General features: G+C 46.1%; 4 protein-coding genes across 4 annotated transcripts in view; 2 read left to right on the forward strand and 2 right to left on the reverse strand.

Annotated features, from left to right (window-relative positions):
• The window catches only part of LOC308149952 (glycerol-3-phosphate acyltransferase 1, mitochondrial-like), a gene marked incomplete at both ends in the record, with an annotated part of 13711 nt that extends 962 nt beyond the window's left edge, over positions 1-12749 (forward strand). Inside the window, 9 exons of the mRNA XM_080522830.1 lie at positions 669-848; positions 4432-4530; positions 4749-4831; positions 7240-7358; positions 8304-8374; positions 8783-9047; positions 9169-9353; positions 10728-10943; positions 12603-12749. Coding sequence (XP_080378956.1) covers positions 669-848; positions 4432-4530; positions 4749-4831; positions 7240-7358; positions 8304-8374; positions 8783-9047; positions 9169-9353; positions 10728-10943; positions 12603-12749 — 1365 coding nt within the window. The remainder of the gene's footprint in view (positions 1-668; positions 849-4431; positions 4531-4748; positions 4832-7239; positions 7359-8303; positions 8375-8782; positions 9048-9168; positions 9354-10727; positions 10944-12602) is intronic.
• Positions 12750-23564: 10815 nt separating this feature from the next.
• On the reverse strand, positions 23565-24317 carry LOC308149953 (GTP-binding protein Rhes-like; the record flags this gene model as incomplete). The annotated part of the gene is made up of 2 exons (XM_080522831.1): positions 23565-23702; positions 24033-24317. Coding segments are annotated over 2 exons (423 nt in total), but the record flags the coding sequence as incomplete, so codon positions are not given.
• Position 24318: 1 nt separating this feature from the next.
• Positions 24319-27175, forward strand: LOC308149954 (oxaloacetate tautomerase fahd2, mitochondrial-like; the record flags this gene model as incomplete). The annotated part of the gene is made up of 5 exons (XM_080522832.1): positions 24319-24384; positions 24515-24677; positions 24804-24912; positions 26698-26785; positions 27082-27175. Coding segments are annotated over 5 exons (489 nt in total), but the record flags the coding sequence as incomplete, so codon positions are not given.
• A 7414-nt stretch (positions 27176-34589) lies between these two features.
• LOC308149955 (glycerol-3-phosphate acyltransferase 2, mitochondrial-like) lies at positions 34590-59927 on the reverse strand (the record flags this gene model as incomplete). Its single annotated transcript, XM_080522833.1, has 21 exons — positions 34590-34706; positions 35076-35131; positions 35359-35427; positions 35733-35853; positions 36029-36160; positions 36293-36370; positions 47129-47313; positions 47435-47699; positions 48102-48172; positions 49112-49230; positions 52281-52363; positions 52582-52680; positions 54772-54951; positions 56019-56118; positions 56253-56386; positions 56505-56604; positions 57141-57254; positions 57585-57695; positions 58614-58687; positions 58788-58880; positions 59856-59927. 21 exons carry the CDS (start codon positions 59925-59927, stop codon positions 34590-34592), a joined length of 2373 nt encoding a protein of 790 aa, XP_080378959.1.
• Positions 59928-72089: the final 12162 nt, after the last annotated feature.

Raw genomic sequence — 72089 nt, forward strand, 5'->3', positions numbered from 1 at the left:
CGTTTGGCAGGCCCAGGCAGGTTTTTTCAGATTTTCGAAGGAAGTGATTTGTCTGTATGTTGTTGCCTTATTTAGAGAAGGCCAGTGAAATGTAGGAATCTTTTTTGCTCTCTCTTGCATTCCTTTTGTCTTTTCCTGTTTCTCCTGTCTCTTTTTTCTTTTTTTTATTCCTTCATTCTGTTTCTCTGTCTCTCCTCTCTCCTCTCTCCTCTCCGTACTTGAGTACGGTATAACTTTGGCTTTGTTTAAAAGTTGTCCATTTACAACATAAAAGCATCTTTTCTTTTGGAGGAGTTAAAGGCTAATTAAGAACATTAATCAATATATTAGAATGAAAAACAGGTCAGCTGCACACTTATCTGAAGAACTGCAGCAGTGAGTAAGCAGGTTGTTTATCAGATGTAGCCGTAAGCTGGTAGTTTAATGGACGTGCTGCAGTGTGAAGGTTATCTATTGCCTGTGTGGAAGTAAGTAATGTGTCAGTGTTAATAGACTTGTCATGTTTATTGAGTGTATTTCTCAGGCCTGCTCTGCTGCTGTTCAGTAGTCATTGAATTTGCTCCATCTGTGAGAGAACAAAAGGACGCACAAGCACGCACACACACAACCACATTTTGACACACACACACACTTTGTTCTTTTTCCCATCTCTCATTCCCTATCTGTAGTTGGTTGGTGAGTTGCTGTGTGAGGGTCAGACACTGAGTGTGTGTGTGTCGGGGGAGAGCGGACGAGGAGGGCAGTGGCTGGCACGTGTCAGACAGGCTATGACAGACGGAGCAGTACCCAATATCAGCCTGGTCCCTGTCGGCATAACCTACGACTGTGTCCCCAAGACTGATTCACAGGTTTGGAAGTTACACACACACACACGCAACCATGCACACACACACACACACACACACACACACACACACACACACACACACACACACACACACACACACACACACATTAATCATCTTAAAGGAGCAATCTCTAACTTAAATTTCTTCTGTGGCAACTCAAGGTACAACAAACACTTTTTGTGCCACAATAGAAACCCAACCCATCATTTAACTAACCAGTGCAGGGCTATTTTGAAACAGAGATGGAAGTGACAGATGGCAGTATCCCTCTCAGGGGTTTTTAGTCCTCTCCTCCCATTGCCACATAAAAAAGTAACTTTTTGGAATCGGATGACGATTATCGTTTCCTCCGTGTGTGTGTGTGTGTCCGACGTCCGTACATGCGTGCGAGTAGACGGATGGGTGGCAGTACTGAATGCTAGGTTAATTGCCATGATAAAATTCCCTCTTATCTTGTTCTTCATTATAGTCCAGCAGACACACACACACACACACACACATTCACTCTTCATCTTATTGTTAATTAGATCCTGCTCATTAGTGTTATTGCACCTCTAATCTTCCTCCTAATGGGAGAGCCTTATCATGATATAATCACAATGCAGTGTTTCCTCCCGAATATTTCACATTAGTGGCGGAGCGGTTATCTTTCGCGCGCACAGCGCATAAAATGCACACTGGCGCTCAAAACAAAGACGTAGTTTTACCAAAAACTAGAGGGTGGCAACAATTATAATTTCTTAAATAGCGGTTAAGTCATTAAAGCCGAGCAGGTGATTTTATATAGAAGGTGATCAAATACCAACATATCCTACAGCTGCAGCGGAACATGCGGAACGCGCATTACACACACACACACATGGGCGTCACCACCATATATTTGGGGGGGGACGTGTCCCCCCCACCTTTGAAACAAGGTCGTTTGGACCCCCCCACATTTGCCATCAAAAATATGTTGCATGACTGGTCAGCGTTATTTTCATTGCTTCACAATCAAATCCGTTCCACTTTATGAGTAGGGGATTGCCCATATCCAGAAGTCCACTCCGCGTTTTACTTCTGTTTTTAACACGGCAGCAGCAGAATCAGACACGCACGCAGATTCAAAACATTCAGACTGAGGCAAGATGATATTTAGATCATCCACCAAGATGGATATAAGGAAAAAAAATTCTAAGAAGAGAAAAGTAAGTCAAAGTCATCCAAGTTTTCCCGTGAGTGGCCAAACAGCAACATTGCGTTCTCCCAAGGTCAAACACAGCCAGCTTTTCTGATAAGAATGTTAGCACCTTATGAGACATTCTCTGTATTAGCAATAGAATTAGCATAGCCTACTAGCAACCAAATACGAGCTAGATCAGCTATATGGCACTAGCAGTTTTGTTAGGCATTACTAGTGCGGTTAGACATGTTTAAATGCAGAACAGACACAGGCGAAATGTCATCAAAAGCACAGAATGGCGACAAACACCTCACAGTGCTTACCTGTCCTGTCATTATTGCATCTCCTGCCCGTGTTCATTGCCCTGAGCATTTGCACAATTTAATTTGGCCATTGCACCCACCCAAAGAATCAATTTTGCATCTGATTGCTTGAGCTAGGGTTAAAAAATAAGAAGAAAACACCTGTTCCATTTATTTTTCTATTTCTAAAATGCTTGTGATTGTATTTTTTGTATTGATGATTGTATTTCTATGTCAAATGTTCTAATAGAGAAAAACAATATGAACAAGTGCTCAATGCATCCCCATTTCTCCTGATATAGGTGGTTGAGAATGAGAGTGAGTCAGAGGCAGGGGCAGCAGGCAGGGGCAGTGGAGACAGCTCTAATTCACTCTTTGATTTTGTTTGTTTGTTATAGTTGTATGTTCTGCAATGCACTGAAGAGGGCTAAGTTTGATTGTAATAGGCTCTGAGTAGCCTAGGTACATATTTTATGTTTCCTCATAACTTTTTATTCAATTTGTTGACTCAAAGTTACCTCATTCTTTTCTAATTCACTCTTTGATTCTTTTTGAATCTTCATATTTAATAAAGTACCTAAAAAGTGCCACGTGTCAGTGTCAGGCCTCTGTGAGTTAAACCAAAACATAATAGTAGTCAGTAATTGCAGACCATGCCAGCTCCAAGGAAAAACAAAGAAAGAGGGAGATTATTTTGGGTGTAAAACGCACCAGAATGCAGGAAATTGAATCTACTATTTAAAAAATTTCGGGGGGGGGACCCCCAGACCCCCCGAAAAAAAAGTGTCCCCCCCACATTCAAAAAGCTGCTGACGCCCATGCACACACACACACACACACACAGAAAGATCAATACGAAGTAGGCCTACATGAGAGTACTCGCACAAAACCGGCTAACGTTACTCATTAACTGTTTACACAAGTAAAATCACAGTGTGACAGTCAGATGGAGCATTCGGTAAACAACAACAGCAAGGTAATGCTATCAGTTGAGTTAAAGAAAAACAACTCTTACCTTTGAGGACACCAACATGAGCCCTGCTTACCCGTACCTCCGCCGTTCTGTTCGTGGTGATTTTAGAGGCAATAGATTATTTTTGCCCCGCGCATATTGCTATGAATAGTTCGAAGCTAGGTGCTTGCACGTTAGGTGCGAGAATGCTCGGTTAACCCATTAGCGGGAACATTATTTGTTTCACAAAATAGGCTGATTTAATTGACCATGAACATCAGAGACATACATTACGAATGTTCATTTAAAATACTCTAATATACTGAGCACTGGTATAAGAACATGAACCAGAGAACAGCAGTAAATGCAATAACCCACAGTCGTCGCTGATGATGTTGCATTTTCGATTAGGATACGTTTACGGGATTAAAGGCACCGGCGACGGGCTAAAAGAGAAATCCAAATGTCCCGCTAAATTCGGACCAATCACAAAACTGTTTTGAAAGCGCGTCGCCTCGCGCCGCGCGCCTGTTGAGAGCGATTCAGTCTTGATTGCAGTGCGAACACAAACGACGAGGTTAATTGCAACATTGTAACATATTATTGTAAATAACTACGGCCTAAATCGTAACGAAATGTTGGTCTGGAAGCGGCCTAAATCTAGCTTCAATCTGCTTTTTTTCTGTTCTCCGGTCATAATAACTCGCTGCCTTTCTGCGCAGCCTGAATCAAAGTGGACTGTCTGAATCAATTAGTGGCGGAGGAAATTCATTCGTGGCGGCCCGCCACGAATAAATGCATATAGAGGAAACACTGCAATGGCTGACTAATCTGTGTGTGTGTGTGTGTGTGTGTGTGTGTGTGTGTGTGTGTGTGTGTGTGTCTGTGTGTGTGTGTGTCTGTGTGTGTGTCTGTGTGTGTGTGTGTGTCTGTGTCTGTGTCTGTGTGTGTGTCTGTGTCTGTGTCTGTGTCTGTGTGTCTGTGTCTGTGTCTGTGTCTGTGTGTTCTCAGACTGCTACGTGGCAGATGAGTTGGTGGTGTCTCGTGCGTATGTACATTTGCATGCGTCATGTTCATGGGAATAAGGATGAGTGTCTTTGTGAGTGATTTAGATATAGTGCTTTAATTATACCACTTTTATAGCCTATGGTGTGTGTTTTCCCCCAGGCTGGGTTTCCGTCTGCTGTGCGGAGTGTGTTGTCCCTTCTGTGGGGTGGACAGAGGGGCAATGTGAGGATCCACTTTGCCCAACCCTTCTCTCTACGGGTGGGTCTACAACACAACACAACACAAAGGGCTGTTGCAGACTCGCAGTGGTTGCTATTGTTTGTCCTCTTTGACGAACTGTGCAGATCAAAGCTCACATTTGAAGAAGTGCTCAATCTGGGTCAGTCTGAATGACAGTCAGTGACGTCCTAGGAACCGCTGTCTTGTCAATGAAACAGTAGTCTAGTGTTTCTTAAGTCTTGTCTTTGTGACTGTAGGAGATGTGTGAGTCAGGGAGGTGCAGAGTGGATGGAGGACGCCCTCTACAGGACCTGCTGCTGCCTGCTATCCTCAACAACAGGTGTGTGTGTGTGTGTGTGTGTGTGTGTGTGTGCGACTCTGTGCCTGGATCTGTGTGTATGTGCACGCTACCTGCTATACGCCAAAACAGAGGCATGTGTATGCAGTAGGTGTGTAACGGTTTACGTATTTGTACCGAAAATGTTCAGTACGGGTCCTTCGGTTCGCGTGTGTACCGAACGAATTCAGCTGTACCCACTGCACGTGCAGAACTTTTTTGTGTGTTGAAGTAATCTCAGCAAGTATGGATGCGCACACACGCCACAGAGACATTGTCAGTAGTTTATCTTAAACTAGAGCTTGAAGTTCCTCCAGAATCCCTTAAGTCTCCTGTTTGGGAAAATTACGGTTTCTCAGTTACCTACAAAGACAGGTGGATCGGACTAAAGCTAGCATTGTTCAACTGCGATCGGGTTGGCTGTACGTCGAACTTGCTCACTCATTGAGACAGCATCACCAGAACATCACAAAACAGTGAAGTACAAACCCAGCTCCCCCATGGTCTTTAAGTAGCCCATACTCCGTTGTCGAGAACACAGGTTTTAAAGGTTTTACTGTTCTCCCTCTATACCAAGTCTCTTGGCTCGGCAATCTCCTCTCATGGGTTCTCCTACTACAGCTACGCAGATGACACTCAACTCTTCCTGTCCTTCCCCCCCTCTGACCTACATGTGGCAACACGTGTCTCTGCATGTCTCGCTGACATCTCTACATGGATGTCAGCCCACCATCTCAAGCTCAATCTTAACAAGACTGAGCTACTCTTCATCCCTGGGACAGCCTGCTCTCTCCAAGACTTCTCAATCACAGTGGAGAACTCTACTGTAACCCCCTCTCAGACAGCCAAGAACCATGGAGTGATCCTGGACAACGGCCTATCCTGTGCGGAGAACATCGCAGCGACAGCACGCTCCTGCAGATTCTTCCTTTACAACATCAGAAGGATACGACCATTCCTCACCAGAGAAGCAGTGCAACTCCTGACCCAATCCCTGGTCATCTCCCGCCTTGACTACTGCAATGCACTCCTGGCCGGGCTCCCCGCCTTCGCCATCAGACCTCTGCAGCTCATCCAGAATGCTGCTGCCCGTCTGGTGTTTAACCTCCCCAAATGTTCTCATGTCACCCTGCTCCTTCGCACCCTTCACTGGCTCCCGATAGCAGCTTGCATCAGATTCAAGACCCTGGTGCTTGCCTACCAGGCAGCAAAGGGGACAGCCCCTGCATACTTGCAGGCAATGGTCACCCCCCAAACTTCAGCCCGTGCACTCCGCTCCTCCACCTCTGCTGGCCGACTGGCCCCACCACCTCTACACCAACACGGCAGTCGCGCTGCCCGGTCACGTCTCTTCACGACACTGGCTCCCCGCTGGTGGAATGAGCTGCCCAGGTCTGTCAGAACTGCAGAGTCACTACCCATCTTCCGTCGGAGACTGAAGACCCAGGTTCAGGTTACATCTGAACTGCTCCTCCTGAGACATTACCACCCCCCAGCACTACGTCTCCTGAGACACCTGCTTTTCCCCTTTACTATGCCTCCTAAGACTCTACTGCCCCCCTTGTACTGTCTCTTCAGTGTCTATAAAAAAATAAAATAAAAGACTTTTTCACGACGACTGCCAGTGGCCCCTGGCCTGAGCTAGATTATACCTCCTGCTAGAACCGGTGAATTGATTATTCACTTCCTTAGTCAAATGTATTGATTGTAAGTCGCTTTGGAATAAGGCGTCTGCTAAATGCCAAAAATGTAAATGTAAACATTGAAAGTAATCAAGTATTTTTATGTAGTTCCCTCTCGTCCGCATTTCATTCAGCAAACCATACCAGCCCTTTATGAACAAGCACAAACTACAGTTGTCCAAGACTTATCCAAGGCACCATCTTAATTAAGAAAGGAAGACCCACTGTTTAGTAATAATGAGGGGGGGGGGGAAATAGGAAAATAAAGTTTGTTTTGTGAATTTTTACCCTGCTGTACCGAAAACATACCGTGACTTCAAAATCGCGGTATGTACCGAACCGAAAATGTTGTATACCACTACAGCCATAGTATGCAAGGATGCATACTCCTTAAACACACACACTCACTCGTCGCCATGCAGACGCACGCACACAACCATTAGGTCATCCCAGGATCTCTCTGTGTGTTTCTATTCCCTGTTGTCGTCATCCACGTTCACGTCACTGCCGTCCCCTGTGCACTGCCTAAAGAGGTCGCACACTCTCAACATGCACCCTTGTCTGGGCTGCCTAAATGATGCTCACTCACACAGTCTATGGGCCTTAACCAGGCCAGCCGTTTTATCCCTGTATGACGCTCTTCTGAATGAACTGACACATGTTGCAATATTTGATTTGATTCCTTCTATCCTCCCTTCTCTGCCTTCCTCTCTCATCCCTTGCCACCAGCTCCGAGGCCATATTTGGGCAGAGGATGATGTCGTGGGTCCTTCCCCCTCATTATATGCCTGAGCTCAGCCAGTCAGAGAGAGACCTCTGCGTCGCCCTCACCCTGCATCTCATCTACTGTAAGAACCTTGTTCAAGTCAAGTGTTTTCTCTATCCACCTCAGACAGACTACTTGTCAGGTGTTACTCTCTGCCTCTCTCCTATTTCCTTCTCTCTGTCTCTCTCTCTCTCTCTCTCTCTCTCTCTCTCTCTCTCTCTCTCATTCCCACCGTCTCATATTCGATTAGGTTACAGAGTACTGGGAACGAAACGTAGTTTGACATCTAACCAGAGTGCAAAAGACATGATATGTAGGCAGTGCATGGTATTATAGTAGTATGAGGTATTACAGTGCGCATAAATAAATGAATATAAAAAGTACATTGAGATGTGTATCAATATGATGTGTACAGTTATGATTTACATACAGTATGATATGTACAGAACAAGGGCAATAGATCTTGAAGTATGTAACATAATATAAGGGTGCATTCACACCTAGCTCGTTGGTCCGAATCAGGGAGCGTTTCCCCCCCTAATTCGGTTCATTTGGGCATATGTGAACACAGCAATCGCACTCTGCTCCGGATCAAATCAACCGGACCGTGTCCGCCTAGAGAGGGTGGTCTCGGTCCACTTGCTATTGCTCCACGGAGCGATTTGTTTGCAGTGAGAATGCACGTTTCCCACAAACCAAAGTCCTGTACTCTGCACTGTCGAAACACACAACAACATTTGATTGTCAATCACTATAGTATCTTTAAAAAAAAAAAGTGGGTTAGGGTTAGGGGGGGGGGGGGGGTGTAGTGCCGTGGAGATTGCATCCTCCGTTGACCTGTTCGGCCGGTAGGCAAACTGGTGGGGATCCAATGTGGGGGGTGGGTGGTTTTTAAGGGGAGTCAGGATGCAAGGACCAACCGCTCGACCAACATATCTATATGTTATTCTCTCTCTTTGTCTGTTATGTCGTACACTGAGGTGATGTTAACGTGTGTTGATGTATGTGGCCTGTTTCCTGTTTACAGCTACTGCATCCTGTATGGCTGTGATGTCAACCAGCCTGGTGGCTTGTCTACTGCTGCACAAACACCGCAAGGTACTGATCATACCGGCCTGATACTAAAAGATGTATACGTGTCTGTGTTTTAGTGTCCGTGTGTTTCAGTGTCTGTGTGTGTGTGTGTGTGTGTGTGTTTGCACGCATCTCTCTCTCTCTCTCTCTGTTGGAGTGACCTCCTCTCCCATGGTGATGTCATATTGATGAGTCCCAGTCTGAGCTAATGAGCCATAAACACACCACCATTCCTTGTTAGTTTGGTTGAATGGCCACCATTTCCTGTGTCTTTCCCCTCTCTCTGTCTGGTCTCACTGGGTGGTCATGTCATGTTTGCTATTTGTTTCCATTGGTCATCAGACAGTTTGCTCAGCTACCCGACCACCCCTCTCTGGCCCTCTCTCCATCTCTCTCTCTCCATTACCCTCTGTCTCCACTCTCTCTCCCCAGGGTGTGTCTCTCTCTGCTCTGTGTCGTGACGTGGCCTGGCTGATCGAGGAGGTCTTGTTCAGGAACAAAGACATGGGCTTCGGGGGAAGTCTGGTCGGGGTGATCTACCACGCCCTCACCCTCCTCACCCCCCACCTTACCCTGGCAGCCCTTCCCTCCAGGACAGACCCCCTCGTCGCCCCTCACCCCTCCCTCTCCGCCACCCTCAGCCTCTCCCTCCACACCCGTGTACTCACACACACCTTCATCCAGGAAGCTGTCGGAGGTGGGTGCGTGTGCCGACGCCCGCACACAGGGAATATCAGTAAACGCTATGTTAGCACTCATGATTCTGCTCTATATGGAGCTAACAGCTCTATTCAACATGCTGTGTGTGTTTTGGTCAGCATGTGCTGTGTCGGCCATGCTGAATGAGGTGGCGCGCTCCGGGGTCAGCAGCACGCTCATGGGTGACGATGTCCACGGTGACGACACCAAAGGTGACATGGAGTTTGGCGTGGCGCTGTGCCAAGACGAGCTGACGGAGAGAGCTCTGCAACTCTGTCATCTACTGCCGCCTGGCTATATACCTGTGAGTATGCGCACACACACACACTCTCTCTCTCTCTCTCTCACACACACACACACACATTCTCTCTCTCACACACACACACACACACACATTCTCTCTCTCACACACACACACACACACACATTCTCTCTCTCTCTCTCTCACACACACACTCACACATTCTCTCTCTCTCTCTCACACACACACACACCAGGGTTTCCGTTAACCGGTAATTACCGGTCTTTGTCCGGTAAAATGTGTTGAAGTCCGACAAATTTAAAACTCGTCGGTCATAATGTCCGGTGAAAATAATTCCCTCTAAGCACAATTTGAATACAATTCGCTAAAGTTCACATTCTGATTCCTTCTATTTTTAAAAAGACGAATATATAGGCTATGTATTTCTTTTATTATTATATGATTTGACGCCGGCATGATGATGACTCCTAATGTGTAGGCTAGCCTATGCGAAACAGCGGTAATAGTCAGATGCCACATGGGATTGATGCCAGATGGGATTACAGCCTAACCAGTCTATTACCGCTAAACCCAGTAGCCCATTCGGCGATAACCCGGCCCATCTGGCAACCCTGCCAACCCGGCCACCATAATAATACGCAAACGTTGCAGCTCAAAGTCAAGTGCACCATAGCGAGCGATTAAATTAATGTAAACATGGCAAGACAAAGTAAGCTTAACAATGACTTCATGAAACCAAGCAACAATGAGTCTGAGGAGAAGTCTGACTCTGAAGAGATGGAGGTAGTGGCTCCTCCAGTCAAGAAGTCTCGAGGGTTCCGAGTTGAATGGAAAGAACATTTCCCCTGGCTGCGTTTAGATGAGGAAAGAAAAATGTTCTGCTCACCGTGCGAAAAATCGGGGAGGAATAACGGATTCACGAGAGGAGCAACACATATGAGAATGTCGGCTCTCACTGATCACAGTCGGTGCAGTGAGCACATATCGGCGGTCAGTTTGAGGCAACAGCAAACCGCTATGAAAGGCCACTGTGAGCAGGCTAATGAAACGGCTAACAATAAGCTGCACTCTCAGCTACAAGTTGCATTTCACATGGCAAAAAATGGCATCGCATGTCATCAGTATGTGGGACTGACTGAGCTACTGAAAGCAGTTAAGGCTCCAGATTTTGTCTTGAGTGAGGGCATTTACCGCCACAGCGACTCCGTTGATGACATGGAAAGGGCACTGGAAGACGTTGTGATGGATCAGCTGGATGAAAAGCTAAAGGGGAGTGACTTCATTGGAATTATCATTGATGAGACAGTAAATATCACCGTGGACAAGAAGCTGATTATATACGTGAAGTTGGAAATAAAAGGAAGAGTTGAGACATGTTTTCTGGGCAATTATGATGTGCACTCCGGGACCGCACAGTGTATATTTGACAAAGTGGTGGAGGTGCTCCGCGAGAGAGGTGTGGAGCTGTCCCGCGTCATTGGCCTGGGCTCGGATGGGGCCAGTGTAATGATGGGGAAGCGTGCTGGAGTTGGTGCTCTTCTGAAGAAACAGAGTGCGTTTTCCATTCAGGTGCACTGTGGTGCCCACCGAGTTGCGCTGGCCGCGCTAGATGCTGCAAAGGCTGTTGACCAGGTAGGAGCCTACAAGCGCACAACGGCTTCTGTGATAATGGCATAGCGCGCATGCGAATCATGTTATATTCTTATATATTATATAGCTCGCATCTAATCGTATCGGATGAGAAATAGACATTAAACGGCATATATAGGCTACACAACAGTAATCACCGCGACAAACAGCTATATTATATTCTAATATGATGACCGGAATATCTCACGTTTGTCCGGTAAATCGAAATCTTCCCGGACACGATGACCGGCGGCAATTTTTTCTAACGGAAACCCTTACACACACATTCTCTCTCTCTCTCTCTCTCTCTCTCTCTCTCTCTCTCTCTCTCTCTCTCTCTCTCACACACACACACACACACACACATTCTCTCTCTCTCTCTCTCTCTCTCTCTCTCACACACACACACACACATTCTCTCTCTCTCTCACACACACACACACACACACACACACATTCTCTATCTCTCTCTCTCTCACACACACACACACACACATTCTCTCTCTCTCTCTCTCTCTCTCTCTCTCTCGCACACACACACACACATTCTCTCTCTCTCTCTCACACACACACACACACACATTCTCTCTCTCTCTCTCTCTCTCTCACACACACACACACTCACACACACACACACACACACACACACACACACACACACACACACACACTCGTTGATCATTTCGTAGCCGACAGGAATAGCACAAGTCATGTGTTGGCCCGCACTGAAAATATTGTACGTGTTAAGAAATCTTTCACATTGAAGAACACAACCGTTGTCAAGAGGTTTAGAATAGTCTACAACAAAAGGGTTTTAATGCAAGACAACTTGGGTAGGACACTCCATTTTAGAAAGCGCATTTTCCAGACCAAAACAGTATTCAAACCTGCTTCTGCCTCCTCCTCGCCTGAGTCTGATTTTGATTCGCTCACATATATTCTCTTACATCCTGAAAAAGATCATGACAATAATATTTGTATTATAGTATCAAATAACCATTATTGCTATCATTATTCACTTCACAATCAAGGTTTAAACCCAGCTAAATGATAAACAGCAGTCATTCCCCTATGAGTGAGAAACTTTCTCTTTGTGGGGTGGGGTAGGGGGAGGGGTAATATGGCTACAGTAGGCCTAAAAAGTTGGATATGGGCTGTGGCATTTTCTGTAGCATTTCATGTCACATTTTGCTGCAAATCCTGCTGATTGGTGTCTCCTCATTAAATGTAAATGTAAAAAATGTAATTACTGTGGTACGTAAAACTCAAATTAACTGTTAGAACCAGGAAGAGTCCTGTAGGCTTACCTCTTGGGGGCTCATGTTCTTCAGACTTCAGCACAACACGACCAAACGAGTTCGGGGTTATCTTTGCAACACAGGGTTCAGACCTGGGACGATGATCAGCAACATTCAACAAGCATGGCGTCGACCTCAACCCCCCTCCGACTAGAACTTCTGCAGGCCTGATAGCTGGGTTGTGTGGAGGGCTGTCCAGTCCGCTGTCTGACGATTGGGGTGTGTTGTTGACCCTCTCAATCACTCGTTGAAATCTATGGATATAGATAGTTTTCAGCATATTGTTAGAAATACTTTTGTCACACATGTTTCAAAATCATTCCTTTTTCTGTTAATCTTTCAAACATCATACCTCTGTGTATAGGGGGGATCAGCGACGTCCTGTTCTCTCTCCAAATTGTCTAAGAAGCCTCTACTGAGTTCAGCGTCGGCCAATTCTCTCTCCACAATGTCTAAGGAGCCCGAGAATTCAACGTCGTCGCGGGTCCACATCTCAGGATCGCCATATTGAGCAGTGTTTTGCAGTGTCTCTGGAGCAGCTAATATTCCGGCCCAAACGTTTTCAGGCCGATCGCCTAGGTCTAGGATGCCTGTATCAAGCCTGTGTACACGCATATAAATGCACACATATTATTAAACAGTCACGCCCCCCACCCACACACACACACACACACACACACACACACACAAACCCCCAATCCTCCACAGCTGTTTTCATTGTAATAACTTGTATACATAGTGTAAACATTATTTGATTATTAATCCAACCCCACACACCCACCAGAACACACTACACATTAAAGGCCTTACCTTACATATTAACTTCCATGGCGATTTCGGGGTCTCTGAATGCACTCGATGGTGGAGAATTCGTCAGGATTTGAGTTCTATCTCTCGCGGAAGTGAAGAGAAGAATTCGACTGGCACTCGCTCTCTCTCTCTCTCTCTCACGAAAGTGTCTGCATCAAGAGCTGTCTTATATACCATTTAAAACAGACGCCCTCCGAACGTCATTATGCATATTGAAGCATTCGTGAACCTTTTTAAATGAGGGTTAAAATCATCACCTTTATGCGCGTCTGTAGTCTTTGAAAACAAACGGAAATAATCCGCCGAGCGAACTCACGCTGTGACTAAAGCCAAGCTCCGGCGCCAGGTGTATTGTTTGAAATCTTGCCTATCAACGGCGCCACATCGCCGTATTAACACATACAAACTGATTAACCAAACATTATTTTAGACAGACGTCTGGGCACGCAACACCCCACCACTCCACATGGTACGCTCTGTGTGACACCTCGGAGCCCCAGCCTTACTAGTACTCGTTTTACATGATATAATAACGAATTCCTATGTGTAATGAAATAAGGACATACGAATAAATGTTCTTCATGTTAAAACGTTTTATTATCATCATCACATGTCATAGTGTAAACAGTCCCACACACACACACGCCCACACACACGCCCACACACACACACACACCACCCCCGTCTGTGTGAACACGGCGATGAACTGCTCTAAAAGTCTTGTTAACCAAACTCCAACTAATCGTCGGGGTAATGCAAGTTTCCTGACAGTCGAACATTCAAAGATCTGGTCTATCTCGGCCATTATTTTCTCCATAATGATCCACTCATCCCACGTCACCAACATTTTAAGATGCCTCCACATAGCGACATATTCCATGTTGTATGTGTATCTATTTCTGCCAATACCACCGTAACACAACGCCACATTTTTCATTGCATTAGTCGGTTTGTACTTAGAACCATTGTTAATGTCCTGGATACAGCTCAAACACACATAGTATGTCATTTCAGTGTTGTCAGCAATCCACAATGTTTGACAGGGAGGGTCCGTTTCTCCAGACATTTTAGGCATCACATGGTTACGTAGCATTCGCCAGTCTCCTGCGCTGAACGGCACAACAGGAGTCGTTTGATCGTGTTTTCCCCCGGCATCTAACACATAGATCTGCACCACCCTGTATCAATGTGCACACACACACTTGGTCGCCATTCACAAAGCTGAGCTTTATTCGTCACGTTGTACATTCAACATGCAGTAGCTGGTATAGCGCCCCTACAGGCCACTATCGGTACATCTCCCTTTTTCTAAGGATTAAGATGAAGTTGATCTCAGAGAATAACAGTTCACAGATATTACAAGTCTATATCTATAGCTTAGCATACGTACTAGAATTCTCAAGATGTACTCTCCAGCTTGTACAAATAAACAATGTAACGGTACTCTAAACAGTACAATTATTACACTTCTCTTAACTCTTTCCTTTTTTTCATTGAAAACAAACTGTAATGGAACCATACAGCATCAATTCACAAATAACCTGAGTCCAGAACAAACAGTAATGACCCTGAGAACAGAACTCCAAGTCCGCAATAAAAAATAAAATAAAAATAACAAACCCACCCTTTCTGTGCGTGTTATTAGCACTCCTCTACAAGTCTCCTAGGTTTGACAATGGACCTACTCGGCCTTTGAACCCGCTCCACCCCAGGGGAGGGTGACTCGACAGGAGGGCTGTCCGTGTCTGATTGAGTATGCCCCCCTTCTATTTGCTCTCCCGGAGTCTCCCTGTCATTGCCATTCTCTGCAGGCTGTGGTTCTGGGCGTGGAATCTTCAACAGGTGTCTCCGGTTCCTGCGGATTGTATTGCCATTCTCGGTAAGTACCTCGTATGATCTTGGAGCAGTCTCTTTAAGGACCTGTGCGACCGGTCCCCATCTTCCTTCGCATCTGACTCTCACTAGGTCCTCTCGTTCAAGAGGTCCCAAGGGCCGTGCTCTTTTGTCATAGGCACGTTTGGACCGGTCCTCTCTCTGTGTGGCCCGGTGCTCTCTCTGCGTGCGGTGGTCAGCGCGCTGGAGCAGGTGCTCTGCTGACGGCAGCTTTGTCTTGAGCCTCCTGTTCATCAGCAACTCTGCTGGTGAGCGGCCACCTTCCAGCGGTGATGCTCTGTAGTTGAGGACTGCCAGGTACGGGTCCTCACCCGCTTCCGCTGCTTTCCTTAGCAGTCGTTTCACGATTTGCACTCCCTTTTCCGCTAGACCATTTGACTGCGGGTACAGTGGGCTTGAGGTTACATGCTTGAATCCATACTGTTTTCCGAACTCTGCGAACTCCTGGCAGCTAAACTGCGGCCCATTATCACTTACTAAAGTCACTGGAATACCGTGCCTTGCGAAAATAGACTTAGAATGAGCGATCACTTGCTTTGCTGTGGTATCAGACAACAGCGCATACTCTGGATAGTTTGAATGGTAGTCCACTATGATTAAATAGTCTCTCCCTTTCAGCTGAAATAAGTCTGCACCTACTTTTTCCCATGGCTCGGTTGGTTTGCTATGAGGCAGAAGCGGCTCTCTAGGCTGCATATATCTATGCTGTTGGCAAATCCCACATCGCTGTACTACAGTCTCAATATCTCTGTTCATGTATGGCCAAAACAGTACCTCACGAGCCCGCCTCTTGCTTTTCTCTATTCCCAAATGGCCCTCATGTGCTAACTTAGCCATCTCTGGTCTCATGGAGCCGGGAACTACTATTTTGTTACCTTTAAGGAGTACCCCGTCGATCACTGTCAGTTCATCTCTAGTGTGACGATACGGACTTGGCAGTATCCTGGCCTCATCTCCTGGTGAGAGGATGGCCGCTATGACCTCCTGCAACTCTCTGTCGCTTGCTGTTTCCTGCGCGAACTGGGCCCATTTCTCATTTGATGCAGGCAGCTGGGCCTTCACACAGTCCACATGGATTTGCACCTCCTGCTCGGTGCTGCTCGGGCCCGTGTCACTCAAACTCGCTCTGCTGAGAGCGTCTGCCACTATTAAGTACTTTCCTGGAGTGAACTCGAGCGTCATGTGGTACTTCTGTAGCCGTAACATGAGACGCTGGATGCGTGGCGGTGCATCTCCAAGTGGCTTTCTGGAAATGGCAATAAGCGGCTTGTGATCAGTCTCTAGTATTATTTCCCTGCCGTAGATATATTCATGGAACTTTTCACATCCGAAAACCGCGCCTAATGTCTCTTTCTCAATTTGCGCATAGTTGCGCTCTGCAGATGACATCGTTCGGGATGCGTAAGCGACGGGAAACCATTCTGTGCCGTGTCGTTGGAGCAGCACCGCTCCGAGACCCTCTTTGGATGCATCAGTAGAGACTTTGACCGGTTTGTCAACATCATAGTACTTTAACACCGGCTCTCTGATCAGGTTGGCCTTTAACACCTCCCACTCATTTGCATGTTCGTGTTCCCACTGCCATTCGTTTTGCTTTTCCAGTAGACTACGGAGGGCCTTTGAGCTTGCAGACAGATTTGGTATGAACTTCCCCATGTAGTTGACTAACCCTAATGCTCTTTGCAGGTCTGTTTTATCTTTTGGCGCTGGCATCTCTACTATTGCCCTTATTTTCTCTGGATCAGGCTGTATCCCTTCCGCGGACAACTTGTCACCTAGGTAAGTAACCTCTGTCACCCCAAACTCACATTTCGACTTGTTCAGTTTAAGCCCTGCTTTACGTGCTTGTTCTAGCACCCCGCGTAGCCTCTCGTCGTGTTCTTCTTTTGTTGTGCCCCAGACCACTATGTCGTCAATAAACACACCCACACCCTCCATACCATCAAACAGCTGCTGCACTGTTTTGTGGAACACCTCTGGAGCTGAGCATATCCCAAACGGTAAGCGGAGAAAGCAATGCCTTCCAAATGGTGTGTTAAAGGTACACAGTTTGGAGCTGTCTTCGTCTAGAACGATCTGATAGAACCCTGATGATGCGTCTAACTTAGAAAAGAAACGCGCGCCTGCCATAGCATTAGTTATGTCTGAGTTAGTTGGTAGTTTGTAGTGTTCTCTTTTGATCCACTTATTCAGGTCTTTTGGGTCTATACAGAGCCTCAAGTCACCATTCTTTTTCTCAACTATCACCAGAGAACTGACCCACTCAGTCGGTTCCTCTACTTTCCTCACTATGCCCTTCTCTATAAGGGCTTGTAGTTCTGCTTTCAGCCTAGCTTTAAGGGTCACCGGCACCTTCCTTGCCGGGTGGATGACAGGTTCCGCATTTGCTTTTAACTGTATTCTGTACTGCCCAGGTAGGCATCCTATACCACCGAATACGTCTCTATATTGCTTCCTTATTTTTTCTGTGTCTGCTACAGTCTCATGCTGTTTCTCAGCTGCACCACTAGGTGTCACTACAGACCTGTCAATTACATGCACTCTTTTGATGAGGCCCAATCTCTCACAGGATTTCAGACCTAATATGGTCTGTCTATCACCCTCAACCAACACAAACATAGCATTAACAGAGTGCCCTTTCCTTGACAGTGTGACCCTACATACCCCTTTTGTAGGAATCGGTTCATCATTGTACGTTCTCAGATTTATCTTTTTCACATGCACTTTTGGCTTCTTGTACAGTTTATTAAAGTCTTTCATCGTCAGTATGTTCACCTGAGCCCCCGTGTCCAATTTCAGAGGAATTGTCGTTCCATTGATTTCCAGATTGGCTATCCACTCCTCCTTATTGTCCTCGTTCTCCACAGTTCCCACGAACCACTTCTCGTCATCCTCGTCTGTGTCGGTCGTGTCGCTGCCTTGTTGCACCACCTGTACTTTCTTTGACAGGCAGCATCGGGCGTAGTGATTCTTCCTACCGCATTTGCGACAGTCCACACCGTAAGCCGGGCAGTTATTCGCTGCATGTCTGCCCCCGCATCTGTCACAGTCTGTGTCCTTTGTGGGCCTGGGCGCGCGGGACTTTCCTTTGCTGTTCCACTTGCTAGCGGCCCTCTCATGCACCGCGTCCACCGATGCTGGTTCGGGCTCGAATGACTTGAGCTGCATCTTGGCGCTCTCTGACGCCTGGCAGATTTGTACTGCCTTCTCCAGGCTCAAATCGGATTCTCTGAGCAGTTGCATTCTCACCTTCTTGTCGACAACGCCGATGACGACCTGATCCCTTATTAGCGAGTCACACAATGTGCCAAAGTTGCACGACTGGCTTTTCAGACGCAAGTCCGTGACAAACTGTTCAATGGATTCTGACTCGGCCTGTACTCTGTTGCGAAAAACATACCGTTCGTACGTCTCATTTTTCCTAGGTGTGCAATATTCCTCAAACTTTGCTAGCACTGCTGCATACTTTTGGTCATCGCCCTCAGGAAACCGAAACGTGTTGAAAACGTCCCTCGCGGCTCTGCCTGCCACTGTGAGAAGCAGTGCTACCCTTCGACGTTCATGTTTCGCCTCTTCCAGACCGATTGCCAACACGTACAGCTCAAAACTTTGCTTGAAAGCTTTCCAGTTCTCGTGGACATTTCCACTTAACTTCAACTCGTCCGGCGACCGAATGTTATTCATCTTTGTAGGCTAGTGTCACCCCACTCCTGGTACCATGTATCAATGTGCACACACACACTTGGTCGCCATTCACAAAGCTGAGCTTTATTCGTCACGTTGTACATTCAACATGCAGTAGCTGGTATAGCGCCCCTACAGGCCACTATCGGTACACACCCTATCATCATTGTTGAAGGAATAGCCGGCTGAACGCCCCTCGTTGAGACTGACAACTCCGGTGATATTTTCAGCCTGTGATCTCATGAAAAGTCCGAATGTCTGATCAGGGTAATGCTTCTTCCTCTTCCGCGGTGCCAACACTAGGGAGCCCAGACGATCGACCTCGGCGTCTGATCCGATGTCATTGAACTCCATGCATGCGAAATCATCACAAGTATCCATTGTTGAGTCTTTGACATTTAAGTGATAGACACAGCTAGGCTATTTAAACACATTTCAACCCTTGCTAGTCAACTCCTCCTAAACACCTACGTCAACATTCGTTTTGGACCAGCCCTCATATTCACACCCGAGCCAAAGGGGGTGTGTTCTGAACAAATGGCGGGGGCAAATAAACCCTCAACGGGGGCAAATAAACCCCCCTTCTGTAAAAGATCAATACCTTATGATTTATGACCCCCCATAAAAGATCAAAGGAAATCGAGATCAAAGAAAGGTGCCGGGTATATCTACTAACCTCTCTTTCTCAAACCTACAGTAGAACTCGTTCAGCTCGTTAGCGAGAGGGAGGTTGTCGGACATCAGCGGGGACTTGGGTTTGTAGTTGGTGATGGTCTTTAGGCCTTTCCAGACGGAGGCGGAATCCCCCTCAGAGAGCTGTTGCTGCAGCTTCTCCGAAAAGCGATGCTTCGCCTCCTTCACCGCTTTGGCGAACCTGTACTTGGCCTGCTTGACCCGGTCCACGTCCCCACTGCGCCTAGCCACCTCCTTCTCTGACCTCAGACGCCTTAGTTGGGATGAAAACCAGGGCTTGTCGTTGTTGAAAGACTTCCTGGAGCGGAGGGGGACACACACCTCCTCGCCAAAGCTGATAAATGATGTAACAGTGTCTGTGTATACATCCAGATTGTTACCAGCCTCTGGCCCCGCCCACTCCACCAAGTCCTGGTCACAGCCTGCACTCTCCAACCAGGCGCAGAGTCGCTCACATGCCTCACTGGACCACACCCTGAAGCGCCGTACAACAGGCTTAGAGAGTTTTAACCTCTGCCTGTAGCGAGGGATCAGGTGTATGAGGATGTGGTCACTGTGGCTCAGTGCGGCACGGGGGACAGAATGGTAGGCTTGTCGAGCTGTACAGTAGCAATGGTCCAGAGTGTTCACCCCCCTGGTGGGACACGTGACTTGCTGCCTGTATTTGGGGAGCACCCGGCTAAGATTAGCCTGGTTAAAATCCCCGATAACAACAACAAAACTGTCCGGGTAACTACGTTCCACACTCATCAATTGCTCTGCCAGTGTGTCTACTGCTGCGGTGACGTCAGCATCAGGTGGAATGTAGACACACGCGAGAATGAATGAGCTGAACTCGCGGGGGGAATAGAATGGACGACAGAGGATGAATAGGGATTCTATAGCCGTGGAACAGTGTTTGTGGAGCACTGTCACCTCGGAACTCCAGCGCTCGTTTACAAAGAACAGTAACCCCCCACCCCTAGACTTGCTCACCGCCTCGAAGTCTCTGTCAGCCCGGAACGCGGAGAATCCCTCTAGCTCCACCGCCTCGTCAGGAACAGATGGCGACAGATGGGTCTCCGTAAACGCGAAGACAGCCGAGGAGTGGAAGTCGCTGTTCCTCGCAACGAGACACCGGAGTTCATCCATTTTATTGCAAAGGGAGTTCACGTTGCTCAGAAAAATGCCCGGTAGTGGTGGTCGCGTCCCTCTCCGCCGAAGGCGAACCAAGCAGCCGGCTCTCCGACCTCGCTGCCTCCTGATCCACCTCACAGCACTGGCGAAAAACGCGGTCCCCCTCACAAGCATATCCAGAATGTCCGTGGAACGGGTGAGTAGTTTGGGGAAGATGTCCGGTGGGGTTAAACCCCGATGTGCAGTGGAGGTGGTGGTGGAGGTGGTGGTGGTGGTGGAGGTGGAGGTGGTGGAGGTGGTGGTGGTGGAGGTGGAGGTGGTGGAGGTGGTTGTGGTGGTGGAGGTGGTGGTGGAGGTGGTGGTGGAGGTGGTGGTGGTGGTGGAGGTGGTGGTGGAGGTGGAGGTGGTGGTGGAGGTGGTGGTGGAGGTGGAGGTGGAGGTGGTGGTGGTGGAGGTGGAGGTGGTGGAGGTGGTGGTGGTGGTGGTGGAGATGGTGGAGGTGGAGGTGGTGGAGGTGGAGGTGGTGGAGGTGGAGGTGGTGGTGGAGGTGGTGGAGGTGGTGGAGGTGGTGGTGGTGGTGGTGGAGGTGGTGGAGGTGGTGGAGGTGGAGGTGGGTGTGTTGGAGTTTGAGGTCTCTGGAGTTTATTGACTGCAGTTTTAGTTCTGTGAGACGTATGAATATGTAAATCTGTATGTAAATCTGTCCATTTGAAGTTGAGGGCAAAACGTTTCCTTGTATGGTCATGTTGTTCGAGGTTGCTATGGTAACCGTAAGAGACACAAATGAGGTCAACTGTGTGACATTTCTAAATGCATGTAGTGGTTTCAACACCTCCTCCCTCTCTCTTCTCTCTCCTCCTCTTCTCTCTCCTCTCTCTTCTCTCTCCTCCTCTTCTCTCTTCTCTCTCCTCCCCCTCTCTCTCTCCTCCCTCTCTCTTCTCTCTCCTCCCCCTCTCTCCTCCCTCTCTCTTCTCTCCTTCCTCTCTCTCCTCCCTCTCTTCTCTCTCCTCCCCCTCTCTTCTCTCTCCTCCCTCTCTCTTCTCTCTCCTCCCTCTCTCTCTCCTCCCTCTCTCTTCTCTCTCCTCCCTCTCTCTTCTCTCTCCTCCCTCTCTTCTCTCTCCTCCTCTTCTCTCTTCTCTCACCTCCTCTTCTCTCTCTCTCTTCTCTCCTCCCTCTCTTCTCTCTCCTCCTCTGTCACAGTGCGAGAGGTAAACAGACTGTTTAAGAGGCAGAATCCCCGGAAGGCAGCTGGTCCGGATTCCGTCTCTCCCTCTGTCCTGAAGCACTGCGCCGACCAGCTGGCCCCGGTGTTTACCCACATCTTCAACGCCTCGCTGGAGCTGTGTCACGTCCCAGCGTGCTTCAAGGCATCAACCATCATCCCCGTCCCCAAGAAGGCCAAGGTCACAGGCCTCAACGACTACAGACCCGTCGCTCTGACCTCTGTCGTCATGAAGGTCCTGGAGCGCCTTGTCCTGGCCTACCTGAAGCTCATCACGGATCCTGTGCTGGACCCCCTGCAGTTCGCGTACAGAGCCAATAGATCCACGGAGGACGCCGTGAACATGGCTCTGCACTACGTACTAGAACACCTAGACACTGCAGGCAACTACGCCAGGATCCTGTTCGTGGACTTCAGCTCGGCCTTCAACACGATCCTCCCACACATCCTGGAGCACCAGCTATCCCTGCTGCAGGTGCCGGTCTCCACCTGCAGGTGGATCACGGACTTCCTGATTGACAGGTCTCAGCGGGTGAAGCTGGGGAAGAGCATTTCCAGCTCCAGGTCCACCAGCACGGGCTCCCCGCAGGGCTGCGTCCTGTCTCCAGCACTATTCTCCCTTTACACCAACAGCTGTGTCTCCCGCCACCCCTCGGTCAAGCTCCTGAAGTTTGCAGATGACACCACCCTGGTGGGCCTCATCTCCGGGGGGGACGAATCTGCCTACAGGGGTGAGATCGAGGGGCTGCAGAGCTGGTGCAGTTTAAACAATCTGGAGCTAAATGCTCTGAAAACAGTGGAGATGGTGGTGGACGTCCGAAGGAAAGCAGCCCTGCCCCCTCCCATCACGCTGGGAGGTACCCCGGTGGCCTCCGTGGAGTCATGCCGCTTTCTAGGCATGACCATCTCCCGGGACCTAAAGTGGGAGCAGAACACCGAGGCCCTCACGAAGAAGGCCCAGAAGAGGATGTTCTTCCTCCGGCAGCTGAGGAAACTCAGGCTGCCGAGGTCCATGATGGTCCAGTTTTACACGGCCATCATAGAGTCCATCCTCACCCACTCCATCATCACCTGGTTCCCTGCTGCAACGACCAAGGACAAGGCCAAGTTGCAGCGGGTGCTACGTTCAGCAGAGAGGGTGATCGGCTGTCCCTTGCCCTCCCTCAACTCCCTGCATGACACCAGGGCTCTGAGGAGGGCAAGGAAGATCATGGCAGACCCCTTCCACCCCGGCCACGGCCTCCTCACCCTGCTTCCCTCTGGAAGAAGGTTGCGGCTGCCTAAGGCACTGAAGGCCCGCCACAGGCTCAGTTTCTACCCCTCAGCCGCCAGGCTGATAAATGACTCTGGCTTCCCCCCCGCCCCCGCCCCCAAGTCTGCCCAGGACTGAATATGCACTGGACTCACTGTAAAAACTCTGCACTGCACTTTATACCGCACTATCCAATGCACTGTTGTCTGTCCTGTGTTGTTGTTGTTGTGTTGTCCTGTTTTTTGACACGTGAAAAAAGTATAAACGCACTTGCTGTGGTGACGAAGCAAATTCCTATATGTGTAATGCATAGTGGCAATAAACGTTATCTGAATCTGAATCTGAATCTGAATCTCCTCCTCTTCTCTCTTCTCTCTTCTCTCACCTCCTCTTTCCTCAGTCTCTTCCCATATCAACACCGTCACTGGGCTCGGAGTGGAACAAGTCAGAGGTGTTTGGGTGTTCAGTTCAGCTTGAGTCCAGCTCTGCAGACTGCCTGCCTGTCCATCACTTCAGTCCCACAGCCCCGTAGTCAAGTCTCTCTCTCATAGCCTCTCTATCTCTCCCCCCCCCCCTCTCTCTCTCTCTCTTTCTATCAAGCAACACTTGTCTGGGTCACCGTCACACACCCCTCCTTTCTCCCGCCACCCGTCCCATTAAGAGATGAGACAGCTGTTGGTCTTGTTCATCGGGGGCCTGATCCCCGTGTCTTTGGGGAAGGTCTCCCTGCGCCGCCTCAGCGCCGGGCTCAGCCGGCTGGGCAGGTTAGTCTGCTGCAGGAGCTCTCTCCTCCCTCTCTCTTCTCTCTCCTCCCTCTCTCATCTCTCTCCTCCCTCTCTCTCCTCTCTCCTCCCTCTCTCTTCTCTCTCCTCCCCCTCTCTCCTCCCTCTCTCTTCTCTCTCCTCCCTCTCTCTCCTCCCTCTCTCTTCTCTCTCCTCCCCCTCTCTCCTCCCTCTCTCTTCTCTCTCCTCCCTCTCTCTTCTCTCTCCTCCCTCTCTCTTCTCTCTCCTCCTCTTCTCTCTCCTCCCTCTCTCTCCTCCCTCTCTCTTCTCTCTCCTCCTCTTCTCTCTTCCCTCTTCTCTCACCTCCTCTTCTCTCTCCTCCCTCTCTCTCCTCCCTCTCACCTCCAGCACGTTGGCGTTCTCCTTGGCCGAAGCCTCCAGGAAGCTGTTGTTCCAGTCCATCTCCACGGTCGACAGGACGTCGTCGCTCGCCACCTGCCTCTCGCCCCCCCGGTCCGACTTGTTGCCCACGACGACGATGGGCGTGTACTTGTCCTCCTTGACCTCCAGGATCTCGTTGCGGAGGCTCTTGACGGCCTCCAGGGACTCGGGGTCGTCCACGGCGTAGACGAGGGCGAAGGCGTCGCTGTTCTGGATGCTGATAAACCATTTTCTCTGTTTCTGTTGATTGAAGGAAGTGGATTGGGAAGTGGAGCTAGCCTTTGTGATTGGACGTAGAGGAAAACACATTAAGGTGAGTTTGATAAACCCTCTAGGTATGATGCCTATGATGTATGACACTAATTACACATTTTTACCATATTTAACTAAATGTCTCCCTCAATAATATACACATACACACACAAACATAAACTCTCTCTCAGGAAGAGGATGCTCTCTCCTACGTGGCTGGGTTTACAGTGGCTAATGATGTCAGCGCACGTGATTGGCAGATGAAACGCAATGGGAAGCAGTGGCTGCTGGGAAAAACCTTTGACAGCTTCTGCCCTCTTGGTCCAGCCTTAGTGACCACCGCTGCTGTGAACGGTGAGAGAAGACAGCGATAAAGTACAGGAGCACATATTGTGAAAGAGTAATTGTTTGTGAATAGTACTCTTTTAATCATGTATTAGAAAGTCATGGCTGTTTTTCTGTGTATTTGTTGTCAATCAGACCCTCATAAACTGGGTGTTCGCTGTCTGGTGAACGGAGCAACAGTCCAAAGCAGCAACACAGACCAATTGATCTTTAAGACAGAGAAGCTGGTAGCCTGGGTCTCACAGTAAGGACTGTTGGTTATCATACACAGGTCACCTTCGTAACACTAATGGAGCTGGCTTAATACATCATAATGATGCCCTATCTTGACATCTGGTGGTATCTTACAATTGAGTCCACACAGGCAATGGAACAGAGTAGCAGTGGCGGATACAGAAAGTGGCTGATGGGTGGGCCTGGAAAAATCTGGGTAGGCCTGAGTGAAACTCATCACCGCACGTTTTAGACCTATGTATGAGCAGCCAGATGGATGGAACACAACCGGGCTCGCGATCATAGGCGCCGATTTATGTTTCTGCCCGTGGGTGCTCGAAACATTTGGGTACGACCAACACGCATGCACACACACGCACACGCACGCACGCACACACGCAAAATATTCGCAGGGATTGGAGGAGATCACTATGCAGACCATGAAACGGAAAATAAATAAAGTAAACCCAGAGAATGCAACGGACAGCCAAACAAGTTATTATAATACACACACGCAAGGCATTCAAGCGCACGCAATAGTCAATGAATTAACCAATAACCATCAACTATGGAGGACCAAGTCTGACAGAATTAACAATAAATATATAGGTACATAAATGAATGTATGAACAAATAAATGAACGAATACACACAGTATAACGAAATACAATTCTATATGTATTTATTCTTATTAATACATGAATTATGAGCTTATTAGTGGTTAGTGGTTAGGGTGGTTAGTGGCAGGCCTCCCTGCACAGCGGGCTGTAATCATACAAACACAAATGAAATAGCCAATCAGTAGCCTGTCACAATTCAGAACTCCCTCGCTCACAGAGGGTGCCTGCAATCATAAATGTATGCCACGGTGGGCCAGACTAAAATATGAAACCATGGCCTACCTTATCGGTTGGTTATACAAGGCGGAGTCGTCTGGGTTTTGAATTGAATAAATTGATGACTCGTGTTTGTCACAGGCCTGCCGGAGACGTTTCCAATTGTTGTATCCATCTCTTATAAAAGTGAACTCCGTGTGCGCCTCTGGGAAATGTCGACACACTTTACAAAAAATAGCGTCTCTTTCTTTACTATATATTCCATCCACTTGAACTTCTCGTACCAATTTCTACTGAAGGAGCGCGATTTCCCATCTATTACAGTGGTAGGGAATGTTACCAGCTTTGGTTGAGTGGCTGGTTCCTCCATGGCTGACAGATCCGAGTGTAGTCCTACCAGTTAGCTCTTCACAAGCCGGTGGCAATGTCGGTCGCTTCGGTGGAGCTTTAGCGTGTATGCTCAAGTTAGCATTAGATGTTGAAGCTGTGGCCATTTCTCCCTCTTTATCCCCAGGGCCAGCACACATCTCATCACAATCCTCCTCTCTGTCTTTGGACAAGGCCTGGTCCAAACTTTCATTATTTTCACTGACTTCCAGACGTGGCTTTTTAAGAAAGCGGGTCAATGTTAGCTGTTTAGCCATCGTAGCGCGCACACTGAACAACTGGTCAAGGTCAACTGAACAATCAGAGTAAACGTAAAAGAGGAAGCCATGTAAACGTAAGAGAGGAAGTTGAATATTATTAGTATTAATACATACTTTTAATCATTTCCAAGACAAAACTATTCACATTACAGTTAGTTAGTGAAAATTAAACTTTAAAAATATTTTATTATTAAAAAATATGTATTTTTATGAATCTGACTGGGTGGGCCAGCTGTCAATCTGGGTGGGCCTAGAGTAGTAGTGTTTGTTGAAGTGTGCTTAACCCAACCTGTGTTTCTTGTATGCATCTACTATGTGTTTGTGTCCTGTTAGGTTTGTGACGCTGAGTCCAGGTGATGTGTTTCTGACCGGTACTCCTCCAGGTGTGGGTGTGTTCCGGGACCCACCAGTCTTCCTCAAGGTGATTGCAGCAAACTACCCGTGGTGTAGTGGTTACATCTTTTCTAGTGTCTTCTGTTGACTACCAAATCAACACCTAGCTACTGCCCCATGTCTAAATCTGAAAGATGGTGTATTCAATTTGACAAAAATATCCACTAAGCCTATAAGAAGAAACTTTAGCTCTAGTACCTCCATATTGCTTACATCTGTCTGACCCTTTCATATCAATATGCAGGTGTTTAAGATGGGGCTTATGGGTTGATGTAGACTTCAGCATATGTAAGGACTAATGGAGAATTCCCCTGTGTGTTTCAGAAAGGAGATGTGGTGGAGTGTCAGATAGACCAGGTGGGAGCCATAAGGAACACAGTGGTCTGACTCCCAGCCAGCTGATTCGTCATATCTCCTGTCAATCATTGAATGATTGCAATTGATTGGTGTCTTTATGGACCCACGTGCAATTACTGTCAGTCATCAGACCAAGTGGGAGCCATAAAGAACACAGTGGTCTGAATCACAGCCATCTGATTGGTCATATCTCCTGTCAGTCATTGAATGATTGCAATTGATTGGTCGCTTTATGGACCCAAGTGCAATCACTGTCAGTGTCATAAGATCACTGAGTAATGTTGAGCTAAACTGATTACATTTATCAAATTAGATTGATATCTAAATGGTGCATGTTTTCCTATAAAAATCAATAGATTTTGTTTGTGGAATGGACTGGATATCTTTTATAAAATCAAGTACTTTCTTCACATGCGTGTCCTGTGATGATTTCTTTTTAATCAAATTAAATCTACTGTCCGACTTCAACGTACCTGGCCAAAAGAAATAAATAGAGCACCATAGACACATAGAACGTAAGAGGCACCATAGAAACATAGAACGTAAGAGGCACCATAGACACATGTCACATAAGAGGCACCATAGACACATAGAACGTAAGAGGCACCATAGACACATGTCACATAAGAGGCACCATAGACACATAGAACGTAAGAGGCACCATAGACACATAGAACGTAAGAGGCACCATAGAAACATCAGTGTTTCCTCTACATGCATTTATTCGTGGCGGGCCGCCACAATAGAATTTCCTCCGCCACCATTCAGATTTCTCAAAAAAAAAAAAAAAAAAAATAGCCCGCTTTTCAGACCTTCACAGCGCTAGACACACCCACAAGCGCGAAGCGACGCGCTTGCAAAACTGTTTTGTGATTGGTCGAATACATCTAGGCTGCGTCTAGTCTACAAACTACTTCAAATGTTACAATCCATTACAGATTGATTAGCAACACTGCATCAGCACGACGGTGGGTTATTGCATTCTATGGTTCGTGTTCTTATACCAGTGCTCAGTATACAAGTATTTTAAATGAACATTCGTAATGTAGTCTGATGTTCATGGTCAACTAAATCAGGCTATTTTGTGAAACAATTATGTTTCCGCTACCTTAGAACTACTTAAAGTAATTGCCAGAAATGTTAGCTAGCAATGTTAGCTAGCTATGTGTTCATAAATTCCTGGTTCCATTTTCAGATGAGTTTGTTAAAGTATTTCAAACGAAAAGTACCAGAAGATGAGGAAGATGGTCAGGTAACCACACATAGTGAAAAATATGATGATAAATACGATGTAATAATATGATGAGACGGTATGATATGGCACGTGGTCATATGGTGGTCTTGCGGCCTGTCTCGTTCCAGCGAGTCAACTCGTATACATTGTGCGCTCTGCGCTGCGGGCTATCTTGTAACTTCGCAAACAATAGCAGCATTTAAAATGTTTTTTTTAAAAGTTTAGTTTATGTTCAACTGGAAAAGGTAGTGAGCACAGAATTTCGTGTTTTGAATCTGCTAAAATTGCCTTTTAAAAAAGCCTGGAGCAGGAGAGAAGAGTGGAGCAGCAGAGAAAAGAGTAGCAGGAGAGAAGGGTGGAGGAGAGAAGAGTGGAGCAGCAGAGAAGAGTGGAGCAGCAGAGAAGAGTGGAGGAGAGAAGAGTGGAGCAGCAGAGAAGAGTGGAGCAGAGAAGAGTGGAGCAGCAGAGAAGAGTGGAGGAGAGAAGAGTGGAGCAGCAGAGAAGAGTGGAGCAGCAGAGAAGAGTGGAGGAGAGAAGAGTGGAGCAGCAGAGAAGAGTGGAGGAGAGAAGAGTGGAGCAGCAGAGAAGAGTGGAGCAGGAGAGAAGAGTGGAGCAGCAGAGAAGAGTGGAGGAGAGAAGAGTGGAGCAGCAGAGAAGAGTGGAGCAGCAGAGAAGAGTGGAGCAGCAGAGAAGAGTGGAGGAGAGAAGAGTGGAGCAGCAGAGAAGAGTGGAGGAGAGAAGCGTGGAGGAGAGAAGAGTGGAGCAGCAGAGAAGAGTGGAGGAGAGAAGAGTGGAGCAGCAGAGAAGAGTGGAGGAGAGAAGAGTGGAGCAGCAGAGAAGAGTGGAGGAGAGAAGAGTGGAGGAGAGAAGAGTGGAGGAGAGAAGAGTGGAGGAGAGAAGAGTGGAGCAGCAGAGAAGAGTGGAGCAGGAGAGAAGAGTGGAGCAGCAGAGAAGAGTGGAGGAGAGAAGAGTGGAGCAGCAGAGAAGAGTGGAGGAGAGAAGAGTGGAGGAGCAGAGAAGAGTGGAGGAGAGAAGAGTGGAGCAGCAGAGAAGAGTGGAGGAGAGAAGAGTGGAGCAGCAGAGAAGAGTGGAGCAGGAGAGAAGAGTGGAGCAGCAGAGAAGAGTGGAGGAGAGAAGAGTGGAGCAGCAGAGAAGAGTGGAGGAGAGAAGAGTGGAGCAGCAGAGAAGAGTGGAGCAGCAGAGAAGAGTGGAGCAGCAGAGAAGAGTGGAGGAGAGAAGAGTGGAGCAGCAGAGAAGAGTGGAGCAGCAGAGAAGAGTGGAGCAGCAGAGAAGAGTGGAGGAGAGAAGAGTGGAGCAGCAGAGAAGAGTGGAGCAGCAGAGAAGAGTGGAGCAGCAGAGAAGAGTGGAGGAGAGAAGAGTGGAGCAGCAGAGAAGAGTGGAGCAGCAGAGAAGAGTGGAGGAGAGAAGAGTGGAGCAGCAGAGAAGAGTGGAGGAGAGAAGAGTGGAGCAGCAGAGAAGAGTGGAGGAGAGAAGAGTGGAGCAGCAGAGAAGAGTGGAGGAGAGAAGAGTGGAGCAGTAGAGAAGAGTGGAGCAGCAGAGAAGAGTGGAGGAGAGAAGAGTGGAGGAGAGAAGAGTGGAGCAGCAGAGAAGAGTGGAGCAGGAGAGAAGAGTGGAGGAGAGAAGAGTGGAGCAGCAGAGAAGAGTGGAGCAGCAGAGAAGAGTGGAGCAGCAGAGAAGAGTGGAGGAGAGAAGAGTGGAGCAGCAGAGAAGAGTGGAGGAGAGAAGAGTGGAGCAGCAGAGAAGAGTGGAGCAGCAGAGAAGAGTGGAGCAGCAGAGAAGAGTGGAGGAGAGAAGAGTGGAGCAGCAGAGAAGAGTGGAGGAGAGAAGAGTGGAGGAGAGAAGAGTGGAGCAGCAGAGAAGAGTGGAGGAGAGAAGAGTGGAGCAGCAGAGAAGAGTGGAGCAGGAGAGAAGAGTGGAGCAGCAGAGAAGCAGGGAGACAAAGGAAAACACAGACTCTCAGGCTGGGACCCTAAATGGGCAGAGAACAGGAAGTTCCCATGGCTGTACAACAGTGACCGTGGTGAGTATACTATTTACACCATATCATGCACTTCAGAATATTTCAGTGCAATATGACCAATAATGCCAATTTACTCTGTCCTTACAGGAATGTTTTGCCGCTTATGTCGGCAACATAAACAGACCCCAAAGGGAGGACCAGCAGGAGCCAATCGGCCATTTATAGAGACAGGCAGCCAACAATATAGGCTTGATCAATTGGACAGGCATGCGAGGACAGAGCACCACAAACAAAGTGTGAAGTGTCATGCTTCAGTGGCACAAGGTGAACTTTCTTCTTTAGATATAGGAAGCTATTTTAATTGATAAAGGACTATCAGGTATAACCAGCTTTTGTTGCAATAACCATTTGTACCTGCTTTGTATAGGTTCTTCAGTTGTGACTGCATTCAACCCAGTCATCAATTTAGAGCATGAGGCCATCATTGGGGGGTTTAAATGCCTCTATCACCTCACCAAGCGAGAGCAGGCACACCACACCAATTATCCTGCTCTCCTTGAACTTGCCGAGTTGCTGGGGTGTGACTACTTCAAAAAGCTGAAGGTAAACAATGATCATGCTTGCTATGTTGTTCTTGTTCTTGTTCGTTGTTCTTGTTCTTGTTCGCAAATTATCTTCAAAATGTAATATTCCAACTATAATCAAATGTATTTTTAGATAAGGAAACAGACCACCTACCGGTCCCATGTCATCATAGATGAAATGTTGGAGATTTTGGCTAAAGTGGTCATGGAGCCAATCCTCCAAAACATCCACTCGTCCTTGGCTATTGGGCTGGAGGTGGATGAGAGCACAGACGTCTCTGTGCAGAAGCAGCTGGATATACACATCAGGTACTATTCAAATCAAAGTACACTGATTGTGTCTGAGTAATACATATATGTTGAGGATGTCTTTTTGTGCTTTTCAGATATATGGACAATGAAGGCCAGCTCCACAGCCAGTTCCTCGATCTGGTGTCAGTGTCTGACGGAAAGGCAGCTACTATAGTGGCTGCCATAAAGGATGTGCTGCACAAAAACAAGGTTCCAACCGAAAGGTTATTTGGATTGGGAACAGATGGAGCTGCTGTAATGACCGGTATGAGACACAACATGAGCAAGTGGAATTACTGTAAATGGGTTTTTATTTTTACTGCATGTTTTAGTTGCTCAGACACTGACCATGAAATGGTATCTGCATGTCTTGATTCGATTATATTTATTTTCCTGTAACAGGGCGGGTGAATGGTGTGGCCAAGCAGCTGCAGGACGACTTCCCCTGGATGCTGCCAGTGGCGTGTGCTGCCCATCGCCTCGCCCTGGCATGTAGGGATGCCTCATCTGCGGTCCCCTACATGGCTACCTTCAGGGACCACTTGCAGCAGCTCCATCTATACTTTCATAACAGCGCCAACAGAACGGCCGTTATGAAAGCTGCAGCACAGACCTTGGGCCTCACTGACTTAAAAATGAAGGTGAGATCACAGAAAAACATAATAAAATACTTTTAACTTTTAACAGTAATGTTGGCCATGATTGTGTACTTCAGATGCACTTCCTGTGTTCTGAATGTCTTCTCTCATGACGGAAATATGTTTCAGCAAGTGAAGGACACACGCTAGCTGTCCCAGCACCTGGCAGTAATGAATTTGCAGCGGAACCTCAGTGCAGTCCTGGGTGCCTTGGCTGATGAGACAGAGTACCATAAGTGCCCAATAGCCAAGGGCCTGTATGGGTTCTGCTGCACCTACCGCTTCGTTGCAGCGGTCTATCTGCAGGCGGATGTTCTGCCACATCTGGCTCGGCTGTCCAAGATGTTCCAGAAAGAAAATGTCAACTTCTTGGCCATCAAAGAGCAGGTATTTCCTAAAGGCAAATCACTTTTAACATGTTGCTCTAGAACTCAATAGAACTAATCATAGCCTTACTGGAAAAAAATTAAGCCTGGCCCTTGTGTGACTACCTTTATGAGGTCCCAGTGACGATGGCGTGCCTGAGGACCATCAGAGATGCAGGAGATGCACAGCCCCCTGGCTCATTCTTGGCCCAGCTCAATAATGAGCTTGATAACCCTGCAGGATTAGGGGCGTTTAATATCACCCATGAGGAGGAGAGGGAGAGGAGAGGCAGAGGCCAGCTGGAGCAGACTAGGGAGGCACTCTGGTCCCGGTTCAGGACGCAGGTACATTTGTTTTGGATGTTACATGTTGATCTACTCTAGTACTATAAGTGTTAATCTAGTAAGTACTATAATAAGTCTGATGAAATTAAACAAAATACCAGATAGGCACTAAGGTAGCCATCCCAATTGTGTTTTGGAGGAACCAACATGACATTCAGTTTTCATTGCAAAACCACTAAAGCTATCCAAACTCCAAAGCTATCCAAACTTGCAGTCTTCCACTAGTATTGTATGTTTATCCTCTATACAGGGCATTTCTGTAAAAGACTCCCAGCACTCAAACTAGTCTGTTATTTGTGCCATGTTTAGGTAATGGAGCCCTATCTGGATGGCCTCCAGGATAGCCTGGACAGAAGGTTCCAGAACCTGGACATCATGGGGGCATTTCATGTTCTGGGACCCCAAGCAGCCAAGGAGGATGATGCCGTCAACATTGCACATCTTACCTCCCTGTCTGCAAAATTCCTGCAGCAGTCTGGAGGAAATGTACCGGTACTGCAAGAATGGCCTTCTTATAAGCAGCATGTGCTGATTAGAGCATTCAAGGTAAAATCTGAAAGTCACAATTAATAGTTCTGCAGAAAGATAATTGAGGACCCCAGAATAATGTTGTCTCACTGTGTTATGTGTTTCAGAATATGGACCAGCTCACTATGATGGGTAAACTGTCATCCCAGCACGATGAATGGGGACAGCTCTACCCATGTCTGAGTCAGCTGGCCTCACAGTTCCCATCTCCAGTGTGAACTGTGAGAGGGACTTTTCCACAATGAATAGGGTAATTTACTAAGTAATCTAAATCTGATATTGTTTGATTTCTCTCACCTTCCCACATACTTATATATTTTTGTCATTGTTTTTGTCAATATTTTTGTCATTGTTTCTATTTGCAGGTGAAGACTGACCTGAGAAACAGACTGCAGGGGGACCATCTGGCCGCCTGCATGATACTGAGCATCAACGGGCCGCCAATAACCGAGTTCCCTTATGACAGAGCCTTAGAGCTCTTCTTCGAAAAAACAAGAAAAATAAAGTGCTCTCAGCCAGGCTGCACACTTTGCCACTAAGGCCCCCCCCCCTCCAAAAAAAGCATGACCCTCCCCTGTTTTTCCACCTAAGAAAAATCCACCTCTACCAGAAAACTGCATTACTTACTTTACTCATGTACTTATTATTGTGATTATGTACCTTGCTGCAATGCTAATGTTGAAAACATTAGGACACAGGAATTGCACACTACCTGACTACTTGAGAAATACCTGAACACTTTCATTTTCATCTTGTTGAACTTTGCACAGCATGTTACACTATTGATTGCACTTTAATTCTGCTGTAGTGCGACTACCATCACTTATCACTTTATTCCTTATCATTACTTAATTTACTTATTTACTTGTGATTATTGTGATGATGGTATTGTTGTGATTATGTACCTTGCTGCAAAGCTAATGTTGAAGAACCACAGCCAAAGATTTGTATTATTGTGTACTGTAAAATAAATTCTGATTCTGATTCAAGATTTTTTTGTATCATTAAAATAATAATAGTTACAACAACCATAAAGCCTCCATAATGATAATGAAAAGAAGGGGAGACGATTTTTTTATTGACAACGGAATTACATGCTGGAAAAACATGCAGACACAGACAATAAGAGACACACGGGAGAAGTACGGGAAAACATTTTATTTTTTTGGGCCATCCTCGAGGCCTGCAGTCAGCGCTACCCGCCACCATTGTAAAAATTCCTGAAGGAAACACTGAACATGTTACATAAGAGGCACCATAGAAACATGTTACATAAGAGGCACCATAGAAGCATGTTACATAAGAGGCACCATAGAAACATGTTACATAAGAGGCACCATAGAAACATGTCACATAAGAGGCACCATAGAAACATAGAACGTAAGAGGCACCATAGAAACATGTTACATAAGAGGCACCATAGACACATAGAACGTAAGAGGCACCATAGACATGTACCTGCATGTAAAACAACAAATGTTGTACAACAAAACAAAACAAGAAGGTGTATTAATCGTAGAGGTACTGGGTGATGAAGTGATGTAGTTTCTGTCTGTTGACTGTCAGCTGGAAGAGAGGACTGACTCCCAGGAACACACACCCGCTCTGCTGCTCCTCTACCAGTACCTGAGGACAAACACACACGGGAATAAATGTAACAACTTATGGATTAACATTTGGATCCACAATGACACAAAGGACACACAAGTGGGTGCTACACATTGGTAGTGATGAGATGAGTTCTACCCCTCTTACAATAATAGCACATTGCATGTCTAGAAAGGCGCTATATAAATGCAATCAATTAATTATTAATAATAATATATTATATATCAGACCTCTGACCCGAATCCTTATAAGCCACTGATATTAATTATTAATAATAATTTATAACATACTAACACAAGCAGGATGGGTACACACGCACACGCACACGCACACGCACACGCACACGCACACGCACACGCACACACACACACACACACACACACTTACCCCCAGGTCTGTCAGTGTCCTGACCGTGGTGCGTGCCACTTCCTCTGAACAACTGTCTATGTTAACACAAAAACAAACACAGCTGTAAATGTCTTTGGTTCAAAGTTGTATTCAGCTCAACATCAGAGCTGTTTTGAGATTCTTTAAATCAATATGTAGCCTCATGGTAAGGTGGCACAGTGTGACTAATGCGGTTTATCTATTGTGTATTACATTGACAGGTTTCCACTTTCATGTTACAGCCCCCTCAGTGAGTCTGCTGTGTGTGTGTGTGTAGTCTCACCATAGTGTCCTCTGTCTTTCTTGGCCAAGTCACACAGATGGGAGTGTATCTGGGCCACACACACAGCCTCTGCAGGGGTCACACATACATTTTACACACATTTTTTCTTTGGTCTCCATTGATTTAGTCACTGTAATTGTGGCCATCGTTAAAGGATACAAATCCCATTACCTTTGAACAGAGTATGATTATCAAGCTAACATTTGCGTAATGGAATGCACATGCCTGCTCTGTACTAAAAAACTGCAAATATTCCACTTGTGCATGGATGGATGGATGGACATGCATGCAGACAGACAGACAGACAGACAGGCACACACAGAGACACACACACACACACACACACACACACACACACACACGCACACACACACCTGGCAGAGGTGTGTGTAGGAGGTGCAGTCCCTCTATGGCCCAGCCTAGTGCCCTCAATTGGGCAGCCAGAAGACTGCAGAGGAAGAACAGCATCTCTGGACACTGAGAGGGCTGACTCAACTAGAGAGAGAGAGAGAAAGAGACAGGGAGAGGGGTTGAGGGTGTAGAGATAGGAAGTTTATTTTATACATATTATAATATTGTATATACTCAACATACAAATATATAGGTTTCTGTGTGTGTGTGTGTGTGTGTGTGTGTGTGTGTGTGTGTGTGTGTGTACGAGTGTGTGTACCTTGTAGGAGCGTGTGTCATTTTCTTCACAGTCAGAGTCACTGTGGTTTGGGTCATCTGAGGCCCTCCAGTTCAGAGTGTCCTCCAGTTCAGAGTCCTTCCAGAAATCATAGATAGGTCTGTCCCTGACCACCTACACACAGGAGAGGAATGAACCAAGGAAGAAAGTGAACAAATTGAAATTCAGTTATAGGCCCCTACAGTGAGATGATAAATGTGTGCATCAATGTATGAAACTTTGTGTGTGTGTGTGTGTGTGTCTCACCTCCTCCATGACAAGGACGCCACAGCGTACCAGACTGTCCACTGCATCCAGAGCAAAGCTATGAGAAGACTGACATGGCTAGAGAGACAGAGAGAGAGAGAGAGAGAGAGAGAGATACAGATGACAGATGACAGAGAGAGAGTTCTGTTAAAGATGTTGATCTGTAAAGGACTCTCTGTAACCCAATTGTAGGGCTTCCATGTAACCTGAATGGACTGTATGTAATGTAACTTCATAGAGCATCTGTAACCTGTAAAGATTCTTCGTAACATTATTATTTTTTTTGAATCAGAAGTCAATGGCAGTAAATGGGAAACTGCCATTTTTAGATTGTATCAACTTTGCCCTTTGTCTTTGCAAGTTATGTAAGAGAATATTCCCTCAATAGGAAAACAACATTTGTCATTACATTATAGCAGACAGATTCAAGTGAATGGTTGGGTTGATTCTCCTGAAAGACCATGCATTGGGTTGATTCTCCTGAAAGACCATGCATAAAAGCTCTCTGGCTGGATTGGGATAGTTAGTTTGGATAGAGTTAGAGGTTTGCTATTCTTCCATTCAAAGTCAACTGGGGGAAATCAGAACAATGGTGTTGCTGGTTCACATCCAAGATCTGGAGAAAATAAGATCCGAACCGGAATTGTAATCTCAGTTGAGTTGCCAACCCATCAGTTGGACAGACAGAGACAGAGAGGGTCAGCTAACAACAGCATGACATGTTAGGGGAGGGGAAGAGATAGAGAGAGGGGGGGGAGAAAAGATAGAAGTAATAGGAGAAAAATGTGAGTGGAGAGAGAAACAGGGCTTTAAGGAGAGAACTAAAAGGGACAGTGGGAGGGATGAGTGAAGAGAGGAAAGGCCTGGTATTTATGGCTTTGATTAAAGGCCTTTGAGGACAGAATACCTCTCTCTCCCTCTCTGTCTCTCTCTGGCTGAGTTAAGAGGCTGCAGGGCCAGATGAATGGCTGTCCTGCTCCATTAAACATCCATTGAATAAGATGCGCTGGCCAGGCAGTGTGTGTGTGTGTGTGTGTGTGTTGTGAGAGAAAATTATTATATGTAATAAGCTACATTTAAGAATCAAAAACATCATCTTGGGTTGAATGTCTGCAGCAGGCTGTAGAAGATGATTTCCTGTTGTCACACAGTAGAACCAGTTTCTCTACTTGAAGCTTGACATGGGCTAAGACAATAGACACATTTACATGATTACAAAGACCTGATTGCCCTACCATCTAGAGCAGTTTTGGACCTTTGTGTTGCCCCAGACCCAGTACTCTAAGACCAGACTAAACCAGTTTGTGGCTATTGTGTTCCCTTTTCACCTTTGTGTAACTAGGAGAAAGTGGGGGCCGATTTCCCCCTTAACCTTCATCCCCCATCATCTTCCTCAATGTACAAGTCCACACCCATTGCTCATGATTGGTCTAAACCTCACCTGAGGGCGGACCCCTTACCTGAAGGTACCTGATTGTATAAATACTGAGATGAAATGAATGATCTGGACTTTACGAGGAACTTTCACTGTTAAGACTTGTCTGACGTGCTTGTAAACTTCCTCCTTCTGCAGAAGAATATTAAATATCTTTTCTTATACATCTTGAAACGAAACAGGCTGCCATTATTGAATAATTTGCTCTAACAAGTTGGCGACGAGGAAACAAAGGGAGCGGCTGCGGAGGTATCCTGTTTTGTCCGTTTTCAGCCATTTTCAGCTGACGAGCTGTTTTTGAGACGGAACTCTCGCGTTTTCACCTAGCAAGTGACGCGGTCAAGAGATCCCCTCTATTTTTGGGATTGGCTGAGAGCGGATGATCAGGACCTTGGCACGCTGTCTACGTAAACACACGAACAAGGGTAAGCCTGTCGATTTTCATTTGTATTGGAACGGTATTTAATCGGAGAAAGATACCCAATTGGAGAGGTCTTTGTTTCCGGGTGCACTTTGTGATGCATGACTTGTGGCGTTTTTAGACGATTTACATGTTATCGTGGCTATAATTGCACCTGGCAAAACCATAGGACTGCTCTTTTTGTATATATGATTAGTGGAACTGAAAAGAGGTTTAGTTATATATATACGTGTATCTTTCGACGTTGCTGTTATCTGGTTACAGAAAAAGTATTAACCAGAGGGAGTTGCTGTTCACCTGGTTACAGAGAGGGCCTAACCAGGGAGAGATTGGGTTTATTTACACAGAGGTTTAGTGGAACTGAAAAGAGGTTTAAGTTCTGTGTAAAAGTGGGGAGGAGATTGGGTTTATTTACACAGAGGTTTAGTGGAACTGAAAAGAGGTTTAAGTTCTGTGTAAAAGTGGGGAGGTGGGAACACATTTTCAGTACTTATCCATAAAATTCTTTGAGCCAACCAGGAGTTCTGAATTTTCCATGTATGAATATAGAGTTTCATTGAGCTAACCAAAGTGCTGAACTCCAGTTTTAATTAGTTAATCAGTGTTAATACTTCAGTTTTTCTGTTGCAATCTGTAAAAGGCAGTGCTGATCTTACCAGCCACCCCTCCCCTGAAGCCCAAAGTCTAATCTCCACTTACAAGATTGTTTGTTAATTGTATTGTTAAAGTAATTGTCTTCTTATTTGTGATAAGACATTACAGCTGTTTCTTTGTTCTTAGTCATTCCATGTGTGTTTTCTTTAGGCTATTCTAACTAATAGTGCTATTTGTTAGAAATTGTATCATTAACTTGATTTTGTTCTTTTTATATGTGATAGGCATTGTAATGTTTAGACCACCTACTGCCACCTGGTGGTAGACTAGATACACTGTCAAGAGTCAAGACCCGGTCATGCGCAGTCTGGAGTCAGTCAATGCATATGCTGTAATGCGAGCACGTCGAATAACTAAAGAGTCCAATTGATATCCAGTGTGTGTCTCATCATTTATACATTATATTCTTGCTACACGTCAGAATATCACAATGGCGACGAGGATTCAAAGTGGAAACGCCACCAGTGTCGATTTTTGAAGGAGGAAGAACAAGAATCCGTCCGGAAAAGTCGAAGTGAGTAGTTAGCTAAGCTACCCAGGCTAACGATAGCATCATGCAGTCGGCATTTTCGGGGCACATGGCCATACAGCCATTCGACACAGAAACCGATCCCAGTTCGCTTGGAACGCGATGGAACAAATGGATCAACCGATTTGAAAATTACACCGTAGCCACAAACATCACTCAAGAAATAAGGAAGAGGGCACTGCTGCTTCACTTAGCTGGAGACAGAGTCCATGATATCTACGACACGCTGGCTGACGACAGTGATGACTATGAAAACACAAAAACGAAGCTCCACGGATATTTCTCACCGAAAAGAACACACAATACCTTGTGTACAAGTTCAGACAAGCCATACAGCTTCCCGGTGAGTCTTTAGACACATTTCATACCAGACTGAGGATGCTAGCTAAAGATTGTGAATTTGCAGATGCAGACAGAGAAATAGTCGCGCAAATAATACAGAGCTGTACCTCAACACGGCTGCGCAGGAGAGCGCTCAGAGAGCCAAACATGACTTTGACTAATATGTTAGACCTAGGAAGAATGTTAGAGATCTCTGAACAACAGGCAGAAAGCATAGAAGAGAAGGCTGTCACCGCAATTAATGCACTGCATCTCAAGGGCGCCAAACAGCAACATGCAGCATACAGGCGCAAAGAGAAGAGCTTACAATGTAGAAACTGTGGAGGAAATTATCCACACGAGGGTGACTGTCCAGCCAGAGGGAAGGACTGCAGGGCCTGTGGAAAGCCTAACCACTATGCCAAACACTGCCGTGGTCAGAAATTAGCACATCAAAGCCAAGAGGAAGACACAGCTCACTACAAGCAGCGGAGCACTAAGAAAGTGAACCAGGTGACAGCATGCTCCGAGACCAAATCAAGAGACTCATCAAGTGGAGACGAAAGGTATGTGTATGTAATCAACAGCACAAGTATACAGCAACCCCAGACCAACATCAAGCTGAATGGTGTCAGTGTTAAAATACTGATTGATTCAGGAGCAGCTGTCAACATAATTAATGAAGATGTGTTAAACACACTTGACCCAAAGCCTATGCTCAGCACAGCCATGATCAAAATATTTCCATATGGGTCCAACAACGCTCTACCTATCATTGGTAAATTTGCATGCAAAGTACAGGCTACTAACAAGCGGACAGAGAGTGTGTTCTACGTTCTCAGAGGCGACGCCGGACAATCTCTGCTCAGCTACGCAACTGCCAGTGAACTAGGGCTGATCCAGATCATCAATATGGTGAACACGCCGCCAGTGATGCCACCCAGTGGGCGTACTGTCGCAGATGAACTCGTGCAGAGCTACCCAGAGCTTTTCACCGGAATCGGAAAGCTGAAAGACTTCCAGGTGAAACTGCATATAGACCCCGACATCCAACCGACGTGCCAGCCGCACAGACGGGTCCCTTTCCATGTCCGTCAGAAGGTCGAGGCGGAGCTTCAGAAGCTGGAGAATGACGGTATCATTGAAACTATATCTGGACCAACACCCTGGGTTTCCCCGATCGTCACACCACCGAAGCCAAAAGACCCTGATAAAGTCCGAATCTGCGTTGATATGCGTCAGGCGAACACAGCAATTCAGCGAGAACGACATATCACCCCAACAATGGACGATGTAATACACGAGCTGAACGGTGCCAAGGTATTCTCGAAGTTGGACCTCACAGCAGGCTACCACCAGCTCGAGCTGCATCCAGAGAGTCGTTACATCACAACGTTCACAACACACCTCGGGCTAAGAAGATACAAACGCCTGAACTTCGGTATATCATCCGCCGCTGAAGTGTTCCAGAACGCCATCTGCCAGACGCTGCAAGGTATACCGGGCGTGAAGAACCTCAGCGATGACATCATCATCTATGGCGTCTCTCAGGAAGCACACGACGACACTCTGAGAGCAGTGTTTAAAAGACTGAAAGACAGTGGTTTGACACTCAATCGCAACAAATGCGAATTCAACAAGCAGCGCCTTGAATTCTTTGGGTTCATTTTTTCTGCCGACGGGATTTCTGCAGATCCAAAGAAGGTGTCAGCCATTCACGACGCCAGCGACCCCAAAGATCCAGGTGAGATCAGAAGTCTTCTGGGCATGGCCAACTACTGCGCCAGGTTCATAAAGGACTACTCAACCATCACTGCACCGCTCCGTGGGCTCACGAAGAAGGACGCTCCGTGGCAGTGGGGCAGTGATCAAGCTACGGCACTCCAGACGCTCAAGGACAGCCTGACGAGCGACACAACAATGTCATATTTCGATCCCAGGAAGGAGACGGAGCTCATTGTTGATGGAAGTCCGGTGGGGCTAGGCGCCATCCTCTGTCAGAAAGGAGGAGGGGGAGAGAAGCGCATCATAGCCTACGCCAGCCGCGCACTCAGCGATGTAGAAACGAGATACTCGCAAACAGAACGTGAGGCCCTAGCCATCATCTGGAGCTGCGAACATTTTCACCTGTATCTGTATGGACATCCATTCACCATGGTAACCGACCACAAACCATTGGAGATGATATGGAATAACCCGAGATCAAAACAACCTGCACGGATCGAGAGATGGGGCCTCAGACTACAGCCGTACAACTTCAGAGTGGAATATAGAAAAGGAGCTGACAATCCAGCTGACTACATGTCTAGACACCCCCTCCCGGTACAGTCGTCACAGAACACAAGAGCATCCAAGGTTGCAGAGGAGTACGTTAACTTCGTAGCACTTCAAGCAACACCCAAGGCGATGACACTACAAGAGATACAGCGAGAGACATTGAAAGACACAATCCTGCAACAGGTCAGTGCACACATCATAAATGACTCATGGCGTTTCATCACAGACCGCTCACCAGGTGCTGCTGCACTGAAACCATACAAACTCGTCAGTGATGAACTCACAGTGTCCACAGGTAACGACATCATACTGCGAGGCACCAGGATTGTCATACCTGCAGCTCTACAGCAGAGGGCGCTGCAGATTGCTCATGAAAGCCACCAGGGCGTAGCTAAGACAAAGGCCCTACTCAGAGAAAAGGTATGGTTCCCTACCATAGACCAACAGGTAGAGACCATCACCAAGACCTGCCTCCCATGTCAAGTGAACACTCCAGTCACCCAGACCGAACCACTCAAAATGTCTGAGCTGCCAGACGCACCATGGCACAGTGTTAGTGCTGACTTTTATGGCCCACTCCCATCGGGAGAATATCTGTTAGTTATAGTCGATGACTACACACGATACCCAATTGTTGAGGCTATTCGATCTACCTCAGCAAACACAGTCATACCAGTCATGGACAAAGTCTTCTCCATGTTTGGAATCCCAAGAGTTGTTAAGACTGACAACGGACCTCCTTTCAACAGCAACCAGTTCGCTGAGTTTGCCAACTACCTAGGGTTCAAGCACAGGAAGATAACACCTCTATGGCCACAAGCTAATGCCACAGCTGAGAGATTCATGCGCACCGTTGGGAAAGTAATCAGAATCGCCCAGATGCAGAGGATGCCATGGAAACAACAGCTGCACGTCTTCCTGCGTGAGTACAGGTCCACTCCCCACAGCACGACGAACACGTCACCTGCCGAGTTACTATTCCAACGGAAGATGACCACCAAGCTACCCTCAGCAGACACAATCACCATCCCTGCTGACGAAGAGATACGCAGAATCGACAGAGAGGCCAAGGCAAAGATGAAAGCTCTTTCAGATGTTCGACGACACGCTACGCCTTCTAACATCAAGCCAGGAGACACCGTCCTGTGTCGTCAACCAAAACAGAACAAGCTTACTACGCCTTACAACGCAGACCCGCTCACAGTCATCGATGTCAAAGGTTCCATGATAACAGCTGGAAGAAGTGGTTACACCACCACTAGGAACAGTTCATTCTTTAAGAAGATTGTCCGAGACAACCCAGACACTCTAATGGACTTAAGTTCAGAGGTCAGTGAGGAAGTAGGCCCAGCTACGCCTCCACCCGCACCTCCGCCGAGGTATCCAGTTAGGGAGAACAGACAACCTCCCGCATACCTGCGTGACTTCGATTAAAGAGCAGGAGTACCAAAGGACTGTTAACATGTTCTTCTGAGTTAACAATGTTCCAAGTTAATGGACTGTTTGAATGTTATACATCTATATAAATCTGAGAACAATAGACTGATTAAAGTAACACAAAGAATGTATTTTGATTTGCTACTTTGTTGAGAGCCATGTTTTAGTTCAGGAACCAGTGTATGTGTTAAATGTTATGCACTTTATCATTTATTTAAAAAAAGGAGTGATGTAATGTTTAGACCACCTACTGCCACCTGGTGGTAGACTAGATACACTGTCAAGAGTCAAGACCCGGTCATGCGCAGTCTGGAGTCAGTCAATGCATATGCTGTAATGCGAGCACGTCGAATAACTAAAGAGTCCAATTGATATCCAGTGTGTGTCTCATCATTTATACATTATATTCTTGCTACACGTCAGAATATCACAGGCATTATAGATGTTAATGGAACAGATTGACCATGTCATAGGTCGATGTGGGGTCTGTTTGAGAAACAACCTTAGAATGAGTATACCTGTGGTGGCTGGGCTTATCCCTAACCCAGTTGAGCAATGGGTGCTGAGAAGGGGGGTAGGTACACAGATTAGGCAGGATGTTGTGCCAATAAGGAAATGAAGCCCCCAGAGAACCAAGACCAGAGGAATAGGATTTTAGAAATAGGAAATAGTCTATCATTGTTGTTTATATCTTTGATGGTTTAAGAATGTTCTTGTTTTCCGACACTTTTAGGAAAATTATTGAGTTTTGATTTTTCTTGTTGTGAAAAGAGACCCTAGAGGTTTTTGAGTTTCTGTTTTCTAATAAAAAATAAAAAAATTTGCATTAGGCAAGGTTTTATATTTTCTAACCCAAGTCATGGGGAGCTGCTTTCTTGCGCAGAAAGACCCTGAGAGTTATTTATATTCTCAAGAAGGTAGGTTTATGTGTGAAACTCTGGGAGAACTGATCACTCTCCACTTTGAGTTTTTTGCATAAACCTGTCCAAAATTATATAGATCTGTTTGGTATTCATGCATTGTTCAGACCATGATGTATTGAAAAAAGAACCATGTGGCCTGTCGTATCAGAGGCTCATAAAATACTATATTTTGATTGCTAACTCCCACTAACTCATTAACAATTAACCCTGGTTTTCTTGTTTTTGAATGATTTTTCAGTAAGTATATTTTGACATCATAAAACATGACACATTTGTTTATGATTTTCAAATCACACGAAAATGTTCTACCGTTTCCTATTTTAATATTAAGATGTTGGTTTGATTAGACATAAAATTCTGTTGCAGTTTTTTTTTATTTGTTAACTGTCTCCTCAGACAGACCAGTGGTGGCCCTGTATTATTGCAGATACACTTGATTTTTGCCACGGCAAGAATGTGATATATTTCAGAGTGGAAGCCGAAACGAAACAGGCTGCCATTATTGAATAATTTGCTCTAACAGTGTGTGTGTGAGAGAGAGAGAGAGAGAGAGAGAGAGAGAGAGAGAGAGAGAGAATGTGTGTGTGTGTGTGTGTGTGTGTGTGTGTGTGTGTGTGTGAGAGAGAGAGAGAGAGAGAATGTGTGTGTGTGTGTGTGTGTGAGAGAGAGAGAGAGAGAATGTGTGTGTGTGTGTGTGTGCGAGAGAGAGAGAGAGAGAGAGAGAGAGAGAGAGAATGTGTGTGTGTGTGTGTGTGTGTGTGTGTGAGAGAGAGAGATAGAGAATGTGTGTGTGTGTGTGTGTGTGTGAGAGAGAGAGAGAGAGAATGTGTGTGTGTGTGTGTGTGAGAGAGAGAGAGAGAGAGAGAGAGAGAGAGAGAATGTGTGTGTGTGTGTGTGTGTGTGAGAGAGAGAGAGAGAGAGAGAGAGAGAGAGAGAGAGAGAGAGAGAGAGAGAGAGAGAGAGAGAGAGAATGTGTGTGTAAGGGTTTCCGTTAGAAAAAATTGCCGCCGGTCATCGTGTCCGGGAAGATTTCGATTTACCGGACAAACGTGAGATATTCCGGTCATCATATTAAAATATAATATAGCTGTTTGTCGCGGTGATTACTGTTGTGTAGCCTATATATGCCGTTTAATGTCTATTTCTCATCCGATACGATTAGATGCAAGCTATATAATATATAAGAATATAACATGATTCGCATGCGCGCTATGCCATTATCACAGAAGCAGTTGTGCGCTTGTAGGCTCCTACCTGGTCAACAGCCTTTGCAGCATCTAGCGCGGCCAGCGCAACTCGGTGGGCACCACAGTGCACCTGAATGGAAAACGCACTCTGTTTCTTCAGAAGAGCACCAACTCCAGCACGCTTCCCCATCATTACACTGGCCCCATCCGAGCCCAGGCCAATGACACGGGACAGCTCCACACCTCTCTCGCGGAGCACCTCCACCACTTTGTCAAATATACACTGTGCGGTCCCGGAGTGCACATCATAATTGCCCAGAAAACATGTCTCAACTCTTCCTTTTATTTCCAACTTCACGTATTATAATCAGCTTCTTGTCCACGGTGATATTTACTGTCTCATCAATGATAATTCCAATGAAGTCACTCCCCTTTAGCTTTTCATCCAGCTGATCCATCACAACGTCTTCCAGTGCCCTTTCCATGTCATCAACGGAGTCGCTGTGGCGGTAAATGCCCTCACTCAAGACAAAATCTGGAGCCTTAACTGCTTTCAGTAGCTCAGTCAGTCCCACATACTGATGACATGCGATGCCATTTTTTGCCATGTGAAATGCAACTTGTAGCTGAGAGTGCAGCTTATTGTTAGCCGTTTCATTAGCCTGCTCACAGTGGCCTTTCATAGCGGTTTGCTGTTGCCTCAAACTGACCGCCGATATGTGCTCACTGCACCGACTGTGATCAGTGAGAGCCGACATTCTCATATTTGTTGCTCCTCTCGTGAATCCGTTATTCCTCCCCGATTTTTCGCAAGGTGAGCAGAACATTTTTCCTTCCTCATCTAAACGCAGCCAGGGGAAATGTTCTTTCCATTCAACTCGGAACCCTCGAGACTTCTTGACTGGAGGAGCCACTACCTCCATCTCTTCAGAGTCAGACTTCTCCTCAGACTCATTGTTGCTTGGTTTCATGAAGTCATTGTTAAGCTTACTTTGTCTTGCCATGTTTACATTAATTTAATCGCTCGCTATGGTGCACTTGACTTTGAGCTGCAACGTTTGCGTATTATTATGGTGGCCGGGTTGGCAGGGTTGCCAGATGGGCCGGGTTATCGCCGAATGGGCTACTGGGTTTAGCGGTAATAGACTGGTTAGGCTGTAGTCCCATCTGGCATCAATCCCATGTGGCATCTGACTATTACTGCTGTTTCGCATAGGCTAGCCTACACATTAGGAGTCATCATCATGCCGGCGTCAAATCATATAATAATAAAAGAAATACATAGCCTATATATTCGTCTTTTTTAAAATAGAAGTAATCAGAATGTGAACTTTAGCGAATTGTATTCAAATTGTGCTTAGAGGGAATTATTTTCACCGGACATTATGACCGACGAGTTTTAAATTTGTCGGACTTCAACACATTTTACCGGACAAAGACCGGTAATTACCGGTTAACGGAAACCCTGGTGTGTGTGTGTGTGAGAGAGAGAGAGAGAATGTGTGAGTGTGTGTGTGAGAGAGAGAGAGAGAATGTGTGTGTGTGTGTGTGAAAGAGAGAGAATGTGTGTGTGTGTGTGTGTGTGTGTGAGAGAGAGAGAAAGTGTGTGTGTGTGTGAGAGAGAGAGAGTGTGTGTGTGTGCGCATACTCACAGGTATATAGCCAGGCGGCAGTAGATGACAGAGTTGCAGAGCTCTCTTCGTCAGCTCGTCTTGGCACAGCGCCACGCCAAACTCCATGTCACCTTTGGTGTCGTCACCGTGGACACCGTCACCCATGAGCGTGCTGCTGACCCCGGAGCGCGCCACCTCATTCAGCATGGCCGACACAGCACATGCTGACCAAAACACACACAGCATGTTGAATAGAGCTGTTAGCTCCATATAGAGCAGAATCATGAGTGCTAACATAGCGTTTACTGATATTCCCTGTGTGCGGGCGTCGGCACACGCACCCACCTCCGACAGCTTCCTGGATGAAGGTGTGTGTGAGTACACGGGTGTGGAGGGAGAGGCTGAGGGTGGCGGAGAGGGAGGGGTGAGGGGCAACGAGGGGGTCTGTCCTGGAGGGAAGGGCTGCCAGGGTGAGGTGGGGGGTGAGGAGGGTGAGGGCGTGGTAGATCACCCCGACCAGACTTCCCCCGAAGCCCATGTCTTTGTTCCTGAACAAGACCTCCTCGATCAGCCAGGCCACGTCACAACACAGAGCAGAGAGAGACACACCCTGGGGAGAGAGAGTGGAGACAGAGGGTAATGGAGAGAGAGAGATGGAGAGAGGGCCAGAGAGGGGTGGTCGGGTAGCTGAGCAAACTGTCTGATGACCAATGGAAACAAATAGCAAACATGACATGACCACCCAGTGAGACCAGACAGAGAGAGGGGAAAGACACAGGAAATGGTGGCCATTCAACCAAACTAAAGGAATGGTGGTGTGTTTATGGCTCATTAGCTCAGACTGGGACTCATCAATATGACATCACCATGGGAGAGGAGGTCACTCCAACAGAGAGAGAGAGAGAGAGATGCGTGCAAACACACACACACACACACACAGACACTGAAACACACGGACACTAAAACACAGACACGTATACATCTTTTAGTATCAGGCCGGTATGATCAGTACCTTGCGGTGTTTGTGCAGCAGTAGACAAGCCACTAGGCTGGTTGACATCACAGCCATACAGGATGCAGTAGCTGTAAACAGGAAACAGGCCACATACATCAACACATGTTAACATCACCTCAGTGTACGACATAACAGACAAAGAGAGAGAATAACATATAGATATGTTGGTCGAGCGGTTGGTCCTTGCATCCTGACTCCCCTTAAAAACCACCCACCCCCCACATTGGATCCCCACCAGTTTGCCTACCGGCCGAACAGGTCAACGGAGGATGCAATCTCCACGGCACTACACCCCCCCCCCCCCCCCCCCCCTAACCCTAACCCACTTTTTTTTCCTTTTTTTTTTTTTAAGATACTATAGTGATTGACAATCAAATGTTGATTGTGTGTTGAAGTTTCGACAGTGCAGAGTACAGGATTTTGGTTTGTGGGAAACAAATCGCTACGTGGAGCAATAGCAAGTGGACCGAGACCACCCTCTCTAGGCGGACACGGTCCGGTTGATTTGCTCCGGAGCAGAGTGCGATTGCTGTGTTCACATATGCCCAAATGAACCGAATTAGGGGGGGAAACGCTCCCTGATTCGGACCAACGAGCTAGGTGTGAATGCACCCTTATATTATGTTACATACTTCAAGATCTATTGCCCTTGTTCTGTACATATCATACTGTATGTAAATCATAACTGTACACATCATATTGATACACATCTCAATGTACTTTTTATATTCATTTATTTATGCGCACTGTAATACCTCATACTATAATACCATGCACTGCCTACATATCATGTCTTTTGCACTCTGGTTAGATGTCAAACTACGTTTCGTTCCCAGTACTCTGTAACCTAGTCGAATATGAGACGGTGAAAATGAGAGAGAGAGAGAGAGAGAGAGAGAGACAGAGAGAAGAAAATAGGAGAGAGGCAGAGAGGCAGAGAGTAACACCTGACAAGTAGTCTGTCTGAGGTGGATAGAGAAAACACTTGACTTGAACAAGGTTCTTACAGTAGATGAGATGCAGGGTGAGGGCGACGCAGAGGTCTCTCTCTGACTGGCTGAGCTCAGGCATATAATGAGGGGGAAGGACCCACGACATCATCCTCTGCCCAAATATGGCCTCGGAGCTGGTGGCAAGGGATGAGAGAGGAAGGCAGAGAAGGGAGGATAGAAGGAATCAAATCAAATATTGTGTCAGTTCATCATACAGGGATAAAACGGCTGGCCTGGTTAAGGCCCATAGACTGTGTGAGTGAGCATCATTTAGGCAGCCCAGACAAGGGTGCATGTTGAGAGTGTGCGACCTCTTTAGGCAGTGCACAGGGGACGGCAGTGACGTGAACGTGAATGACGACAACAGGGAATAGAAACACACAGAGAGATCCTGGGATGACCTAATGGTTGTGTGCGTGCGTCTGCATGGCGACGAGTGAGTGAGTGTGTGTGTGTGTGTGTGTGTGTGTGTGTGTGTGTGTGTGTGTGTGCCTGCATCCCATGAGCCTCATTTGGACAGTTGCTCTGCTGTTCCCTGCTGTGTTTAATATCAGAGCAGAGAAACACCAGGGTCTTGGAAGAGAGACATTATATCTACTGACAACAAAGAGATTCACTGAACACAAGACAAGAGCGCCAAACCCTTCCTCGGTATCCCGAGGCTGAGGCTGAAGTCCTCAGAGATGAAGCTATGATGTGTCATTGTCTTTTTTAAGAGATTGTGATGGCAATGCTAAGTGGGCCATGTCTAATGAGATAAAATATTTACTGATTTAAAATTCCCAGTTGAACCAGAGTTGGTTAAGCTCATAGGAACTTCATAGGAAGTTTAAGGAGTATGCATCCTTGCATACTATGGCTGTAGTGGTATACAACATTTTCGGTTCGGTACATACCGCGATTTTGAAGTCACGGTATGTTTTCGGTACAGCAGGGTAAAAATTCACAAAACAAACTTTCTTTTCCTATTCCCCCCCCCCCTCATTATTACTAAACAGTGGGTCTTCCTTTCTTAATTAAGATGGTGCCTTGGATAAGTCTTGGACAACTGTAGTTTGTGCTTGTTCATAAAGGGCTGGTATGGTTTGCTGAATGAAATGCGGACGAGAGGGAACTACATAAAAATACTTAATTACTTTCAATGTTTACATTTACATTTTTGGCATTTAGCAGACGCCTTATTCCAAAGCGACTTACAATCAATACATTTGACTAAGGAAGTGAATAATCAATTCACCGGTTCTAGCAGGAGGTATAATCTAGCTCAGGCCAGGGGCCACTGGCAGTCGTCGTGAAAAAGTATTTAATTTATTTTTTTATAGACACTGAAGAGACAGTACAAGGGGGGCAGTAAAGTCTTAGGAGGCATAGTAAAGGGGAAAAGCAGGTGTCTCAGGAGACGTAGTGCTGGGGGGTGGTAATGTCTCAGGAGGAGCAGTTAAGATGTAACCTGAACCTGGGTCTTCAGTCTCCGACGGAAGATGGGCAGTGACTCTGCATTTTTTTTTTTTTTTCTTCAGATTTTTATCCCTTTTTCAACCAATTTGGTAGCCAATTGAACCCAACCTAGCATCCAATTATCCCCTGCCTATTGCGAGGGATCCGCCGCACGACCCCGCGGCCGGCAGTCCCAGAGGAGGCCGCCAGGCAGACTAGCTGACTGGCTCCTCGAGCCCAGCACCGTTATTCCAGCACCAGACGCGGGTGCTGTTGCGCGACGGATCCTTGTCCGGAACTACTCCTATACCCCCCTCGGGAGCGGCCGCCCAATATGCCGTTCCCCGTGTGCCCTGGCCATATCCGGGTCTGGCGAGCCGGGATACGAACCCCGGCCCCGGTGGGCAGCATGCACTAGTGGCCAGTGCTTTAGACCGCTACACCACCGCGGGGCTAGTGACTCTGCAGTTCTGACAGACCTGGGCAGCTCATTCCACCAGCGGGGAGCCAGTGTCGTGAAGAGACGTGACCGGGCAGCGCGACTGCCGTGTTGGTGTAGAGGTGGTGGGGCCAGTCGGCCAGCAGAGGTGGAGGAGCGGAGTGCACGGGCTGAAGTTTGGGGGGTGACCATTGCCTGCAAGTATGCAGGGGCTGTCCCCTTTGCTGCCTGGTAGGCAAGCACCAGGGTCTTGAATCTGATGCAAGCTGCTATCGGGAGCCAGTGAAGGGTGCGAAGGAGCAGGGTGACATGAGAACATTTGGGGAGGTTAAACACCAGACGGGCAGCAGCATTCTGGATGAGCTGCAGAGGTCTGATGGCGAAGGCGGGGAGCCCGGCCAGGAGTGCATTGCAGTAGTCAAGGCGGGAGATGACCAGGGATTGGGTCAGGAGTTGCACTGCTTCTCTGGTGAGGAATGGTCGTATTCTTCTGATGTTGTAAAGGAAGAATCTGCAGGAGCGTGCTGTCGCTGCGATGTTCTCCGCACAGGATAGGCCGTTGTCCAGGATCACTCCAAGGTTCTTGGCTGTCTGAGAGGGGGTTACAGTAGAGTTCTCCACTGTGATTGAGAAGTCTTGGAGAGAGCAGGCTGTCCCAGGGATGAAGAGTAGCTCAGTCTTGAGAGGACCCATGAGAGGAGATTGCCGAGCCAAGAGACTTGGTATAGAGGGAGAACAGTAAAACCTTTAAAACCTGTGTTCTCGACAACGGAGTATGGGCTACTTAAAGACCATGGGGGAGCTGGGTTTGTACTTCACTGTTTTGTGATGTTCTGGTGATGCTGTCTCAATGAGTGAGCAAGTTCGACGTACAGCCAACCCGATCGCAGTTGAACAATGCTAGCTTTAGTCCGATCTACCTGTCTTTGTAGGTAACTGAGAAACCGTAATTTTCCCAAACAGGAGACTTAAGGGATTCTGGAGGAACTTCAAGCTCTAGTTTAAGATAAACTACTGACAATGTCTCTGTGGCGTGTGTGCGCATCCATACTTGCTGAGATTACTTCAACACACAAAAAAGTTCTGCAAGTGCAGTGGGTACAGCTGAATTTGTTCGGTACACACGCGAACCGAAGGACCCGTACTGAACATTTTCGGTACAAATACGTAAACCGTTACACACCTACTGCATACACATGCCTCTGTTTTGGCGTATAGCAGGTAGCGTGCACATACACACAGATCCAGGCACAGAGTCGCACACACACACACACACACACACACACACACACACACACACACACACACCTGTTGTTGAGGATAGCAGGCAGCAGCAGGTCCTGTAGAGGGCGTCCTCCATCCACTCTGCACCTCCCTGACTCACACATCTCCTACAGTCACAAAGACAAGACTTAAGAAACACTAGACTACTGTTTCATTGACAAGACAGCGGTTCCTAGGATGTCACTGACTGTCATTCAGACTGACCCAGATTGAGCACTTCTTCAAATGTGAGCTTTGATCTGCACAGTTCGTCAAAGAGGACAAACAATAGCAACCACTGCGAGTCTGCAACAGCCCTTTGTGTTGTGTTGTGTTGTAGACCCACCCGTAGAGAGAAGGGTTGGGCAAAGTGGATCCTCACATTGCCCCTCTGTCCACCCCACAGAAGGGACAACACACTCCGCACAGCAGACGGAAACCCAGCCTGGGGGAAAACACACACCATAGGCTATAAAAGTGGTATAATTAAAGCACTATATCTAAATCACTCACAAAGACACTCATCCTTATTCCCATGAACATGACGCATGCAAATGTACATACACACGAGACACCACCAACTCATCTGCCACGTAGCAGTCTGAGAACACACACACACACACACACAGACACAGACACACACACAGACACAGACACAGACACACACACAGACACACACACAGACACACACACACACACACACACACACACACACAGATTAGTCAGCCATTGCAGTGTTTCCTCTATATGCATTTATTCGTGGCGGGCCGCCACGAATGAATTTCCTCCGCCACTAATTGATTCAGACAGTCCACTTTGATTCAGGCTGCGCAGAAAGGCAGCGAGTTATTATGACCGGAGAACAGAAAAAAAGCAGATTGAAGCTAGATTTAGGCCGCTTCCAGACCAACATTTCGTTACGATTTAGGGCGTAGTTATTTACAATAATATGTTACAATGTTGCAATTAACCTCGTCGTTTGTGTTCGCACTGCAATCAAGACTGAATCGCTCTCAACAGGCGCGCGGCGCGAGGCGACGCGCTTTCAAAACAGTTTTGTGATTGGTCCGAATTTAGCGGGACATTTGGATTTCTCTTTTAGCCCGTCGCCGGTGCCTTTAATCCCGTAAACGTATCCTAATCGAAAATGCAACATCATCAGCGACGACTGTGGGTTATTGCATTTACTGCTGTTCTCTGGTTCATGTTCTTATACCAGTGCTCAGTATAGAGTATTTTAAATGAACATTCGTAATGTATGTCTCTGATGTTCATGGTCAATTAAATCAGCCTATTTTGTGAAACAAATAATGTTCCCGCTAATGGGTTAACCGAGCATTCTCGCACCTAACGTGCAAGCACCTAGCTTCGAACTATTCATAGCAATATGCGCGGGGCAAAAATAATCTATTGCCTCTAAAATCACCACGAACAGAACGGCGGAGGTACGGGTAAGCAGGGCTCATGTTGGTGTCCTCAAAGGTAAGAGTTGGTTTTCTTTAACTCAACTGATAGCATTACCTTGCTGTTGTTGTTTACCGAATGCTCCATCTGACTGTCACACTGTGATTTTACTTGTGTAAACAGTTAATGAGTAACGTTAGCCGGTTTTGTGCGAGTACTCTCATGTAGGCCTACTTCGTATTGATCTTTCTGTGTGTGTGTGTGTGTGTGTGTGTGTAATGCGCGTTCCGCATGTTCCGCTGCAGCTGTAGGATATGTTGGTATTTGATCACCTTCTATATAAAATCACCTGCTCGGCTTTAATGACTTAACCGCTATTTAAGAAATTATAATTGTTGCCACCCTCTAGTTTTTGGTAAAACTACGTCTTTGTTTTGAGCGCCAGTGTGCGTTTTATGCGCTGTGCGCGCGAAAGATAACCGCTCCGCCACTAATGTGAAAAATTCTGGAGGAAACACTGCATTGTGATTATATCATGATAAGGCTCTCCCATTAGGAGGAAGATTAGAGGTGCAATAACACTAATAAGCAGGATCTAATTAACAATAAGATGAAGAGTGAATGTGTGTGTGTGTGTGTGTGTGTGTGTGTGTCTGCTGGACTATAATGAAGAACAAGATAAGAGGGAATTTTATCATGGCAATTAACCTAGCATTCAGTACTGCCACCCATCCGTCTACTCGCACGCACGCATGTACGGACGTCGGACACACACACACACACACACGGAGGAAACGATAATCGTCATCCGATTCCAAAAAGTTACTTTTTTATGTGGCAATGGGAGGAGAGGACTAAAAACCCCTGAGAGGGATACTGCCATCTGTCACTTCCATCTCTGTTTCAAAATAGCCCTGCACTGGTTAGTTAAATGATGGGTTGGGTTTCTATTGTGGCACAAAAAGTGTTTGTTGTACCTTGAGTTGCCACAGAAGAAATTTAAGTTAGAGATTGCTCCTTTAAGATGATTAATGTGTGTGTGTGTGTGTGTGTGTGTGTGTGTGTGTGTGTGTGTGTGTGTGTGTGTGTGTGTGTGCATGGTTGCGTGTGTGTGTGTGTGTAACTTCCAAACCTGTGAATCAGTCTTGGGGACACAGTCGTAGGTTATGCCGACAGGGACCAAGCTGATATTGGGTACTGCTCCGTCTGTCATAGCCTGTCTGACACGTGCCAGCCACTGCCCTCCTCGTCCGCTCTCCCCCGACACACACACACTCAGTGTCTGACCCTCACACAGCAACTCACCAACCAACTACAGATAGGGAATGAGAGATGGGAAAAAGAACAAAGTGTGTGTGTGTGTCAAAATGTGGTTGTGTGTGTGCGTGCTTGTGCGTCCTTTTGTTCTCTCACAGATGGAGCAAATTCAAGGACTACTGAACAGCAGCAGAGCAGGCCTGAGAAATACACTCAATAAACATGACAAGTCTATTAACACTGACACATTACTTACTTCCACACAGGCAATAGATAACCTTCACACTGCAGCATGTCCAATAAACTACCAGCTTACGGCTACATCTGATAAACAACCTGCTTACTCACTGCTGCAGTTCTTCAGATAAGTGTGCAGCTGACCTGTTTTTCATTCTAATATATTGATTAATGTTCTAAATTAGCCTTTAACTCCTCCAAAAGAAAAGATGCTTTTATGTTGTAAATGGACAACTTTTAAACAAAGCCAAAGTTATACCGTACTCAAGTACGGAGAGGAGAGAGGAGAGACAAAGAAACAGAATGAAGGAATAAAAAAAAGAAAAAAGAGACAGGAGAAACAGGAAAAGACAAAAGGAATGCAAGAGAGAGCAAAAAAGATTCCTACATTTCACTGGCCTTCTCTAAATAAGGCAACAACATACAGACAAATCACTTCCTTAGAAAATCTGAAAAAACCTGCCTGGGCCTGCCAAACGCACACTTGCATTCACACTAGCTCTTTTCTCCTCCTCTGTTCTCTCGCTTCCCACTCTCTTCTCCTCTCTCTCCACTCATTCCCCCTCTCTCTCTCCGCTCATTCCATCCCTCTCTACTCCCCCCCCCCCTCCCTCTGCTGCAACACACACAGAACGCAATCATCACTCTCTGGTGAAACTCAGGCCTGTAGTTAATTTCCATCTAATAATGAGTGTGAGAGTAGACGAGGCTTGCGACAGCTTGCGTTCTGATTAAAAAGCTGCCATTCAAACATGTGGCATTACTGGGAGAGCTTCAAAGAGGGTCTGCTTTTGAGTGTTTGTGTGTGTGTGTGTGTGTGTGTGTGTGTGTGTGTGTGTGTGTGTGTGTGTGTACCCGCAGCGGCACTCAAAGAGTCCGACTTACAGAGGACATGATTGGTGAGTACAGGCTGTCCATCTCAGCATCCTGCTCTGCGATTGCACCAAGAGGGAGGAGGACTACACCCAGTCTCTGCAGGATTGACCTATAGCAGCACATCACCTGAGTTAAATGACTGGAAGAGTGAGCGACCCACACATTTTTGTAAGAACGCAGGATTTGTGTGTTCTGAGGTGTGAGTGTGTATGTGTGTGTATGTGTGTGTGTGTGTATGTATACCGTAGCCAGGTGTTGCGTATCTGTAGGGGACAGAGTGTGTAGGGCACTCTCAGGTTGTTACAGAAGAGAGCCAGGGGGATAAGAGCGTAGTCCACAACGCTTTGATGTACACACACATACACCAGGGAAGTGTTCTGTGGAACAAAGAAAGACATGCGCATGCATATTAAATCAATGACTCTCATCATTGTCAAGGTCAACAGCATGCAGGCATGTACATGTGAGGAGGTGTGTGTGCGTGTGTGTGCGTACCTGCTGTGAGGCTCTGCGCAGGGCAGCCAGGTGGTTGAGGTTAACCTGAACACTGCAGAACTCAGACCCAAACAACTTCAACATCACCCAACCAACCAGCCTGAAGAGACAGAGAGAGATTTAGCAATGTTTGAGTCAGACAACACTCAACACTAATGGAGAAAGAGAGCCAGGAGGGTGAGATGAAAATTAAAATTAGGATGAAGATAAGAGCGGGACAGATGACACAGGATGGAAATGAGAGGGAGAGAGGAAGAGAGTGGGGGAGAGAGAGCGAGAGGGAGAGAGAATGAGAAGATGACAGCTGTAGAAGGAGATTGAAGGAGTTATGGGGTGATGAGGAGGACCAGAGAGAAAGGGGGTGATGCGGGGGCTTGGCAGAGAGAAGAGGATAGATTTCAAAGACAGATTCCCAAAGACAACCACAATAGAATTTCAATGACGGTATATTTATTCTGAAGCAGTTTAAAAGGCATACAGGAGTCAGGACTCAAAAGGCATACAGATTTCATTATTTATGAAATTCCAAAATGATCTCACACGCACGCACGCACTCACGCACTCTCACACACACACACACACACACACACACACACACACACACACACACACACACACACACACACACACACACACCTTAGAAGTGCTGGAGAGATGCAGGTGTTGATGAGGGGAAGGTAAGGGGTGAGTTTCCCCTGGCTGTCCCCCCCCTGTGTGGGTGTGTGTGGGCCGGAGAGCGCCTTCTGCACCCTGAAGTACACACAGTCACAGGATGGTTGACGGGGCACAAAGCAGCCATTGTACTAGAGACACACTGACAAAAACACACAGTGACCCAGTCGCACAACAACAACAACCCCTGTAACCAGGGACACAAAGGTTATATAAAGGTTAGGAACAAACCCAACAACAGCCTATGGCTAGTGAGGGAGAGAGGGCAGAGAAGAATATGGAAGGAGAGAAAACAACAGATCGATAGAAAAGAGAAAGCAGTCTGACTTCCATCACATCTGACTACCAGCACCTCTCCTTCATCCGAACAGTTTTCGAGGTGTGTACAGGTATCCCTCCCCCAGGTACCTGATGCTGTGGCAGACCCTCTCGACCCTGTCATGGGCAGGACTGGGGTACACTCTGCGCCCACTCACAAACAGCACACAGCACACCCTCCTCACCAGCCAGCCTCGGTACCTACAGTCAACCACAGCATTGAGGGAAGGGTTCAAAATCAACTACTATTTCCTTCCTCTCTTCCTTGGGGGTAATTATCCCTGATCTGACATGACTGGATCTGTAAATTATAATTTAGTGAAACTAGATATGTTAGTGAGTGGTTCTAGATCTGTGATAAGTTTGAGGGAGGTACAATAATATATTGTGTGTGTGTGTGTGCACTCTAAAAAAAGAATAATTGAGAATATTAAAAAATTCAAGGCAACCTTATGCACTAAGAATTTTGAGTTTGTTGTTCCAACTAAGAATTTTGAGTTTGTTGTTCCAACTAATATTAGAATGTTGGTCCAACTAATATTAGATCGTTGGTCCAACTCATATTAGATCGTTGTTCCAACTCATTTTAGATCGTTGGTCAGACTCATATTAGATTGTTGGTCCAACTCATATTAGATTGTTGGTCCAACTCATATTAGATCGTTGGTCCAACTCATATTAGATTGTTGGTCCAACTATTAGATCGTTGGTCCAACTCATATTAGATTGTTGGTCCAACTATTAGATCGTTGGTCCAACTCATATTAGATTGTAGGTCCAACTAATGTTAGATTGTACATTACACATTTTGGGTTAGGGTTAGCGTTGAGGTCTGAGCTGCCTTGTGCGCATGCGCTGCTGTTATACCAACGAACCAGATGTGCCAACAACGAACTGCAATTTCAGTTTATTCACAATTGTATGTTTAGAACTTATTGGGGTCCATTCCATTCCTCTGATGTACATTTTTACGTTCACTCATAGTAATTTAAATGTTCCTGTCTGAACAATTCAGAATACTAACTCTACTGAATAAAGTGTCGTTTTTTTTTTTTACAGTGTGTGTGTGTGTGTGTGTGTGTGTGTGTGTGTGTGTGTGCGCGTGTGTGCTGACTGGACCTGGTGTGAGTCTCATTGACACTCAGAAGGTTCTGGAAGCCCAGGGAGGGGGCGGTCTGTCCCAACTTTCTGCCCTGAAAAAGACACACACACACACACACACACACACCTCAGTCTGACTGCTGTCATACTACACACAGACAGTACACCCCTCTCCCCCCTCCTCTCTCTCACCAAGCTGTCTGGGGTACACTGGTTGCAGCACTGGCCCACGGTGGGTCTGAACATGCCCAGGAACGGGGCCTTGATCTTGGCTCCCCATGACAACTGAGAGAGAAATACATAATTAACACACCCACTCTACACTAAACAAAGTAGGCAGACCAATGTCAACAGTATATATCACATCATTAATATGATCAATGTAATCTAATCACCATCATTACTGTGTCTGTGTGTAAGTGTGTGTGTATCAGTGACATCTCTCTATGGGTGAGGGGAAAATATGATGTATTATAAATAAGAACATGGTAGAGATGTGTCAATATCCCCTCAAGGAGCCAATGTAGAGACACTCCATTAACATGACAGAGAGGCCTGCCTTGGACTGACTAACTCATCAATACCATGAATGATACCGACACAGGCCAGAGATAGAAAGCAACCGGAGTGGGAAAGTCAAGAACACAGCCAGAACGTGTGAGTATGCATTCACAGAGGAAAGTGAGGAAATATATTGAGGTAAGAGATTTTGAGAACATTTTTTAAAAGATCCAAACCGTAACATTTTCATTATCCAATCTAACTTTTTCAACAGAGAGGGAGCACTGACAGAGAGTTAGCGGTGCTAATGTTGAGACTGACTTATTGAATACGGTGAATCCCATCACATACCACTGTTACCTCTGTTGAACCTCATAAACAAAACTGAAACCTCTGTTGAATCTGCACAAACACAATTAGAGACTTGGCGCAGAGTCCCTTGTCCCTAACACTGCATCCTCTCTGTCATTAAAACTAATCTCCTTCTGTCTACTACCCTCTCTCTCCCTTCCTCTCCCCTCTCTCTCTCCCTTCTTCTCCCCTCTGCTCTCTCTACATCACAGAGTAATCAAGGTGATGTGTGGTGAAATGTCTACTGGATCCATGTTTTGGATGTGTACTGTAGGCACTAAGGAGGATGGGGGAGGCTCTACATAGGGCAGTAGGGAGGGTGTAGTAGGGTATGAGTGGTTATGACACTAGGGGAGGTGTGTTGGTATATGGTTGTACTTTAGCAACTTGGGAGAATAGTGATCTTACCCATGGTCTCTTCTGCTGAGTGGATGGAAGGACGAGGGCTTCACTGTGGCTATCCTCCCTCTCCAGCACCATGGTGGTCCGCTCCACAGATGTCTATCACTCCTTCAGAGACCTACCTGTAGACAGGGAGGGGCGGGGTCTTGGATCAAATTGTTTTTGGATTCATGGTCAGGAGTGTGTATGTGTGTGTGTGTGTAGCTGATAAAACTAAGCACGCAACTAGCAGCCTCAGAGTCACTCTCTCTGTCTCTCACACACACACACACACACACACACACACACACACACACACACACACACGCACGCACACACCTCCCCAAAAACGAATTTACTCCCCCACTTTACTCCTGGCCTGGGACTGTAATCAGTAATACACAGTTCTGGAGAATCCACAAAAACAACAGAGACCTTATTATTAAAATGCACAGAATGTGCTTTATCTCTTCAATAACAGCTCTCTCTCTTACACACACACGCGCACACACACACACACACACACACGCACACACACACACACACACACACACACACACACACACGCACGCCTTCCTAAAAACGAATTTACTCTCCCATTCCTGGCCAGGGAGCGCTGGCAGAGCTTTACCATCTATCAAGCTGTGCCCATAGCTACAATTGCACTCATTTAACCACCTCTATGTCCTTCACATTTGCTTTTTTTCCCTCAGTTCTTCCTTGCCACCTTTGGTCAATCTTCACTGCATCTCTCCTCCTGTCCCCCTCTCTTGCAATTCCTCCCCTGTTGCGCTTTAATCCTTTCTTCCCCAGTCCCTCTACCGCCCCCTCTCTCATTCCTCTTATCTGCTTCCTTTAGTTCCAGCTCTACTCCTCCCTTCACTTTTCTCTCATTCCTCCATGTGAGGTCATCACTCAAATAGTTCAGAGAGGAGAACAGGCAAATTGGAATTAATCGCATAAACCCTAGCCACTGAGACACATCTCTCCTTTCTTTCTTCACCCTCCTCTTTCTCTCCCAATTCCTCACTCTCCTCTCATCCTTGTCCTCCTCTCACTCTCTTCCTCCCCTGCCCCAATTTCTCACTCTCCTTATTCAATCTGAATGTAAAGTTTGTGAGCGATCTCCAGAGCTGCACAAAAAGTGCAATGACAACCAGTAATGGGCTCACCCCAAGCAGCAACTAACTAAGCTAGATAAGTATAGTGGGTCACAGAAATATAGGTTAGGTTTCAGGGAACATGATCTCACTTCAGCTCGGGTGGGGAGTGGATAACGCTAAACTGACCAGTGTCCTGGGGCTACGTCCTTCTAGAAGAACTGGTGTCATTACAATATAAAATGTTATACCATTTAGTTGATGCCTTTATCCAAAGCGACTTACATTGCAGTGTATGCTATATTGCATACAATTTTCAGTATACAGTATATAGTCCCATTGGGAATCGAACCCAAGACCTAAGCGTTGTTAGTGCAATGCTCTACCAACTGAGACATAGATTGATGTTCCTGAAAGTGTTCCTGTCCATCACTAGTTCCATAGAGAAATCACAGTGGTGGAGGCATCTTTCATTTTTCCCTTTCATATTTCCCTCTCCCCCTCTCCCTTTCTCTCATCCCCCCTCTTAATCTCTCTTCCTGCCCTCCATCCGTCCCTTCCTCTCATACTCTCTGCCCCGTTAACTTGGCTAATTAAAAGACAGAGCCCTTCCCTCTGGGGAGATGCTCCACTTCAACATGCTCAGGTTCCCACATTCATTAGTACTCCCTGGGGAACACAGTCATTGATTAGAGGTTCCCAAGGCCTGGGGCTGCCCCACATGAGCAGGGGTGGCAGGGGAGCCTGAGCGAGGGGAGGGAGGACAGGGAGGAAGGCGTGATGGCGGGTGTTCATTTGCGGATTAAAGATCAGAGGAATCAGCATCTATCACAGTGAAGGCTGTAATGGGGTTGTGTAAGCCCTCTGGGGAAACACAAGGCTACACAGAAACAGCTGGTGCCAGCAGAACAGGCAAGACCTCTACTATACACATGGCAGGGGAGGCTGATGAAAGTAGGAATCGCGGCATGGGCTCATTGTAATGCATGGAATGGAATGAGGAATAGTATCAAACATTCCGTTCGACGCATCACAATGAGCCCCGTCCTCCGATTTCGACCCCCACCAGCCTCCACTGACACATGGTAACCCTACGTCACCCTCCCTCCTCACTCACCCCTCTGACCTAGAACCATGGACATACTGGGCTATTCAAATCTTGGCCTGGAGATCTGCTGTACTAGGGGGTACAATTGTCCACTTGCTAGGCGTCCCAGCAGATCCCCAGTCCCTGATTAGAGGGGCAGAGTGAAGACACAGCAGTGCTGCTGTGGATCTCAAGGCTCACATTTGAATAAAGCAGCAGCCAAATCCCTGCTGATTGCAGTGAATTAGGTATTCCTCACAACACCCACTGATTAGGTCTGCTGGACTATAAACACACTTGCTATATACGGTGTACTTTGGTGTGTGTGTGTGTGTGTGTTGTGACTTCTGTGTTTGGGGGCGTACAAGGACAAAGAAAGAACAAAGTGTTATTTTTCTAGTTAGGACTTTCCAATAGTTTAGTCACGCGTGGACACACAAAAGTGCCACTGATAAAGCTGGTACTGTTTCAAGACATTTGAGAAGAATCAAACCATTTAGTAAACTCGAGAACTGGTGCTCGAGAGAGGGGGAGGAGAGAGAAGAGAGAGGGAGGAGAGAGAAGAGAGAGGGAGGAGAGAGAAGAGAGAGGGAGGAGAGAGGGGGAGGAGAGAGAAGAGAGAGGGGGAGGAGAGAGAAGAGAGAGGGAGGAGAGAGGGGGAGGAGAGAGAAGAGAGAGGGAGGAGAAAGAAGAGAGAGGGAGGAGAGAGAAGAGAGAGGGAGGAGAGAGGGGGAGGAGAGAGAAGAGAGAGGGAGGAGAAAGAAGAGAGAGAGAGGAGAGAGAGGGAGGAGAGAGAAGAGAGAGGGAGGAGAGAGAAGAGAGAGAGGGAGGAGAGAGAAGAGAGAGGGAGGAGAAAGAAGAGAGAGGGAGGAGAAATGAAAGGTATAAAACAGGGATTTGATCCACCTTGAGGGAGTTTCTTATGGGGTGGGAAGGTAAGGGTGAGAGGAGAGGAGAGGAGAGGAGAGGAGAGGAGAGGAGAGGAGAGGAGAGGAGAGGAGAGGAGAGGAGAGGAGAGGAGAGGAGAGAAGAGAAGAGAAATGAAATGAAATGTGAGTTTCTTACTTATAATGTACTGTGTTGCTGCTTATTTGGTCAAATGCTGCTGGTGTACAAGTTTAGATCAATGTGTATAGCTTTTGTATTGAATTGGTGTTTTGCAATGTGTATTCGACGTTCACTTGCAATAATAGGACATTTGACTGTTTATGTTGCAAAAAAACAAGAGTGTATTTATTGAATCAAAAGACAAAATGTGCATATTATATGCTGGGGTTTGTGCAAAGTTTATGCATTTATGTAATATACTTGTTCAATTCATCTGTAAATGTGTCAATAGCACACCCTTATGTTTACAAACGAAATACTTGCTGAGTTCATTAATTTGCTATTGAGCATGACTTGATTAATGTGTTTGTAAAAAGTGGTCAAATGTAATGTGTATACTCAACATGCACTTTTCGTTTCAACGTTGTTTTATATTTGTTTTGTTTTTTAAATCATGCTTTATTCAAATAAACATTTTTGTTTTAGCATGTGCTCATCTTACATTTGTAAATGGAATGTTGACAGAAAAATCTGAATAAAAATTCACACAATAACACGACATTCTCCTGTGATAAATGCATTCAGAGATAAACATATCATGTTTACAAATACGACGACTTCAGGGGGAAATGAAGCATCAAACAAGTATTCGATGGACGGAATTGACCAAACATTCAATGGGCTGAACCGTTGTCTGTTGGTAGTCAGGTTCAAGTTCAACAACAGGTTTAGCCTACTGAATATTAAAAAGTGGCAGATATCTAAATGAGATTGAAATGTTAGAATGGAAGTCATAGGCTAACTAAAGGCGGCACACAACATTGCAGAAACCGACATGGCTATCCGCTTGTTAAGTCGTGACGTATTTCCGGGGCCAACGTTGGCTGAGGCGCTGTCTTCGAGATGCCGAAATAATAATAATAATTAATTATATTTATATAGCGCTTTTCCGAGGCTCAAATACCCTGACAATATGGAGAAAACGGTAAAGTGCTGTGTCCCTTGTTGTATGAATAGATCCGAGTCTAAAAAACGATTAAACTGTCATTCTACCGCTGTAGTTCACAGGTACTCCGGTGCGGAGAATTTCTGATTTGGACTCGGAAATGGCTAAACGTCACTTTTGACGTCAGACTTAACAAGCGGATAGTATTAGAAACGTTCTGTTGAGAAAGCCAGCTGATTAAAACCACTGTTCACATAATTCGATTGTGGGTTTTAACATTAAAACTTCATTCCAAAAATTAGAGGTAGTCATATTTTTGCAGTATGGCTTAAACATAGGCCTATACATTTCGGTTTGGCTCCTTACCGTGATTATTATGTTGAAAAAGACAGCTCCGCAGGTATTCTTGACAAAAGGGACAGCTGAAATTCTTCTTCTTCTTCTTCTTCTTTTTTTCAATTGGCGGTTGACAACCACTTGGTGTATTACCGCCACCGCTGGACTGGAGTGTGGCACAGGACTTGCTTCTTAACTTTACTAACTTAAATTATTTTTAAAAGCCCTGTTTCCCTTAAAAAGAAAAACAACAACTTTAAAATCTTCCCTTCCCTTCTCTGTAAAATATATTTCATCTCAAATACTTCTTTATTTTCCTCCACCTGAGCAATAAACCTACGCCTTTCGTTATGATACTTTTGGCAGTGTATTAAAACATGTTCCACTGTTTCTGGTCTATTCCATAGACACTGCTCACAGTTGCCATCTGCATGCTTGTTTATTAAAAACAGGGTACTATTTAAATTGGTATGTCCAATCCTTAACCTGGCCAGCACCACCTCTTCACGCCTGGACCTGCATGTACTATTATCCACCCTCACTTTTGGTTGAACATAAAAAAGGTGTCTCCCAGAGGTGTCTCCACTGTTCCAAATATACTGCCATTTCTCATACGATTTTGCCTTTATAATACTTTTTACCTCTGCCTTACTGTATTTAATTTCCACCTCCACTCTCTCTTTTTCTACTGCTTTCTTGGCATAGGTGTCAGCCAACTCATTTCCCTCCACCCCTATGTGAGCTGGCACCCACAGGAAAGAAAATTTAAAACCTGCCTTTAACATCCCACTTGCTAATTGTAAAATTTCTAAAATAATACCCATCCTGGATGCTGAGTATGCATTTTGCATGCTTAAAAGAGCAGAGCTGGAGTCAGATGCTATTACTGCTTGCCTGTTACACCCAACACTTTCAACCCATAACAGGGCAAACCATATGGCTAAAAGTTCTGCTGTGTAAACCGCCAAATTATCCGTCAGCCTCTTTGTTATAGCCAGACCCATTTCCGGTATCACATGAGCTACTCCCACCCTCCCATCACTCCTTTTTGATGCATCTGTAAAGATAATCAACCTCTGATTGTATCCCTGATGTATCCCTGTACCCTCCATTTATCTACTCCCCCTTCCTGTTTTGCTTCAAGCAGTCCTAAATCTACTGTCACCTCTTCAAATGTCCAGGGGGGGACTGCAGGGAATGCCACCGTGGGGCTGATATTAAAATTGCTTATGCTCATATTTACTACTTTATGTTGGATTGTCCACCCAAAGCTTTTCCCTCCCTCATACAGCCTCTCTTGGCAATCCCTCAGGACTGGCTGTGCAATATGGTCCCCACTGTGTCCCTTGAGGTTAGCCCAATATACCAGAGCAAGCTGGTCTCTTCTCAAATGCAAAGGCATCTCGCCCACCTCTACCTGGATTGCTGCTAACGGAGAAGTTTTAGCTAATCCACTACAAATGCGCAGAGCTTGATTGTGCAACATATCAAGTTTCCTTAATGTGGATTTAGACGCTGACACATAAACCACACAGCCATAATCAAATACTGATCTCATCATGCCAGTGTAGATTGCTCTCAATGCAGACCCAGAAGCACCCCACTCAACTCCACACAAGCACCTCATTATATTTATAACTTTCTTGCATTTAGCCTCCATCTCCTGTATGTGGAAGGCCCAAGTTAACCTCTTATCAAACCACATCCCGAGGTATTTAAAAACCTCAACTCTTTCCAACTCTCTGCCTGCCAACTGAATTTTAAATTCAGGACCAATGTTCCCCCTTGAGAAAAACATAACCTTGGTCTTCTCTACCGAAATCCTAAATCCCCACTGTACAGCCCATTGCTGGACTTCATTAACTGCATTCTGCATTTTCTTAACAATAAAACCTACATTCCTCCCCTTCTTCCACATAGCACCATCATCAGCAAACAAAGCCACTCCGTCAGTTCCCTGTACATTTGTAAAAAAATATGATCTATCATAATATCGAACAATAAGGGGCTTACAATGCTTCCCTGGGGGGTTCCATTCTCTGCTATATATCTAGCACTGACCTCCCCATCAATTTTAACCCTCAGGCTCCTTTCATACAAAAAATCCTTAATCCAATCCTTAAGCCCCCAACCCCCATTTCCTGCAGTTTTATCAACAGGCCCTTTGTCCACATCATATCATATGCTTTCTCAATATCAAAAAAGACTGCTACCACTACCTCTTTGTTTACTTGAGCTCTTCTAATGTCATCCTCCAAGCATATAACTGGGTCCATAGTACCTCTCCCTCTTGATCCACTCTGGTAACTCTGTAGCAGATTTTTTGATTCCACCCAGTAGGTTAACCTGTCATTTATCATTTTCTCCATAGTTTTTCCCACCTGGGAGGTTAATGCAATTGGCCTATAGCTGCTTGGGTTGTGGGGATCTTTACCTGGTTTTCTAATTGGCACAATTAAGGACTCTTTCCACCCCTGGGGAATCACTCCCTCTACCCAAATTTTGTTGCACAGCATCAACAGAACATCTTTCCCTTTATCACTCAGTTTCTCCAACATGATATAACAGATAGAGTCCCTCCCTGGAGCAGATTTCTTTAACTTCCTCAGCACCTTAAGTAGTTCCGCTCTAGTGAACAATGCATCCAAGCTGCCCTCTACTCCATCCACCCTCACATCTACATCAGGATACCTTAACATAGTCTCTTCCCTCCCTTTCTTCTCTTCCAGACTTAAGTTGTCAGAGCTATGTACCCTAACCAATGTTCTAGCAATGACTTCAGCTTTCTCTTTGCTTGTAACAATAACATCATCACCTTCAATAAGCATAGGATACCCATATTTCCTCCCTATCCCTTTCATATTTTTAACCATTCCCCACACCTGCCCTATTGGAGTAGTACGTCCCACAGAGTCACAGAACTTTCTCCAGTGCTCCCTCTTTGCCTTCCTAACAGCTCTCCTTACTAGTGCCTGTGCTCTCTTATATTCAGTCAGTAGCTGAAAGTTATGGAGATTCTTCAATCTCCTAAATGCTCCATTCCTTATTTTAACAGCATCTTTGCATTCTTTTGACCACCACGGTACTCTTCTATTCATTTGCCTTGGCCCTGATTTCGGTATCGCCTCCCCTGCTGCAGCCACTATACCTGCGTTAATTTCCCTGCATACCTCTTCAATACCCCTACTCCCATCTACCAAGGACAACCACTCTTCACTTACTTCTGCAAACTTCCCCCAGCTGAAATTCACCGACATTAAAATGAGATGTAGCTAGGTCAACGTCGCCCTCTGTCGGTAGTCTTTTGTCACTGCGTTTACATCAAATTACCAGTTTATTCATTGGGTCTTGTAATGGTAAAATGTATCTGTGTCCTACTAATGTTAATTTGTGTGTTAAAAAAAGACATAATACACATATATAAAATCACAGCGTGACACTCAATAACTAACGAGGATAAAACACCGACAAGTCAGAGACCTATTGCCACTGTGGTCCTCTTCGACATGACAGACAAGGCATCAACATATAGCCAACAGTGGCAACAATCAAAACAACAAAACATTATGAAGCACTTTTAAACAAGGCATCCACAAAACAAAAGCAGGCCCTCCCATGGAAGGTCTCTACTGCTCCAGGCGTGTCAACAGAGACCTTTTTACTGTACCTTTTTACTCCCACAGGGCCACAGTCTTTGTGCCAATTCATACATCCAACAGCGTGGTAAAATACATATTTGATTAATGTATATTTAGAGTATGGAGAAAGTGAAATACCATGTAATATCACTGATATCTGGCAGGATATAAAGTGACACTTTGGAGGACGCGGACATCGATATCACTACAACTGAGTTTTTCCATCTTCTCAATAGCTTAAATGCTTCATGTCACATGCTATTTGCATTTAACATTTAGAGACTCATGTTATTGTTAAGCAATTATTTACATTCTAGATTTACACAGAACAAACATAAATTATATTGCAAATAAGTAGGGGTGTGAGTAGGAATTGTGTATTTGTCATTTAATTGTTGTATTGTAACTTTCAGTGGTTGTTATAGAGTAACATTTTCTTTTATCACAAAAAGTGTGTGTGCTAAGTAAAATCATAGGCAAGAATCAAGAGTTTGAAAATATATTTAATAGAAATGCAATGTAAAAGAGAAGCTTCCCTTCACGCACTTTGGTTTGCTCGAGGCAGCGTTTTGACTATTACTTTCAAGTTCGAGTTTTCAAGTTGGACAGAAATCGTATATTAAAACCTTGGAGGGATAAAAACACAAAAAATCCCACAACTTAATTGCTAAACATTGACAAAGACAGACACCACACATGTAGACAACACAACAAACTGTACAGCTGTAGTAGACCAACAGGGTAAAACAAACAACAACAACAAAAAAAGAAGAAGAAGAAGAAAAACGGCAGTGAAAACTGGCAGTTAGTCCCTCCAGATGAGTCCTTCACCCACCCGGGGGTTTCTTGGCAGTGCAGACTGGGGGTAGGACCCGCCGTGAGTTGGCTCGCACCCATGGGTGGTCAATCACACTCTGCAGGGGCAGACGCATGGCCGGGCTGTAGCGGAGGAGCTTTGAGATCAGGTCCCGCGCCCCATCAGACACCACCTTGGGGAACTGCAAGTCCACCTACAACCCAGGGAATCAGTAATCAGTCAGTCTCACTATCTACAACAGCCTTGGTTGCATATCTATATCCATTGCAAGGGAGATGTAAAATAATGCTTTCATTCTCAACTTGTCAGCAAATGTTTCTAAATGACAAAAATACATTCTTTTCAATCCGTCTCCCTCCAAAATATGCGAACCTTTGTGATCCTCTCGTGCGTGTCAGAGTGGCTGGCAGTTTCAAACAGGGGTTTTCCAACCAAACACTCGTAGCAGAGTACCCCTATGCACCACAGGTCCACCTTTTCGTCATGGGTGCGCCCCTCAATCATCTCTGGGGGAAGGTAGTCCAGTGTTCCACACATCGTATGGCGTCTAGAGGGTGGGAGGGGTAACATACGGTTGTCTACAAAGCACCACTGTCTCCACATAATAGAAATACACCTTAACTCAAAACATTAAGGGGGGGGGGGTGTTAGATTTGCAGTGAGTGACTGAGAGCGTAAGCTAGCCAGCCGTGACCAAGACCTTGACTGCACAGCACACATCGACTCAGTCCAGTTTGCGGCTGGAATGGGTTTCAGTGACCTCTCACCTCAGGGACGGTGCGTGGACGGACCAACCGAAGTCAGCGATTTTCAGCTCTCCGCGGAAGCCGAGCAGGAGGTTCTCTGGTTTGATGTCACGGTGGATCACCTTCCTCTCATGGCAGTACATCATTGCATCCGCCAACTCCTCCATGTACTGAAAAAAAAGGCCATTTGCAGATGTTAGATCACTTCTGGTCAGCTTTGAACAATACATTTTTAATCAAATTAAAGACATGTCAAACCTCATGTGCCGTGCCTCGTTCCCAAAACTGGCCCAAACTTACTGAGGCCATAATCAGGCCATAATGCCAGCCATGGTAACTCAACTGCGTATACAACATCCTGTTACAAACGTTACAATTCGAGTGATTGGATAGAGAAGAAAACCAATAGATTACTCAGAATTTAGATTTTTTTGGGGGGGGTGAAATCTGCACTTATTTACGACTTATTTTCCAGACTCACATTGCAAAATTATCTAAAATCTGTGATTGGGTTTTTCCAGAGCAAATTAAACACATATGGCTATTTAGGAATGAATAAACAATAAACATGTATATTAGTGGAGTGCCTAATGAAGTGGCTGAATTTAGCAAAATGGTGTTAGCTTGGCTAACATGTGTTGTTACAGTGAGGGAATTAGCAATAGGGAGATAGCACGATCATTTTAGTTTCATCATCTTATACGGTTTAGATCAGTGCAGTTTCGAAACTAGGCAGTTTCATTTCAGCTGTTGCATCGTCTTGGCTTAAGAAATGACAGGGCTGTGTAAATCCCAAATCCTCTCACCTTCTCCAACATCATCATAGAAGATCAGAGGTTCCTCCACTGGGACCATCTTATATATAACATTTTTGGAGGAGGCATGGTGTTGAGGAAAGACATTTCGTGAGCTCAGAATTATAAGGTTCTATCTCCGTTTAGGGTAGTTCAGAGATATTGAGCGTCAAAGTTTTTACATTCCATTATGTTTTGTGAGATGGAACCTTTGTAATTACTAACTAAAACATTTAAACATTTTAAAAATAACACCACACAGGCATTAATAAACACCTAATGGATCAGATTATGTAAAAAACAAAATTTCGACCAAATATGGAGATAGAACCTTATAATTCTAACGTCACGATTTGCGATTCACACATGGACACTGCTTTTACCGTGGCAGTGCGCTGGTCATCAAAGCGCCCAGCTCGCTGCAGCTCTTTATACATCTCCCCCCGGGGAGCGTACTCCAGGATCAGGAACACCCGCGTGCGGTCATAGAAGTAGTTGTAGAAGCGCAAGATGTTGGGATGTCTTGAGAAAGGGGAAAGAAAGATTAATTCACTGACCTTCGTAAATACATAAACATTTGGTTATGTTAAGCAAGAATTGTGTTCACAACAAAAGCTGGCTGAAAGCCACTTGCTAGCATTTAGTTTTAAAAATTGTTTACATAGTCTCTAGACATGAATGCATCCTAGCTAAAAAAATATATAAAACGAGTTATTTAACTGACATAGGACAAATATAGATGTGAATGGCTATCAAGGCAACACAAAGGCTGAGGAGATTTAACAGACAGGATTCCATCACAAGGTCGTGAATTAAACTCAAAACCCGGGTACCGACCTAAGATGGGACTGGATCTCGATCTCCCTTCGCAGCTGGTGCTCGACACCCTCTTTTTCCATCTGTGACTTGAACAGAACTTTCAGCGCCACAATAACCTTGGTCTGTTTTTCCCGCGCCAGGTACACGTTCCCAAACTTGCCCTTCCCCAGGGGCCGTCCGAAGTCAAAGTCTTTGATGGTGAATTTACTGTTTAAATAAAAAGCACATTTGTTGGAAACCTAAACACAACACCAGGGAGATTCAACCTTTACAGAATAGGCCTACGGTTCTATTTAAGACAAACATCTTCCACAAACAAACAAACAAACCATCACCCAGTCATCTCCCTAAGTGTCAGTGATGTAAACAATGACAGAAGACATGAAATGCACAGAGCAAAATACCTCACATTAGAATATTCTTAAATCCTTGTTATCCGAGTCATTTTTAAGCCTTTAACAAGACATGAGTGTTGTGGGAAAGCATGCTTACTGGGGAGGTGAACTAGAAGAGGAACTGACAGGCTCCCTCCCAGGACCTGTGGGGAAATGGGGATACACAGACAATGAATTACACAAAGAAAGTCTGCTGTGCCATCTGAAAAATATCAAAAGACTGCACATGTAGAATGGTTTATGATGGCAGTGCCTACCTGTGATGGCATTTTTGTCTGCAGCCTCTGGCCGAGGGTTCGCTAGAGCTTGCTGTGGACCCTGACCCAGTGGAGTTGTAAGCTATCATCAAAACATACACCCAGCGTTAGACATAACATGGTAGGACAGCATTATAGAAATGGATGTTACGTTTACATTTACATTTTTGAAAATTCAACGTTAAACGTGTAGATTCAGAAATGCCAATACTATGTAAATAAATGAATTAAGTGGGGTAAGTCTCCACATGTTAAAGTCGGATTGAGGTTTCAAGCTTA

This window comes from Nansenia antarctica (genome assembly GCF_963989245.1).
Source record: "Nansenia antarctica genome assembly, chromosome: 2".
Classification (NCBI taxonomy): Eukaryota; Metazoa; Chordata; class Actinopteri; order Argentiniformes; family Microstomatidae; genus Nansenia; species Nansenia antarctica.